This window comes from Euphorbia lathyris, chromosome 2 (genome assembly GCF_963576675.1).
Source record: "Euphorbia lathyris chromosome 2, ddEupLath1.1, whole genome shotgun sequence".
Classification (NCBI taxonomy): domain Eukaryota; kingdom Viridiplantae; phylum Streptophyta; class Magnoliopsida; order Malpighiales; family Euphorbiaceae; genus Euphorbia; species Euphorbia lathyris.
Genome location: NC_088911.1, coordinates 64661062 through 64733150, shown reverse-complemented (window position 1 = coordinate 64733150; position 72089 = coordinate 64661062). Strand labels below are relative to the sequence as shown.

Here is a 72089-nt window from a genome sequence, read left to right as displayed (position 1 = left end):
GAATTATACTATGCATGCTATTTTGGCCATAATTGCCTAAATTGGTCATAAAACGAGCCTAAACAACGAAAAATAAATAAAACTTTTCCAATTCCTAACTAACTCACACAAAAGCATTTAAATGCGAGACATGCTCGCTTATTAACTAAATAATGCTAAAACCCGTCCTAAAACCGTACCCAAAGATAGGGGTTTTTGACCCCTATCAGAACTTTAGTAATTTTTAGAAGTAGAATAGTTGTCTATAGAAAGAAAGAAAGGAGAGCTCGAATGGAGTCTCTTAAAGTTTCAAGAACTACCGATTACTCACTGCTCGATATGAGTGAGTAGTCTATTTTGAATGGGCACGGCCAGGCCGAGCCGGTAATGTAAGTTTTACATCGTTTTTAATGAATATTTAGTATTTTGCCAATGCTGTGATTGATGAGGATTTAACTTTCATACCTCGGCATTTATGCATGTGTTAGATGGATGATAGTACACTGCTTACATCTTCACTGATATCTCTATTAATCTCCCAACCTCGAAGCTGACCAGTTAGATGGTTGTGTCAAGGGTTTTCCTAATCAGAAATGCAGTTTTGTTCTTAATGCAAGAAAGAACGTATCTTTAGGACGCTAAAGGTTCTAGTAAATCTTAGGAGCTTGAGAACACACGAAAGTTGACTCAAGCTCACATTAAAACTGATACTTTGGCTTCATCGGCATTATCTTGTATTCATTGGAATGTTGTAAGGCTTTGCACAACCTGTTCGGCAGTGTCGAGCCTGTTCTATTTTCTAAATCATTACCAAGTTATCTTATTTCTTACTGCGTCAGGCCTCTTTCATCTTACAAAACCAACATCACACAATCAAATTAAAAAGGAGAAAACATGTTTGACCCACACGCTGTTTAGCAACAATTTCTGATATACATTTGAATCTCAATCCCTGTGGAGACGATACTTAACTTATCACTTTATTACTTGTATCTAGTGCACTTGCTAGAGTCTCATTATAGGACAACAAGTTTTTGGCGCCGTTGCCGGGGATTGAAAGCAACAAAATTTATCTGAAATTTCTGTGAAACAGGGTGTTTTTAATCCATTTGCTAAGGCGTGCAGGAAACAAAGAAGTTCTTAACCTGTTTATGCGTAGAGCTGGACCTCCTGTTTTTCCTATCGATCTCGAGTTAGAGAGAACGTGTAGACGAAACAAAGCGGGAGATCGACGTGTTAGACAGAGAGAAAGACAACGAGAGAGAAGAATGGCTGGAAGGGTGCCACCCGAACAACCAGTTCAACCAAACCAAGAAGAAGAAGGAGAGAATAACAACCCTCCTGTTATGCGAATCAGAGATTATTTGAGGCCTACCACAAAGGGACATTCATCATGTATCGTGTTACCCAACGAGGGGAACAACATGTTCGAAGTAAAGGGGTCCATGATACAAATGATCTAGGCCTCCGTACAATTTAATGGGTTTCAATCTGAAGATCCAAATGGGCATATTCAAGAATTCATCACGTTGTGCAGCAAATTCAGATCGAACAGAGGTGTTTCTGACGATGTAATCAGATTGAAGCTGTTTCCTTTTTCCCTGAGGGATAAAGCTAAGAACTGGCTAAGAAATTTACAGCCAGGAACAATCACAAGTTGGGAAGAGATGGCACGAGCTTTTCTGATGAAATATTTCCCACCACGACAAGCCATCAAGCTGAGAAATGAAGTGTCTCGGTTCATACAGAAGAGGATGAGTCGCTGGCAGAAGCCTGGGAAAGGTATAAAGAGTTATTGAGAAGGGTGCCAAATCATGGTATCCCTATGTGGATGCAAGTGCAAAATTTCTACAATGGTGTGACCAACATTTACAAAATTCAAATCGAATCCATTGCTAACGGTAATCCAGAAGATCTGGAGCCACAGACTTTGTATGACCTTATTGAGAAGGTAGTCGGCACAAGTTACAACTGGCACTCAGCCAGAAGTGAAGGGAAGAAGATGGGAAATGATGATGTTGTGTCGAAACTGACAAGTCAGGTAGAACAGCTTGCTCGACAACTGGGAAAGATCAACGTGTCTTCAATCCACAATGAACCACCATTCAATGACATTTGTGATTTTTACGGAGGAGCTCATTTCAACATAAATTGTCCCAGAGTTAAGCAAGGAAAGGGCACACAGGCTAAATGTGACTACGCAGGGTATAATCAAAGGAACCGGCCTAACCGTTATTCTAACACGTACAACTCTGAAACCAGGAACCATCCAAATTTTGGATGGACAGGCCAACCATACCAGCTGGGACAACCACGGGATCAAGACCAACCAAGGTATCAACAACAGCAAGGAGGACAATACCAACGACAACCTCAACAGCAATACAAGCAACCTGTGCCACAAAAGGAAGATGTCGAACCAGATATAAAAACAATGATGATGCAGTTCATAAAACAGACACAAGCGTCGATCAAGAATCTGGAGACACAAGTTCACCAGATAGCTGCATCCACGTCAAAAGGAAAGGGAATAATGCCAAGCAACACAGAGCCAAATCCTAAAGGCGACGTCATGGCAATCACCCTAAGGTCTGGTAAGGAAACTCAACCAATTGTTGTGACTGATAAGAATGCTGAGTGTGCAGGAACGTCCAAGGACGCTGAAGAGGAGCAAGAACAGGCTGTTCCTAGTAATGAAGAAACAAGGAAGGCAAACTACAGAAGTAAGCCAAACCAAGAGGAGGGAGAAAGAATGTATAAACCACCACCGTCGTATGTTCCACCTGTGCCATATCCAACGCGTCTAATCAACAAAAAGCTGGAAGAGTAGAATTCGAAAGTGTTGGATACCTTAAGGAAGTTACACATCAACATTCCTTTCGTGGAAGCACTGGCACAGATGCCGACATACGCCAAATTCCTCAAAGACATCATGTCGAACAAAAAGAAGCTGGAAAACATTTCCATGATACAACTCAACAGAGATTGTTCGTCAATACTCCAAAACAAGCAGCAGCTGCCCAAGAAGCTAAAAGATCCAGGGAGTTTTTCGATTCCTTGTTCAATTGGAAAGCTAAATATTGAAAATGCACTATGTGATCTAGGAGCTAGCATAAACCTCATGCCGTATTCTGTATATGCAAAACTTGGATTAGGAGAACCCCAACCTACTCGTATGTCTATTCAATTAGCTGATCGTTCAGTATGCTATCCTAGGGGGTTGTGGAAGACATACTAGTCAAAGTAGGGAAATTTATTTTGCCCGTTGATTTCATTATAATGGACATTGATGAAGACTTGCATGTTCCTATCATCCTAGGTAGACCATTTTTAGCCACAGGCAGGGCATTGATAGACGTAGGCGAGGGACAATTATTTTTAAGGATTAATGGGGAAGAAGTCATCTTTAAGATGAACGAGGCAATGAGACGTGCAAATAATAATGATGACACATGCTGTTTCTTGGATGATTTTCAAAGTCTTTCTACTTTGCAGGAACATGACACTTTAGAAACTTTATTAGGAGAAGAGGTGAACACATGCGAAGGAACAGGCTGTTCTATTGAATCCAGCCTACCGGCACCTCCTTTCGATCCTACTGTTCCTACTCATCAAGAGCCACCGGAGATACCAACTGTGCCGGTGACTAAACCAGAATTGAAACCGTTGCCTGCACACCTCGAGTATGCGTTCCTTGAACCACCTAGCGGAAGTCCGGTCATCATATCCTCAAAGTTAACTCCTGATCAAAAGGCGCAACTCATGGCGGTTTTGCGAAGAAACAAGGTTGCAATCGCATGGAAAATTGATGATATAAAAGGAATTAGTCATGCAGTCTATGTTCACAGAATCTTGATGGAAAAGGAGCATAAACCAACTGTCCAACCGCAACGCAGACTAAATCCCCACATAAAAGAGGTTGTGCGAAAAGAGGTGATCAAGCTTCTCGATGCTGGCATTATTTACCCAATATCTGATAGTGTGTGGACAAGCCCTGTTCACATTATGCCAAAGAAGGGAGGAACAACAGTAGTCCTCAACGAGAAAGACGAGTTGGTGCCCAGTGTTGGGGTTTAGTGTCCTATAGACAATTGTTCTAGGATACAAACTTAATGTAAATGAATTGTTCTTCATATCATTTGTTTTAATGAGATATATGTTTTATAACTATATAAAGGCAATCCCTTTTAAGCACTAAATAAAGTCTAATAAAAGGAAATCCGTAAGTTTGTTTAAAGTGATTATAAAGTGTTCATACAAGCATGAAGTGAGATAAAACTTTATAATAAACTAATAAACTTAAAACCACCCCAAGTCAATTGATATGTTTAGGATTGATATATCACTGTTGAGACTTGTATGTAACAATGTCTTCTGTCCGACAGAAAGCTGATCTCACAAGCTTCATATATATAGATATCTGGACAGTTACATAGATCCGATGAAACGTCGTTCATTAGGATTGGGGATCCGATTTGAGATAACAGGATGGGTAGATTCATCCTTGTCACCTGTTCATCTCATTGGTATTAATAGGTATAACTAATCCTCAGACTCAAAGGAATGTTAATTGGTCATCCTGAATTACTGAATGTGAGACTTTGATCCTGCTGTCCCACGATCCTTAACAGAGATGACTCTGGGGTGTGAACGGCAAAGGTTGGGTGTCACAGGAGGTAATGTCAGGGTAGTTATACATTGGATTGAGCATTTATCACTCCCGATTAATGGGAGATACATCCAAGGATCGCTTGTGGAAGACTCGACTCTAAATCCTTGCAAGGTGATAGCTTAAGAGTAAGAAATACAGATTTCACTTAACCTATCTTTTTGAGTTGACTCGGCCTATACAAGTAAAATGAACGTCTCGCTATATGTGACTTGACATCACCCATAGTCATAAGATTCAGTTCAAGGATGTAGTTGATAAAGGATCGAATTATACTGTAACTAATACGGAAGGGTTAACGACAGAATCAACATGTCTTCTTAACGGACTCTGGGGGAATGATTACAGACTTGCCAATAACATACTCAGTACATCATTCTGTTATGCAAAGATTAAATATAATTCTTGAAGAAATTAATTTAATAGTTGCATACGGCCAGAAGTAGTAAGAACCTAATGGATCACACATAAGACTTGGAACCAAAAGAGAGATGGATGTCATTAATAGATGGAAGCCCAATTGAGCCCATTAAGGCCCATTTAAATAGAGGGGGCCGAAATTTATATGTAATAAATAAGGAATTATTTTAATTCCATTAATCCTAATTTGATTAGGTTTGTGAATTAAATTAATTAAGAGATAATTAAGTTAGGAGTTTTAATTAGATTAATATACTCCTATTATTATCCAATTAGGTTATTTATTATTATCCTAGATATATTAGATATATAATGAGATAATAATTGAGAATTCTATTCCGAATTGAATTCCTATTAAGCAACCTATTCCTATCTAACTAGGGTTTAGATACAAGCGATTATATATACCCCCTCTATACATGAATTTCGAAAAAGCTCCCTAATCCCCCCTTTGTGATTTTCGAAATTTCAAGTTAGAGAGAGAAAGAGAATTCGACTCCCCTAGTTCGTGGACAAGAATTCATACGGCTTCCATCGATCGATTAATTTCATCTATCTCCTTTTTCTTTGATCTTGTGTTGGTTAATTAGAGGCAATCTATTTTGGTTGCATCTCATACGGTTGATTCTAACTTAACCTCACCATGTTATACTTCGTGCTTGGGAACTCGGAGAAGAGTTGTGGGCGCTTCTTTAACAACGGTAGATTGTTCTTCAAAAGGTATTTCTTCTTATCCCTCTTTATATGAAATAACGATTAACGGATCCTATGGTTAAAAGGAAGTAGGCTAAACTTTTTATATTTCCGCTGCTATACCTTAGCCTTATTTTCCTTCAGTGGTATCAGAGACATCGTTAAATCCGTTATTTCATATATGAAAATTTAGAAGTTTTTCAATAGGATTGAATAAATATTTATAGTTAGGGTTAATTAACAAATTGTTTGATTAATTAATTCTAAAGATAAATAAATTTTAATTAATTGTTAATTAAAATAGATTATGCGTATGTTCCTAATTATTTCGGTTGATAATCATTATAACAAAATCTATTAGTTTTATAGTTAGGTTAATAAAATTAGTTTTATTAATTCTAAAAGATAAAACGGAAATCTATTGTAGTTTTTCCTATTTCTGAAAAATCGTTTTTAAAACCGTTTTAAAATCTGATATATATATATATATATATATATATATATGTTTTAATAAAAAATATATATATATATATATATAAATACGACAGCGGATCGGGTCGCGCCTCACGGCGCGACCAGCCGCGTGCGCAGCCGCGGGGCTGCTGCCAAACGGCAGCAGCCCGGCTTCGGGCCCCCGGCCCGAATCCCACTTGATTTTAATCATTAAAATCGGCTTGAATATAATGTGTATATATAAATATATGTTTCGGAAATTAATAGTTTTCTGTTTTGATTATCGAATAAAATTCGTTTAAAAGTTTGTTTTTACCAAGTTGTAAATCAAAGTGTTAAATGAATTGAAATCAAAATAATTGGGACATGCATAATCGACGTTTTATATGGTTATATTAATCTAAGAATTAATATAAAGATACAAAACGATTAGAAGTAAAATTGGATGAAAGTTAATTTGACGAGTTAATGTGATTAACCTAAATATTACATAAGACGGTTATGTAATCAACCAATTAAATTTATTTAATTGAGTCTATTCATGTTTGGAGTTATGGACATATTTGGACCCTCCTTTTAGTCTTTTGGTATTTTTGAAATAGGGCCTGCGCGTCCTGCCTTTCTACTATCTATTGTAATTTCTCCTCTCATCTGATTCCCTTCAATTCAATTGAAGTTTTCTTATAGTAGTATAGAAGTTAATATGTAATTTCAAGGCGCCATGGAGAAGACGGAGGACCTAAAGAGAAATATGTAATAGTTAGTATTTCCTTAGGTTTGCCCTTTTATTCCGTCTCTGGCTCGACGGAATAATTTAGATGATATGTCCATAACGCCAATGTATGTGAATGTATGTGTCTGATGTATGCTAAAGCAAATCAAGACTAAGTTAGATTATGAGACCTAAATAAAATCCCTCGTTAAAAAGTTAAGTAAATAAGCAAGTTATTAAAATCGGTTGCCCCTCCCTAATATTATAATTCAGCCGGCAGTACTGGGGGCCTTTGGGTTGTTGAGAAAACTTAAGCTCGGGGTCTTATGGTAACACTTGAATTATCGAAAGTCATTCTTTCATGAATATGTGGTAATACTTAAATTAGATTATGATAATTGGAGCAAACTCATGTTGTTATAAACTAATGGGCAATATGGTTGGGATTAATGTGAATAGCATATTAGTTACTAATGTGGTTAGTAACCCAATAACCTAGGAGTCACATTCAAGATGTGATTGATTACATGAATCTACCTAACAAATGAGACTAGCTTGTTGAGCAAACTCAAGGCGAAATCTCAGGAGTTAGGATCCTAGCTCACTAAAGGATTTGTGAAATTCTTCGAATTAATATGGAGGGCTATTAATTTGGCAAAATAGTGGGAGTAATCTGAAATAAATTAAAAGGCCTATAATTTTAGATTGTTATACTTTAAAGCAAATGAATGACATACGTTTACTCTTTCTCACTCTCAGGTTTTGTTTAAACACACTCTTAAAATCATGACTAACACCGATCTGCGTTACATCCTTACCGATAACAAATTGAATGGTTCAAACTTCACCGACTGGTTTCGCAACCTCAAAATTGTTTTGAAGTTCGAAAGGAAAGGGTATGTACTTGATACACCGATACCCCCTTACCCAACTGATGATGCTCCCTACCAAGAATTTTATGCTTACTTGAAGCATAAATCTGATGATGATCAAACGAGGGACATCATACTTGCATCTCTGACACCGGAAGTTCAAAGGCAACTACATTCAGATATGGATGCCTATTCCATGGTCAAGCACCTCAAAGAGTTATTTGTGAATGAAACTCGGTGCGAACGCTTCGAAATAACCAAGGAGTTATATAAAAGAAAGATGCAGGTGGGCACATCTGTAATGGCACATTGTGCAAAGATGATCAGCCTTATCACCAAGTTTTCTAGTATTGGAGATGCGATGGACCATGAACTAAGTGAAAACTTACTTCTTCAGTCCCTCCCCGAGAGTTACTCACAGTTCATAATGAACTACCAAATGAGTGGCTTGCAAACCTCTCTTGTAAAGCTTGCACATATGCTCGAGTCAGTCGAGCCCATTATAAAAGAAAACGAGGAGATACTGGCCCTTGCTATTGAAGGATCGAGAAAAAGGAAAGGGGTCTCTCCCAATCCAAACCATCTTGATAAAAGCAAGGGGGCTGTGCTCACCGAAACAAAGGGAAAGGAATCAAAGAAGCCCAAAGGAAAGTGCCACTATTGTGGTGACTTGGGGCATTGGAAGAGGAACTGCATCGAGTACCTAACCTTCCACGAGAAGGAAAATAACGGTGCTTCAGCATCTGGTATGTTTTATATTGAAATAAATACAGTTTCACTGTCTGAATCTTGGGTACTTGATACCGGATGTGGATCTCATATTTGTACAAATATGCAGGAGCTAAATCAGACTAAGGAACTAAAGAAAGGAAGCATAAACTTGCGAGTTGGAAATGGAGCAAGAGTTGCCGCCCTCGCAATTGGAGATTATGTTTTACCTTTGCCCTCTGGGCTTGTAATAGAATTAAGGAATTGTTTATACGTTCCTGAGATGTCTCGTAACATTATTTCTATTAGCCGTCTTGTTGACGACGGTTTTCATATTTCAATAAAAGACAAGAGTTGCAATTTTTATAAAGATTCGATCTTTTATTTTTCAGGAATTTCACAAAATGGGATTTATGTGTTAGATAACAAAATTCCTGCTTTTGCAATTGATACCAAAAGACATAAGCTAGATAATTCAACTTACTTGTGGTATTGTTGTTTAGGCCATATAAACAAGAGACGCATGCTAAAGCTACATTCAGATGGGCTTATAGATCCAATCGATTCCGAATCATTGGAAACATGCGAATCATGTTTAAAAGGTAAAATGACAAAGACACCCTTTAGCAATAAAGATGAGCGTGTATCAGACACTCTAGGACTCATTCATTCAGATGTATGCGGTCCTATGTCGATCCAAGCAAGAGGAGGATTCAGATACTTCATAAGCTTCATAGATGACCATACTCGATATGGTTACATCTACTTGATGAGGCACAAATCAGAAGCTTTTGACAAGTTCAAATGCTTCAAGAATGAAGTGGAAAATCAATTAGGAAAGAAAATAAAGACGCTTCGATCCGATCGAGGTGGCGAATATCTTTCTGATGATTTTCTGAATTATCTAACTGAATGTGGGATATGCTCACAATGGACACCTCCCTATACACCACAACACAATGGTGTATCCGAGAGGAGAAACCGTACCCTATTAGATATGGTACGATCCATGATGAGCATGGCCTTACTTCCAAAGACGTTCTGGGGCTATGCCTTAGAAACTGCCCTCTTCACCCTGAACCGAGTACCAACTAAATCCGCTAGTTCCACACCATATGAATTGTTCGTTGGTAGGAAACCCGTGTTCTCGTTTATGAGAGCATGGGGTTGTTCAGCGTATGTCAAACGCATTGCGTCCGATAAATTAGATTCTAAATCTGATAAATGTTTCTTCATTGGATATCCCAGGGAAACCATAGGGTATTACTTCTATCATCCAGATGATCAGAAAGTAATAATATCCAAGCACGCAACCTTCTTAGAGAAAGAGTTTCTCAAAGAAACACAAAAGGGAAGCGTGATTGAACTCGACGAAGTTCAAGAAGAAGAAACACCGACTGAAACAACAGAAGCGGTTGAGGTACCCGAAGTAGTCCCATTAGATGAGACTCCAGTGGCACCTATTCGTAGATCACGAAGAGTTCGTGAACTCCCAGTTAGATATGGTTTTCTAGTGGGAGATGATAATGAGGTTCCCGTGTTAGACGACGAACCCGAAAACTACGAAGAGGCTCTTACTAGTCCAGATTCTAAAGCATGGCTTGAGGCCATGGATTCTGAAATGGATTCCATGTATACTAACCAAGTGTGGACTTTGGTTGATCCACCCGAAGGGATAATTCCCATTGGGTGCAGGTGGATCTTCAAAAAGAAGACTGACATGGATGGAAAGGTTAACACCTACAAGGCTAGGTTGGTAGTGAAAGGATATCGTTAGAAGCAAGGAATTGATTATGACGAAACTTTCTCTCCTGTGGCTATGTCCAAATCGATCAGAATCATGCTTGCAATTGCCGCTCATTTTGATTATGAGATTTGGCAAATGGATGTGAAAACATCTTTCCTGAACGGAAACCTGCTTGAGGATGTATATATGATGCAACCTGAAGGTTTCATATCGAAGGATGCAAATAAAGTTTGCAAACTTCAGAGATCCATTTATGGACTCAAGCAAGCATCTAGAAGCTGGAATAAGCGTTTTGACGAAACCATAAAACAATTTGGTTTCGAACAAAATTGCGAAGAAGCTTACATTTACAAGAAAGCAAGTGGGAGCTCTATAGCATTTCTCATACTATATGTGGACGATATACTGTTAATGGGAAATGACATTGCTCTATTACAATCGGTAAAAGTATGGTTATCCGGTAACTTCTCAATGAAAGACCTTGGTGAAGCAGCTTATATACTTGGTATAAAGATCTATAGAGATAGATCGAGAAGACTGCTTGGTCTTTCACAGGCTACATACATTGAAAAGGTGCTAAATCGGTTTAGCATGCTTGAATCGAAACGAGGTAACTTACCCATGCTACATGGAGTAAAGTTAAACAATCATCAATGTCCTAAAACTGATGATGACAAACAACGCATGGCTGTAGTCCCGTACGCCAGCGCGATCGGTTCGATTATGTATGCTATGCTATGCACTAGACCTGACGTAGCATTCGCGTTATCTGTAACGATTCGTTACCAAGGGAATCTGGGAGACGAGCATTGGATTGCCGTCAAGAACATTCTTAAGTACTTGAGAAGGACTAAAGATATGTTCCTAGTGTACGGAGAAGGAGATCTGAAAATTGAAGGATTTTCAGACGCTAGTCATCTCACAGATGAGAATGATTTTAAATCCCAATCAGGATACCTGTTTATCTTGAATGGGGGCGCGGTCAGTTGGAAGAGTTCCAAGCAGGGAAGCGTAGCTTTCTCTACGACCGAGTCAGAGTACATCGCTGCTGCGGAAGCATCAAAGGAAGCAGTTTGGATTAGAAAGTTCATTACAGAACTAGGTGTGGTGCCTGACATTGTCAATCCCATTACTCTGTACTGTGATAACAATGGAGCCATTGCGCAAGCAAAGGAACCACGGTCTCATAATGCATCCAAGCACTACCTAAAGCGATACCACATCATAAGAGAGATTGTGGCTAGAGGAGATGTGAGAATAGAAAGAGTACCTACAGAGGACAACGTTGCAGATCCGTTGACAAAGCCTTTAACCCAGAAAGTACATGATTGTCATTTAACTTCTACTGGGATAAGTTTTAGAAACAATTGGCTTTAGTCCAAGTGGGAGTATGTTGGGGTTTAGTGTCCTATAGACAATTGTTCTAGGATACAAACTTAATGTAAATGAATTGTTCTTTATATCATTTGTTTTAATGAGATATATGTTTTATAACTATATAAAGGCAATCCCTTTTAAGCACTAAATAAAGTCTAATAAAAGGAAATCCGTAAGTTTGTTTAAAGTGATTATAAAGTGTTCATACAAGCATGAAGTGAGATAAAACTTTATAATAAACTAATAAACTTAAAACCACCCCAAGTCAATTGATATGTTTAGGATTGATATATCACTGTTGAGACTTGTATGTAACAATGTCTTCTGTCCGACAGAAAGCTGATCTCACAAGCTTCATATATATAGATATCTGGACAGTTACATAGATCCGATGAAACGTCGTTCATTAGGATTGGGGATCCGATTTGAGATAACAGGATGGGTAGATTCATCATTGTCACCTGTTCATCTCATTGGTATTAATAGGTATAACTAATCCTCAGACTCAAAGGAATGTTAATTGGTCATCCTGAATTACTGAATGTGAGACTTTGATCCTGCTGTCCCACGATCCTTAACAGAGATGACTCTGGGGTGTGAACGGCAAAGGTTGGGTGTCACAGGAGGTAATGTCAGGGTAGTTATACATTGGATTGAGCATTTATCACTCCCGATTAATGGGAGATACATCCAAGGATCGCTTGTGGAAGACTCGACTCTAAATCCTTGCAAGGTGATAGCTTAAGAGTAAGAAATACAGATTTCACTTAACCTATCTTTTTGAGTTGACTCGGCCTATACAAGTAAAATGAACGTCTCGCTATATGTGACTTGACATCACCCATAGTCATAAGATTCAGTTCAAGGATGTAGTTGATAAAGGATCGAATTATACTGTAACTAATACGGAAGGGTTAACGACAGAATCAACATGTCTTCTTAACGGACTCTGGGGGAATGATTACAGACTTGCCAATAACATACTCAGTACATCATTCCGTTATGCAAAGATTAAATATAATTCTTGAAGAAATTAATTTAATAGTTGCATACGGCCAGAAGTAGTAAGAACCTAATGGATCACACATAAGACTTGGAACCAAAAGAGAGATGGATGTCATTAATAGATGGAAGCCCAATTGAGCCCAGTAAGGCCCATTTAAATAGAGGGGGCCGAAATTTATATGTAATAAATAAGGAATTATTTTAATTCCATTAATCCTAATTTGATTAGGTTTGTGAATTAAATTAATTAAGAGATAATTAAGTTAGGAGTTTTAATTAGATTAATATACTCCTATTATTATCCAATTAGGTTATTTATTATTATCCTAGATATATTAGATATATAATGAGATAATAATTGGGAATTCTATTCCGAATTGAATTCCTATTAAGTAACCTATTCCTATCTAACTAGGGTTTAGATACAAGCGATTATATATACCCCCTCTATACATGAATTTCGAAAAAGCTCCCTAATCCCCCCTTTGTGATTTTCGAAATTTCAAGTTAGAGAGAGAAAGAGAATTCGACTCCCCTAGTTCGTGGACAAGAATTCATACGGCTTCCATCGATCGATTAATTTCATCTATCTCCTTTTTCTTTGATCTTGTGTTGGTTAATTAGAGGCAATCTATTTTGGTTGCATCTCATACGGTTGATTCTAACTTAACCTCACTGTGTTATACTTCGTGCTTGGGAACTCGGAGAAGAGTTGTGGGTGCTTCTTTAACAACGGTAGATTGTTCTTCAAAAGGTATTTCTTCTTATCCCTCTTTATATGAAATAACGATTAACGGATCCTATGGTTAAAAGGAAGTAGGCTAAAATTTTTATATTTCCGCTGCTATACCTTAGCCTTATTTTCCTTCACCCACAAGAACGATTACAGGGTGGAGAGTTTGTGTTGATTACAGAAAGCTCAATGAAGCCACGAGAAAGGATCATTTCCCTTTGCCCTTCATTGATCAGATGCTGGAGCGGTTAGCAGGATATACTTTCTATTGTTTTCTCGACGGGTATTCAGGATACAACCAAATCACCATTCATAGTGAGGACTAAGAAAAGACAACGTTCACATGTCCGTATGGGACTTATGCTTACAGAAGAATGCCGTTCGGGTTGTGCAACGCTCCAGCCACTTTTCAGCGATGTATGATGTCCATTTTTCATGACATGGTGGAGCGGACCGTAGAAATATTCATGGACGACTTCTCAGTTTATGGAAACTCCTTTGATAGATGTCTAAACAACCTCGAAGCTATGCTTGTGCGATGCAAGGAAACTAACTTGGTCTTAAATTGGGAGAGGTGCCACTTCATGGTCACGGGAGGAATTGTCCTTGGGCATAAAATTTCAGAGAAAGGGATGGAAGTGGACAAAGCTAAGGTAGAGGTGATAGAAAAGCTAGTTGTGCCTACCAATGTAAAAGATGTGCGAAGTTTCCTGGGGCACACAGGGTTTTATCGCAGGTTCATCAAAGACTTTTCAAAGATCGCGCTTCCTTTATCGGCTTTACTTCATAAGGAAGCCGAATTCTCTTTCGATGCAAACTGTGTGAAGGCGTTTGAGCTCTTAAAGTCCAAGCTGATCAACTCGCCTATACTGGCAGGACCGGACTGGGAGCAACCTTTTGAAATGATGTGCGACGCAAGCGATACTTGTGTGGGAGATGTTCTTGGACAAAGGATTGAGAAGAAGTTTCGGCCTATTTACTATGCAACCAAGACATTAAACGAGGCCCAACAGAATTATACAACTACCGAGAAGGAACTTCTTGTAGTTGTGTATGCCTTCGACAAATTCAGACCCTACTTTGTGCTATCCAAGGTTGTTGTTCACACAGACCACGCTGCGTTGCGATACTTGTTTGCTAAAAAGGATGCTAAGCCGAGGCTGATCCGATGGTTATTATTGCTTCAAGAGTTTGATCTAGAAATAAGAGATAAAAAGGGAACGGAGAATGTCGCGGCTGATCATTTATCAAGGATTGATCACCAAGGCAGTCAGGAACAACCAGAGATTGTTGAAAGGTTTCCAGACGAACATCTATACACTGCACAGTCTGCGCCATGGTTTGCCGATATTGCCAATTACCTAGCAAGTTCGCTCAAGCCTCACAAACTGTCCACTAATCAGAGGAGAAATTTTTTTGCTGAAATTAAATATTACTTTCAGGATGACCCTTATCTTTTCAGGTTGTGCGTGGATCAAATTATTCGAAGATGTATATCGCAAGAAGAGGGACAGATGTTCTAAGCCACTGTCATGACCGTGAAGCTGGAGGACACCATAGCGCTAGCAGAACTGCAGCCAATGTCCTTCAATCAGGTTTTTTCTGGCCAACGCTTTTCAAAGATGCCCATTTGTTCGTTAGCACTTGCGATGAGTGCCAGCGAACAAGCAACATCTCGGCTAGGAATGCTATGCCCCTCAACAATATAGTTGTGTGCGAAATTTTTGACATCTGGGGCATAGATTTTATGGGTCCATTCCCAACATCCTTAGGAAATAAATATATCTTAGTTGCTGTGGATTATGTGAGCAAGTGGGTTGAAGCAATGGCTAGTCCCACCAATGACGCCCGTGTGGTAGTAAAATTCCTGAAAAGGCTATTTGCCAGATTCGGTGTCCCACGAGCGATCATTAGTGATCAAGGAACCCACTTTTGCAATGCCAAATTCGAGAAGCTGATGGGAAAGCTTGGAGTCTCCCACAGAATTGCCACACCTTACCATCCACAAACAAGTGGACAGGTAGAGATTTCCAATCGTGAAATCAAAAGAATTTTAGAAAAAACTGTTGGCAATTCTAGGAGAGACTGGGCAAACAAGCTTGACGATGCTCTTTGGGCATATAGGACTGCCTATAAAACACCAATTGGAATGTCTCCGTTTAGATTGTTATACGGAAAATCTTGTCACCTTCCTGTTGAAATGGAACACAGGGCCTTCTGGGCATTAACTTTCTTAAATTTTGAGCAACATGCTATTGGAGATCAGAGAAGACTTCAACTCTGCGACATGGAAGAGTTCAGGTTGTTCTCATATGAGAATGCCGTGAATTACAAAAACAAGACCAAGCTGTGGCATGATAAAAAAAATCCAAACAAAAACATTCCAAGAAGGTCAGAGAGTCCTCTTGTACAATTCAAGACTCAGGTTGTTTCCTGGGAAGCTAAAGTCAAGATGGACGGGACCTTATACGGTGCACAAGGTGTTTAATCATGGAGCGGTTGAGATTGGCAGGGAAGGTCAGGAATCTTTCAAAGTGAACGGGCAGAGATTAAAACCATATTTAGAGAACGATCACATAAGGAAGACTGATACCGTTCATTTCTAGGACCCCCAAGCCAGTAGAAGCACAAAAAGGGTGTTCGCTACAAACACCAATTGTAGCACAAGTAATTTTTCATTTTAATTATTTTAATTTAGTTAAATAGTGTCAATTGTAGTAGATTCATTTAACGTAGAACTGTGATTCGTAATAGGTATCTCATGAACAGGCACAGTGGTAAAACTCAAACCTTTTCCTAAAGGTGTAGTTTTACAAATGTACCTGTTCCGTAGGGGAGCAGTATCTTGGGAAAATTGGGCGGCAAAAACAAAAAGAAAAAATAATATAAGTCAGAAAAAGTAGAGACGTCCAATCCTATCCCCATAGGCACTCATCTCGCTTGTCTTCCTCGATGAAATCAAACGGATAGGGAGCAATTAATTCGAAATTTAAATCGTGACCATTCGTCACCCTTGATCCTATTTCGAATGAACATGCCATTTTGCCAATCTGTCCAGGTGGCGTCCTCTGAATCGACCTCATAATGACAGATTGGCAACAGGACATTTCTGCTCTCCCTACTTAAGAGCTCTACTTCATTACGGTCATTCGCTCACTGTATTTTTTCTTTCTTTTCTTTTTCTTTTCTTCGTTCGTTCTTTTCATTTAGACATTCCATGCTCTGTGCCCTTTACCACTGGGAAACATTATTTAAACTCGAGCACAGCATGAGAACCCGTGGTTCAGGAAAACACGTAAAAGTTGAGGGCTCATCCAAGAAAGAAAAATCGAAAGGGAAGATGGCGGAGCCCAATACTGTAGCTTTTGTTCCAGACGAAAAACTGGTAAAGAAACTTTCCCAGTTCAAAGACGCAACCGTGCAGGCTTACTACGAAGAGCTGGCAAAGCTGGAGTTCGGACCCATCCGAACAGTTTGTTGGGAAACCCTAAAGCGGCTCAAGCTTGATACTCGCGTGCGCGCACTCATGGAGGCAGGCCACTTTGGATGCTTCTTTGAGATGAAGGAACCTGCCTATCGGGAACTGACACTCTAGTTCTTGGCCACTTTTAAGCACAACGTGGAGATAACCGATCCCGAGGAAGAGGGAAAGTTCAGCTTCCGACTCATGGGACACTCCCAGAGGCCTTCGCTCAACTTGTTCAACCAGATGTTAGGCGCTGCCGATGATGATGACCTTGAATCGGAAAGCTACAAAGAGGCATTCACCAAGACGCCAGATGTCTTTGACCCTACGGCTTTCTGGGAGTCAATTTCGTGACAGAAATACTATGACGGTAGCGTGTCCAAGGCTTCCAATATTGATGACTATGCAATCCGCTATTTGCACAAGCTAATTTCCGGCACAATATTTGCTCGAGAAAATCAAGCCACCATGCCACATGCAGATCTCACCGCCTTGTGGAGTATGGCAGTTGGACCGAGAATGAATCTAGGATACTAGTTCGGAGAATACATCAGCGCCTTCTGCAAGAAGAACTCTTCACTCATCTGTTGTGGGAGCATCGTCACCAGGATTGCTGAATCAATCGGAGTTTTTAAACCCGAAGACCACTCTCGTCTCACGATTGTGAACCACCCGGACTAGATTGACCTCCAGAGCCTACAGAAGATGTTGTTCGGAAAGATGGTAAATGGGAAGTGGGTATGGATGTCGGACTTTGTTACATCAAGGAAAACAGAAAGCCGTAAAAGGAAAAGCGAACCAACAGTGTCGGTCTCATCAGATTCTGAACAGGTCGAGAAACCAAAGGACCTGGCATTCTATCAGAAGTGTGCAAAGCTTTCCAGCGAGGATATAATGGATCGATTCAACGCCCTGTTTGCCCAAAATCAGGAAAACCGTGAAATGATATTCGCCCTGGAGCAGAAATACGAGTCTCAACAGGGGTCGATCGATATGCTCAAAACCATTTGTATTGAGGAGCATGGAAAGAAAAGTCCTTCTGGTTTTTCTAAAAAGAGTCCGATAAGAAAAGTGCCTGAAACTCCTGCTAGTGCTCATGTTAATGCTAATGCTGGTACGCCCTCGAAAGAGGAGGGCATTCCTACCACTGTGGATAGAGAGGTTAACTCCTCTCTCTCCCAACCCGCCTGATCTGTTCAAATTGTCGCTGTCCTAGCATCTGGTAACCTCTAACACTCTTACTCTATCATGTTATGCTCTTCCTGTATTATTATGCTTTCATTTATCTACAATCTACTGCCGTGTTAATAACATTGAGGATAATGTTTGGTTTTCTTTTGGGGGTGGGGATTGTGTATCAAAATTTATGCGGGCATGACATGATAAATGCTTTAAATTTTGTTTGTTTAATTAGTAATTTGATGTAAAACAAATATCCCTTGAGAATCTCTGTTGCATATGTCCTTGGTAATTATTGTGATGCTTGTGTTCATTTTCTCTTCCGCCTATTTATTCACCATCTAGTCAATTGTTTTGTGTTCAGCGGGAATCAAAGAACAGACTGTGCATGTTTTGATGTAGTGGTTTTGTGTTACTTGCTTGTTTGCATTTTGTGTCCCCAAATCAGGAAGTTCCAAAAAATTTCAAATTTTTAAGTCCTCTTTCAAAATTAGTAACCCTTGCCTTACTGCGTTTCCCCAAATATAGTGAGAACTTGAGCCTAAGAATGCATCTATGGTATGCATTGATTCTTTTCTGAGTGGGCAAGCGCTCACTATCTTTAGGGAGAATTTGCCTTGGTGCCCTGTTGAAATGGTGATTGGTTCTGACTTTCATAGGAGGAAAAAGGCATTTAGTTACCCTCTCCGCTACAAAAAAAGACACATGTGCTTTGCACTCCAATGATTAGGATAACCAAGTCGAGCCATGACCTGCTTTTTCTGAAAAACCACGAATGATAACCCTCTCCCTTCACTTAAAACTCTAAAACACCCTGAGTTCCGTCTTATGCTTCGAAAAGCTAATCGTTTAAAATTGAATCACGTGCTTAACTTATGCAAAAATAAGCGGTTGAGCAAATATTGCTTAGGAAAAGACTGAAAGGACTTGGGAATATAATGTGGGGAGGAAGGAACCTTAATGAAAAAAAAGAGTACTGGGTTATGAGGAAACAGGTTATGTAGATAAGCAAAAAGGATGAATAACTGTAATCAATTTGAAAGAACTCTTAAAAAGAACAAGAAAGAAAAGAAAAAGAAAAACAAAACTCCAATAAAAACTAGAATTACTGAGCCAGAAGTTATGGCTACGCTAGGCCAGGAGTGGCCGGTGTAACAAATAGTATAGTTAGACCCCAAATTAATGCAAATCAATTTGAGATTAAGCTAGCATTACTTAATATGTTACAAAATAACGTAACATTTTACGGGTTACCTAACGAAAATCCTAACACCCATTTGACAAATTTCTTAGAAATTTGTGACACTTTTAAAATACCGAATGTGACTGCGGAAGCAATCAATCTTCACCTTTTTCCTTTTACTTTGAAGGATCGAGCCAAAGAGTGGTTAACTTCTATGCCAGCCGCAACATTTGAAACTTGGGAGCAATTAGCCCAAGCATTTTTATCAAAAAATTTTCCTTTAGCAAAAACCGCAAGAGTCATAAAAGAGTTAACATCTTTTTCTCAAAATGATAATGAAACCCTTTATGAGGCTTGGGAATGTTTTAAAGAACTTCAACGTTTATGCCCACACCACCAATTGCCCGCTGAACTTTTAATGCAAACATTTTATAATGGACTAAATCCTACAACTAGAGGTTCATTGGATGCTATGTCTGGAGGGTTATTCATGAAGAAAACATCGGCCCAAGCAAGAGAACTTCTGGAGAAAATGGCAATCAACAGCAGTATGTGGCCCGGGGAGCGTGGACACGTACCAATAGCGAAACCATCATCCTCAACTACGTCATCAGTTAAAGGTATAGTGAATCTTGATCCAGTTGTGATGTTGCAAGCCCAATTTTCTGCCTTATCGCACAAAATTGATAGGTTTATGGCACCGTGTGATCCTAATGGTAAGCCAATCCAAACGGATGTAGATTATGAAGGGATGAGCGAAATTGAACAGGTAAATTTTGTCCAAGGGCAAAACCAAACTAATAACCCTTACTCCAATACATATAATCCTGGATGGAGAAATCATCCTAACTTTAACTGGAGAGATAACAATAATAATGCTAATGCTAATCAAAATCGTACGACTAATTATCAAAATCAATCAAGAGATACGATTAGCACTTTATCTTCTAAAATCGACAAATTTATTGATGCTATGAGCGGAAAAATAAGTAATCACGACGATGGTTTTAAACGGATCGAGAATAAATTCGATCAGCTTATTAAAAACCAATCATCTAGCATCCATAATTTGGAGGTTCAAATTGGACAACTTGCTAAATCAATTCCATCCCGCAAAGAGGGAAGTCTTCCCAGCCATACGGAAGAAAATCCGAAAGAGCATGTAAGGGCTATCACTCTTCGTTCAGGGAAAAATTACTTAGGTCCGGAATGCCCGAAAATTCAACTTTGCCAGGAACTGATTTACCAAAGTCCAAAGAAGATACATTAAACCAAAAAGATGCACCAATTGATTCGAGTACAAAAACTTTTGTACCCAAACCACCTTTTCCACACAAAGTCCGCAATAAAGATTATGACAAACAACTTTTAAAATTTTTAGACAAACTTAAAAATTTGCATATTAATTTGACGTTTATGGATGCGATTACGCAAATTCCCAATTATGGTAAATTCCTCAAAGATTTAATTTCAAAGAAAATCAGTTGGGAAGGAATTTCATCCATTTCACTAACTAAAGATTGCAGTTCAATTGTGTCAAGTAATTTTCCCACCAAACTCAAAGATCCCGGATGTTTTACCATTCCGTGTAAATTGGGAGATATTGAATTCCCAAGTTGTCTTTGTGATTTAGGGGTAAGTATAAATTTGATGCCGTTATCAATTTTTAATAAGTTAGGCTTAGAAGAAGATATCAAAAGTACCAATATGGTTTTGCAATTAGCGGATCAAACCACTAAAAGACCATATGGTATTATTGAGGATGTTTTAGTTAAAGTTGACAAATTTATTTTTCCTACCGATTTCGTTATATTAGATTTTGCATATGACGTTAATTGTCCGCTAATCTTTGGTAGACCGTTCATGAACACGGGACGTGCTCTAGTTGATGTGTCGAAAGGGAAAGTAGTTTTACGAATAGGAGACGATAAGATTGAGTTTGATATGAACCAAGCGATGAAATATCCTATGGAGGACTTCGCTTGTATGAAACTTGATTTAATTGACGAATGTGTAAATGACATTGTTAAAAAAGAATAAATAATAGAACCTATAATGAGTGAGGAACTAGAAGATAAGGACCAAGAGCCTTTGATTCGTGAAGATGGACCAGTTCCGCCTTCAATTATAGTTCCACCTAAATTAGAACTTAAAGAATTACCAAGTCATTTGAGGCACGCTTTCTTAGGCGAAAGCGACTCTCTAACTATAATTATCTCTAACAAACTAACACAAGTTCAAGAAGAGAAATTGAAAGAAGTTGTTAGAAATAGGATAGAAAGTATGGGTTGGCAAATTTCAGACTTAAAAGGTATTAATCCGAGCATTGTAATGCACAGAATTCACTTAGAAGAAGATAAGCCACCTAAAGCGGATAGGCAAAGACGCCTTAATCCGAATATGAAAGAAGTTGTCAAAAATGAGATTACTAAACTTCTAGACAATGGAATCATTTATCCTATTTCGGATAGTGAATGGGTTAGTCCAATCCATTGTGTACCTAAAAAGGGAGGCATAACAGTTGTAAGAAATGACGAAGGTGAATTAATACCTACACGAACCACCACTGGTTGGAGGGTTTGTATAGACTATAGGAACCTTAATAAAGCAACTAGGAAATATCATTTTCCTCTACCTTTCATTGATCAAATGATCGAAAGAATAGCTGGTCATGCTTTCTATTGTTTTCTAGACGGTTACTCCGGATTCTTTCAAATATATATTTACCCGGATGACCAAGATAAAACAACCTTCACATGTCCTTACGGAACATTTGCATATAGGAGAATGCCCTTTGGTCTATATAACGCACCTGCAACATTTCAACGTTGTATGACTGCAATTTTTAATGATTTCATTGAAGATATCATGGAAGTTTTTATGGATGATTTTTCAGTTTATGGAGATTCTTTCGATTCATGCCTACAAAACTTGGATAAAGTTTTGTCTAGGTGTGAAGAAACAAATTTGGTATTAAACTTGGAAAAATGTCATTTCATGGTTGACGAGGGAATTGTTTTAGGTCACAAAATATCTGAAAAAGGATTAGAAGTGGATAGAGCAAAAACTTCAGTAATAGAAAAATTACCACCTCCAACTACTGTTAAGGGAGTAAGGTCATTTTTAGGACATACCGGTTTTTACAGAAGATTTATTAAGAATTTCTCTGTAATTTCCAAACCACTTACTAATTTACTCATGAAAGATTCAACCTTTGATTTTAATGAAGATTGCGTTAAAGCTTTCGAAACATTGAAAACAGCTTTAGTCAGTGCACCTATTATTGCTAAACCTGATTGGGAATTACCCTTTGAAATTATGTGTGATGCAAGCGACTTAGCTGTCAGATGTGTTTTAGGTCAAAGGAAGGATAAGAAACTTCATGTTCTTTATTATGCAAGTCACACACTTTCTGGTGCACAATTAAACTACACCACAACAGAGAAAGAAATGTTAGCTGTAGTCTTTTCATGCGATAAGTTTAGGTCATACTTGTTAGGTTCGAAAGTTATTATTTATACTGATCATGCAGCTTTAAGGTATTTATTTTCTAAAAAGGATGCTAAACCACGTCTAATTAGATGGGTTTTATTGCTACAAGAATTTGATATAGAAATTAAAGACAAAAAGGGAGTTGAAAACCTTGTCGTCGATCATCTATCAAGGCTCGAAGATGAAAACGGTCCTATAGGTGAAACTAACGGTATACGAGATGATTTCCCCGATGAATATCTCTATCAAATTGAAAGTGTCATGTCACCATGGTACGCGGATATTGCAAATTATCTTGCAGCCAACATTGCTCCGGAAGGATTAACTTTCCAACAAAAGAAGAAATTCTTCTTTGACATTAAACAGTATTTTTGGGAAGATCCTTTTTTGTTCAAGACTTATGGTGACGGGATAATTAGGAGATGCGTTGGTGAAAATGAATATGAATCCATCATGTCGGAATGCCATTCTAGCTCTTATGGAGGACATAATGGAGTTAGTAAGACAGTAGCTAGAATATTTGAATGTGGTTTCTTTTGGCCTACGATGTTTAAAGACGTCCGTTCATTTATTACTCGTTGTGATAAGTGCCAAAGAACATGAAATTTAGGAAGGAAAGATGAGATGCCCCTCACAACCATGTTAGAAGTTGAAGTCTTCGACATGTGGGGAATAGATTTCATGGGACCTTTTCCTCCTTCTAATGGTAAAACTTACATATTAGTCGCCGTTGATTATGTTTCAAAGTGGGTTGAAGCAATTGCAACCCCGAAAAACGATTCCAAAGTAGTTGTTAGTTTTCTTGATGATATATTTTGTAGATTTGGCTGTCCAAGAGTCATCATTAGTGATGGCGTACCCATTTTATTAACCGAAGTTTTGATATGCTTATGAAAAAATATGGAGTACGCCACCGCGTGTCAATGCCATACCATCCTCAATCAAATGGTCAGGCAGAGATATCAAATAGAGAACTCAAATGGATTCTAGAGAAAACAGTTTCATCTTCAAGAAAAGATTGGTCTTGTAAACTCAACAATGCGTTATGGGCATACCGTACTGCATTTAAAACACCAATAGGAATGACTCCATACCGCTTAGTGTATGGGAAGGCATGTCATTTGCCAATCGAATTAGAACACAAAGCCTATTGGGCTATTAGGGAACTTAACTTTGATTTACGACAAGCAGGTAAGAAACGTTTGCTCGACTTAAATGAGTTAGATGAGTTACGTCATCTATCTTACGAAAATGCGAAGATATATAAAGAAAAAGTGAAAAAATGGCACGATGCCAAGATTAAAGTCAAACACTTTAATATTGGGGATAAGGTGCTGTTATTTAATTCACGGCTTCATTTATTTCCAGGAAAACTTAAGTCCAGATGGATAGGACCGTATTTAGTCTTCAAAACATTCGATTATGGTTCTTTAGAACTTGAAGGACCTAACGGAGTTCGTTTCAAAGTTAATGGTAATCGATGCAAAATTTATTACGAAAATATTTCAAATATAGGAATTAAGTTCGTAACAAGATTATCCGACGTATAATTCGTTTAGCTTTTCTAACACAGTTTATTTTGTTTTATTTCTTTTAAATTTTTTGTTCATTTCCATTTTTCATTTTTAATTAATTATTAATTTTTTATTTATTTTATTTTATTTTACACATGCCATTTTTATGATTAGATGATTTTATATTATGATTTATATGCATAAAATATGTTTATTTCATGATTTTAGATTTGATTTTAGGCAATTAGTTCACAATTGAAGTTTCAGGCGATTCTCTGCCGAGAATTTGGAATTCTCGGTCGAGAATTCTCCTTTTCAAAATTGTCAAATAGGTTAGGTTTTTTCTAAACTTACCGAGAATATTTAATTCTCGGCCGAGAATCGGAAAATGGGTTTCGACGCCTGATTTCCGCAAGGAAATCAGCGTGTCGCGACCGAGAATTTGGAATTCTCGGTCGCGACACGCGTTATTTCTGCACCATCAGACTTGAATCATCTTCAACCTGGAGACAAACCCTTTCATAAACGAAAAATTAAGTTTCTTCAATTCAGAAAGGTATAATTTTATGCCTTTTCGCATCAAAACAACACCTCATTTCATCCTAAAATCTTATAAATAAGTCCTTAAAGATCATGGTTCTGTTACATTCTTTTCATCTTTGTCAGATCAATTTTCTGATTTACTTCAAACAACCATTTTTTTCCTAAGTTACAGAAACCTTGTTTCTTTAAGTTCTTTACCATGCCTACTACACACAAAACCTCAAAGAAAAATGCTGCTTCAAGCAACAAACGTCCAGACTTGTCCAAACGATATGGTGCGCCATTTCCTATTTTCAATCACGATGAAGGAAGATTGGAGGCTCCGTTATACATTCTTTGTTGGAATGTTATATATTGATGACTTCTTGAATGATCAACTTGGAATAAGCGATGACATGAGTCGCTATTTGGAACGCTTAGAGTGGACGAAATTCGACAAAATGCGATTTCCAATCATTGGCGATTGGATTCTGGAATTTTTCTGTACCGTTCGTTTCATTAACAAACGACGGGTCCGTCTTAGTTTTCGTCGAGATGGCGAAATCTTTACTTTTGGCTATCCAGAGTTGCAGGCTGATAGGCGTAGGATCTAGGTGTGTAGAGCTTTTCTAATGACGACTTAAATGTGTATTGCGATGAATGTGCTACTAGTATGGATGTGATCTTTCTAATGCTCTAACTCTACTAGACGCAACGACTACTTAGGGGCAAGTGTACCCCGTCGTATCAAGTAATAATCCGGTTAAGACCGGGTATCGAATCCACGGGATTTATAATTACAAGTATTAGATGACTCGGTTTCGTATGTTATTTAAGCGGTAATTACTTTGGGTTAAGTAAGACACAACTACACACTATTCCTCACTATTGGCGACACAGATTTATGTAGCTAAAAATCTATGAAGTGAGATGAGTATGATAAGTTATAACCATGATAAATAATGACTCTAAATGTATACGGATAATAGTTTACTCTTGCAAAGACGACCAAGTGTAGTAGAACCGACCCGTGAAGCACTTAGACTACGTGATTCCTAGTCAAGGCGTGTCTAACACGGGGGAATTAGAAACTAGGGCCCGTAAGTTCCGTGGCTTGTCAATTCCTACGGTTTCCGGTTTGTCACTTCCGGTAAGGCAACACCTATATAACTCCCTAAAGATAGCCCGAATGGCGGCGGTAATCGCGTTCTCCTACACAATAATCAATTATCAATATCAAAACAAGCAATAAACATTAACACATAAAGGGAAATAGAGATTATAAATCATAAATATGGAAAGTGATTAGATGAAATACAACCAAGCCTAGTACATAGGAAGAGTACAAGCTAATTAGCAAGTAAAAAGGGAGAATCCGCCCTTGGAACTAGCTAACCGGACTCAAAGCCGTCTCCTAGGTCGTGGAGGTGGAACTCTCGAGCTTGGTGACGAATGGTGGAACGGAGCGTCAATGGAACGCCGGAACAACGAACAAGATCTCGAGGGGGAGAGTTTAACTTACAAAATTTGAATCGAAATTACAAGGAAAGAAAAGAGTATAGTGTAGCTCTCTAGTATGTAATTGGTGTCAAATGAAGTTCAAGAGCTTCTTATTTATAGACATCAAGCAAGGGCAAGCTTGTAATTTCACAAAGCACAAGTATGGAGCAACATTATTTGGTGCAGAAATCCCATGATACGCCCCGCGTAAATTGGTCTACGCCCCGCGTAAATGCCCATGCCTTCAATAATTTCCTGCATGTGGACCTAAATCGGATCCTCTTGTCTCAACTACGCCCCGCGTATGTGGATATACGCCTCGTGTGTTTGAGCTCCTGGCTGAAAAGTGCTTGAATTACACCATCTACGCCGTGCGTATCCCGAAATACGCCTCGTGTAGATAGTTGACTTTGGGAGACAAATGCAGTCTGACTTTCAGGATTAGGCTAATCATTTCTGACATAAGTCATACGCCTCGCGTAGGGTGGCATACGCCTCATGTACGCTGAGTCAATTCCACATGGTGCCTGCGGATAAGGCAATTATTGCTGACAACATGTTTCACGCCTCGTGTAAGAGGTGATACGTCTCGTGTAAGGTGTGATACGCCTCGTGTAAGTGGTGATACGCCTCGTGTAAATGTATGATTTTTGCCTCCTTGTTCGTACCTGAAATGCAATTCTTGAGAGCCGAGTTAGCCTGACGTTTTATTTACTAAATTCAATCAAAACTACGATATAATTAACTAACAGTACGGATTTTATTCTTACTTTGTTATTTTATTAAAACACTCTATTTTTGTAATTAAACTTATTTATTTAGTCTCAAATTAGACCGTAAATCACGCTAAAAGATAGGGACGAAATGCCCCTATCAAACCTCCTCGGACTTTAAAGTTTTACTTGTCCTCAAGTAAAAGAAATCGAAAGACAAGGGATTGAGATAATTGAGAAACAAACGGATGGTTGGTTTTACCAAGTGCGTGATTTCAAAGCTACGGTTTTATGCAAAGGTTCGGTGAGTACCTACGCAAGCAATTGAGTACAAAAACTTTATTTGAAACCTCCGTGATCAAAATTGATAGACAATATTAACGGGGGTCGATCATCTTTTGAGAACTCGGTAGTACCTCACCAAGGGATTTCACTCTTAAGCTCAATTTTTGGTGGGTCGGTGTTTTTGCACTCTTCTTTGTACTTATTCGAGGTCACTTTGAATTTGCATTTTTATCCGGGTTTTTCCTCGTACATTATGGTTAGGCAATATTAAAAATGAACCCGGAGGGGGTTGTAATGTGCGTGGCTTTTTAGTGGTTAATTTAAAGAAACTCGAGTTCAAAATACCGTTTTATGATTGCACCGTGTTTTTATTTCGACCTTAGTGAATTTTGCAAAATATACTTCAAAATTGCTTGGGTGGAGCTTGAGAATGCCTTTTTACTTTAATTGTATCCTTTGTTTTGATAAAGGCACAAAAACAACTTTTGAAAGCTTATTATGCTTAATTGTTGAGGCCGTGGCTTATTTAGGGTAATTCGAGTGCAAATTGATTTTTTCGGTATTTGAATAAGAGGAAAAATGGTTAAATGTTACACGGGTGTTAGGAAAGAAGTTGGTTAATAAGCTCGAAAAGGGTTTCCTAGTGGTGAGTGGAAAACGACAAAAATAAATTAAGAAAAATTAGCCGAAGTGGGTTCAGTTTATCATCTATTGCCTTTTTACCACAAATAAGTGTACTTAACCCGGTATTAGATGCAAATTCTATGAGTCGAGTGAAGTCAAAGCTCTCAAAAAATTGTGAAAGAAATAGAGTTCTCGTACGAACTCTTTTAGGCTCAAAAATACCTCACAAAGATTCGGGTTTAAATTGTGTACTATCGAGTCTTTACTAAATTCTCAACTATCCCGTTTTTATTGTCTTTTCAAAGTTCATTATGGAGATGACAATTGGGTTAAGGCTCAGTGCTTTAGTTTAGTACTAGCCTAAGCTTTTTATAAATTCCCTAACTTCAAAACCAAGACTAAAATCTCTTAATTAAATCATCCCCTCGTGTTCTGACGCTTTTATTTTTAACGACAAATAACGGAACTTTTATCAATTTCCGAAGGAGGTAGTGTGTCGGAATAAATTTAAGAGTCAATAAATTAGTTTAATTATTTTGTTGTTTATTTAATTTTTATTTTTGTTTTTGGTTAGTGCAAAACAAACGTTAAGTGCGGGGTTGCACGGCCCTCCGCGTTATTAAAATGACGCATATTCCAAGGGCGTCGCAAAAATAAAACAAAACAAAAACAAAAATAAAGAAGGACAAAATAGGACTCTTAGAGTTAGGTCCTACGCGAGGCGTGCCCGGGGGGGCGCCCCGCGTAGGAGGTGCATGTTGAGCCATTTTTGGCCAGAGACTCAAATACGTGAGGCGCACGAAGAGGGGCGCCTCGCGTGTTTCTATCTCTGAGCCATTTAGACAAGAAAAACGGTGGACACGCGGGGCGTAAAAATGGAGTACGCCCTGCGCGGCTTATTTTCTTTTGGAAAAAGTGGGATTTGTTTTTTTATTTAAACGAAAAGAAATGAGTCGGCAGGAAAATGAAATGCGAAAAATGAAAGTTGGGAAAGAGAACTCCCTTATTCGAGCTTGGGTTGCCTCCCAAGAAGCGCTACGTTATAGTCGGTGAGCTCGACTTAGCATTTCCTCCTAGGTGTATGCTTCCACTCGCGTTAGAAATGCAAATTCCTGAATGAACAATCCGTACCTACAAAACGGATTGTTAGATTCAAAGAAATTTAATGAAAACCAAAAACTATATTTAAAGAAATTATTGAAGAGTTTAGTTTGCTCCCTCTTTGACTCCTTGGGTAGCTCAAAAAGAGTGAAATAAGTCGAGGTAGAAGGAACCTCAAACTCTTCTACTTTTGGATTCTCTTCCATGGGTTCACACTCAACCGGCTTTTCGATTAGAATCTCCGTTTCCTCACAACTGAGAAAGCCTTCGGTATTGGGAGAGTCCTCTTGAGAAGGCTCAATTAACTCGTGCTTTATATTTTGACTCACCGGATTGGTGTCTCTAATTGATTCGTCCGCGGTTGAATCGATACGAGATGTCAATCCAGCGATTTGATTTCCCAAATCCCTGCAATATGCCTCATTGTTAGATAATCTCACTTGAATATCTTTAAGCATAGAGATTACCACATCGAATTGCGTGGTTGATTGTCGGTGCGAACATTCGTCATCCATGAGGTCGTCCCACAGACGACAATTATAAGACATCATACCATGGAAAGAAAATTATTAGTAACATCAAGAAATAAAACAAATTATTCACAAAAAGAAAGCAATATTTACAAATGCTTAAACTAACAATAAAACGTTTTTGTCTAATATTGTAGGAAATTATAAATCCCCGGCAACGGCGCCAAAAACTTGATGGCGCGACGCCTAGTGGTAGAGTTTCTATGATGAAATGTATATATTATGAGTGCGTTATGACTATGTCTATGGATGTGGTCTTTCTAAGTGCTTTATATCTACTAGACGTCACTACTTAGGGACAAGTGTACCCCGTCGTATCAAGTAATAATCCGGTTAAGACCGGGTATCGAATCCATGGGATTTATAATTACAAGTATTAGACGACTCGGTTTCGTATGTTATTTAAGCGGTAATTACTTTGGGTTAAGTAAGACACAACTACACACTATTCCTCACTATTGGCGACACAGATTTATGTAGCTAAAACTCTATGAAGTGAGATGAGTATGATAAGTTATAACCATGATAAATAATGACTCTAAATGTATACGGATAATAGTTTACTCTTGCAAAGACGACCAAGTGTAGTAGAATCGACCTGTGAAGCACTTAGACTACGTGATTCCTAGTCAAGGCGTGTCTAACGCGGGGGAATTAGAAACTAGGGCCCGTAAGTTCCGTGGCTTGTCAATTCCTACGGTTTCCGGTTTGTCACTTCCGGTAAGGCAACACCTATATAACTCCCTAAAGATAGCCCGAATGGCGGCGGTAATCGCGTTGTCCTACACAATAATCAATTATCAATATCAAAACAAGCAATAAACATTAACACATAAAGGGAAATAGAGATTATAAATCATAAATTATAAATATGGAAAGTGATTAGATGAAATACAACCAAGCCTAGTACATAGGAAGAGTACAAGCTAATTAGCAAGTAAAAAGGGAGAATCCATCCTTGGAACTAGCTAACCGGACTCAAAGCCGTCTCCTAGGTCGTGGAGGTGGAACTCTCGAGCTTGGTGACGAATGGTGGAACGGAGCATCAATGGAACGCCGGAACAACGAACAAGCTCTCGAGGGGGAGAGTTTAACTTACAAAATTTGAATCTAAATTACAAGGAAAGAAAAGAGTATAGTGTAGCTCTCTAGTATGTAATTGGTGTCAAATGAAGTTCAAGAGCTTCTTATTTATAGACATCAAGCAAGGGCAAGCTTGTAATTTCACAAAGCACAAGTATGGAGCAACATTATTTGGTGCAGAAATCCCATGATACGCCCCACGTAAATTGGTCTACGCCCCGCGTAAATGCCCATGCCTTCAATAATTTCCTGCATGTGGACCTAAATCGGATCCTCTTGTCTCAACTACACCCCGCGTATGTGGATATACGCCTCGTGTGTTTGAGCTCATGGCTGAAAAGTGCTTGAATTACACCATCTACGCCGTGCGTATCCTGAAATACGCCTCGTGTAGATAGTTGACTTTGGGAGACAAATGCAGTCTGACTTTCAGGATTAGGCTAATCATTTCTGACATAAGTCATACGCCTCGCGTAGGGTGGCATACGCCTCGTGTATGCTGAGTCAATTCCACATGGTGCCTGCGGATAAGGCAATTATTGCTGACAACATGTTTCACGCCTCGTGTAAGGGGTGATACGCCTCGTGTAAGGTGTGATACGCATCGTGTAAGTGGTGATACGCCTCGTGTAAATGTATGATTTTTGCCTCCTTGTTCGTACCTGAAATGCAATTCTTGAGAGCCGAGTTAGCCTGACGTTTTATTTACTAAATTCAATCAAAACTACGATATAATTAACTAACAGTACGAATTTTATTCTTACTTTGTTATTTTATTAAAACACTCTATTTTTGTAATTAAACTTATTTATTTAGTCTCAAATTAGACCGTAAATCACGCTAAAAGATAGGGACGAAACGCCCCTATCAAACCTTCTCGGACTTTAAAGTTTTACTTGTCCTCAAGTAAAAGAAATCGAAAGACGAGGGATTGAGATAATTGAGAAACAAACGGATGGTTGGTTTTACCAAGTGCGTGATTTCAAAGCTACGGTTTTATGCAAAGGTTCGGTGAGTACCTACGCAAGCAATTGAGTACAAAAACTTTATTTGAAACCTCCGTGATCAAAATTGATAGACAATATTAACGGGGGTCGATCATCTTTTGAGAACTTGGTAGTACCTCACCAAGGGATTTCACTCTTAAGCTCAATTTTTGGTGGGTCGGTGTTTTTGCACTCTTCTTTGTACTTACTCGAGGTCACTTTGAATTTGCATTTTTATCCGGGTTTTTCCTCGTACGTTATGGTTAGGCAATATTAAAAATGAACCCGGAGGGGGTTGTAATGTGGGTGGCTTTTTAGTGGTTAATTTAAAGAAACTCGAGTTCAAAATACCGTTTTATGATTGCACCGTGTTTTTATTTCGGCCTTAGTGAATTTTGCAAAATATACTTCAAAATTGCTTGGGTGGAGCTTGAGAATGCCTTTTTACTTTAATTGTATCCTTTGTTTTGATAAAGGCACAAAAACAACTTTTGAAAGCTTATTATGCTTAATTGTTGAGGCCGTGGCTTATTTCGGGTAATTCGAGTGCAAATTGATTTTTTCGGTATTTGAATAAGAGGAAAAATGGTTAAATGTTACACGGGTGTTAGGAAAGAAGTTGGTTAATAAGCTCGAAAAGGGTTTCCTAGTGGTGAGTGGAAAACGACAAAAATAAATTAAGAAAAATTAGCCTAAGTGGGTTCAGTTTATCATCTATTGCCTTTTTACCAAATAAGTGTACTTAATCCGGTATTAGATGCAAATTCTATGAGTCGAGTGAAGTCAAAGCTCTCGAAAAATTGTGAAAGAAATAGAGTTCTCGTACGAACTCTTTTAGGCTCAAAAATACCTCACAATGATTCGGGTTTAAATTGTGTACTATCGAGTCTTTACTAAATTCTCAACTATCCCGTTTTTATTGTCTTTTCAAAGTTCATTATGGAGATGACAATTGGGTTAAGGCTCAGTGCTTTAGTTTAGTAGTAGCCTAAGCTTTTTATAAATTCTCTAACTTCAAAACCAAGACTAAAATCTCTTAATTAAATCATCCCCTCGTGTTCTGACGCTTTTATTTTTAACGACAAATAACGGAACTTTTATCAATTTCCGAAGGAGGTAGTGTGTCGGAATAAATTTAAGAGTCAATAAATTAGTTTAATTATTTTGTTGTTTATTTAATTTTTATTTTTGTTTTTGGTTAGTGCAAAACAAACGTTAAGTGCGGGGTTGCACGGCCCTCCGCGTTATTAAAATGACGCATATTCCAAGGGCGTCGCAAAAATAAAACAAAACAAAAACAAAAATAAAGAAGGACAAAATAGGACTCTTAGAGTTAGGTCCTACGCGAGGCGTGCCCGGGGGGGCGCCCCGCGTAGGAGGTGCATGTTGAGCCATTTTTGGCCAGAGACTCAAATACGTGAGGCGCACGAAGAGGGGCGCCTCGCGTGTTTCTATCTCTGAGCCATTTAGACAAGAAAAACGGTGGACACGCGGGGCGTAAAAATGGAGTACGCCCTGCGCGGCTTATTTTCTTTTGGAAAAAGTCGGATTTGTTTTTTTTATTTAAACGAAAAGAAATGAGTCGGCAGGAAAATGAAATGCGAAAAATGAAAGTTGGGAAAGAGAACTCCCTTATTCGAGCTTGGGTTGCCTCCCAAGAAGCGCTACGTTATAGTCGGTGAGCTCGACTTAGCATTTCCTCCTAGGTGTATGCTTCCACTCGCGTTAGAAATGCAAATTCCTGAATGAACAATCCGTACCTACAAAACGAATTGTTAGATTCAAAGAAATTTAATGAAAACCAAAAACTATATTTAAAGAAATTATTGAAGAGTTTAGTTTGCTCCCTCTTTGACTCCTTGGGTAGCTCAAAAAGAGTGAAATAAGTCGAGGTAGAAGGAACCTCAAACTCTTCTACTTTTGGATTCTCTTCCATGGGTTCACACTCAACCGGATTTTCGATTAGAATCTCCGTTTCCTCATAACTGAGAAAGCCTTCGGTATTGGGAGAGTCCTCTTGAGAAGGCTCAATTAACTCGCGCTGTATATTTTGACTCACCGGATTGGTGTCTCTAATTGATTCGTCCGCGGTTGAATCGATACGAGATGTCAATCCAGCGATTTGATTTCCCAAATCCCTGCAATATGCCTCATTGTTAGATAATCTCACTTGAATATCTTTAAGCATAGAGATTACCACATCGAATTGCGTGGTTGATTGTCGGTGCGAACATTCGTCATCCATGAGGTCGTCCCACAGACGACAATTATAAGACATCATACCATGGAAAGAAAATTATTAGTAACATCAAGAAATAAAACAAATTATTCACAAAAAGAAAGCAATATTTACAAATGCTTAAACTAACAATAAAACGTTTTTGTCTAATATTGTAGGAAATTATAAATCCCCGGCAACGGCGCCAAAAACTTGATGGCGCGACGCCTAGTGGTAGAGTTTCTATGATGAAATGTATATATTATGAGTGCGTTATGACTATGTCTATGGATGTGGTCTTTCTAAGTGCTTTATATCTACTAGACGTCACTACTTAGGGGCAAGTGTACCCCGTCGTATCAAATAATAATCCGGTTAAGACCGGGTATCGAATCCACGGGATTTATAATTACAAGTATTAGACGACTCGGTTTCGTATGTTATTTAAGCGGTAATTACTTTGGGTTAAGTAAGACACAACTACACACTATTCCTCACTATTGGCGACACAGATTTATGTAGCTAAAACTCTATGAAGTGAGATGAGTATGATAAGTTATAACCATGATAAATAATGACTCTAAATGTATACGGATAATAGTTTACTCTTGCAAAGATAACCAAGTGTAGTAGAACCGACCCGTGAAGCACTTAGACTACGTGATTCCTAGTCAAGGCGTGTCTAACGCGGGGGAATTAGAAACTAGGGCCCGTAAGTCCCGTGGCTTGTCAATTCCTACGGTTTCCGGTTTGTCACTTCCGGTAAGGCAACACCTATATAACTCCCTAAAGATAGCCCGAATGGCGGCGGTAATCACGTTCTCCTACACAATAATCAATTATCAATATCAAAACAAGCAATAAACATTAACACATAAAGGGAAATAGAGATTATAAATCATAAATTATAAATATGGAAAGTGATTAGATGAAATACAACCAAGCCTAGTACATAGGAAGAGTACAAGCTAATTAGCAAGTAAAAAGGGAGAATCCGCCCGTGGAACTAGCTAACCGGACTCAAAGCCATCTCCTAGGTCGTGGAGGTGGAACTCTCGAGCTTGGTGACGAATGGTGGAACGGAGCGTCAATGGAACGCCGGAACAACGAACAAGCTCTCGAGGGGGAGAGTTTAACTTACAAAATTTGAATCTAAATTACAAGGAAAGAAAAGAGTATAGTGTAGCTCTGTAGTATGTAATTGGTGTCAAATGAAGTTCAAGAGCTTCTTATTTATAGACATCAAGCAAGGGCAAGCTTGTAATTTCACAAAGCACAAGTATGGAGCAACATTATTTGGTGCAGAAATCCCATGATACGCCCCGCGTAAATGCCCATGCCTTCAATAATTTCCTGCATGTGGACCTAAATCGGATCCTCTTGTCTCAACTACGCCCCGCGTATGTGGATATACGCCTCGTGTGTTTGAGCTCCTGGCTGAAAAGTGCTTGAATTACACCATCTACGCCGTGCGTATCCTGAAATACGCCTCGTGTAGATAGTTGACTTTGGGAGACAAATGCAGTCTGACTTTCAGGATTAGGCTAATCATTTCTGGCATAAGTCATACGCCTCGCGTAGGGTGGCATACGCCTCGTGTATGCTGAGTCAATTCCACATGGTGCCTGTGGATAAGGCAATTATTGCTGACAACATTTTTCACGCCTCGTGTAAGGGGTGATACGCCTCGTGTAAGGTGTGATACGCCTCGTGTAAGTGGTGATACGCCTCGTGTAAATGTATGATTTTTGCCTCCTTGTTCGTACCTGAAATGCAATTCTTGAGAGCCGAGTTAGCCTGACGTTTTATTTACGAAATTCAATCAAAACTATGATATAATTAACTAAATGTACGGATTTTATTCTTACTTTGTTATTTTATTAAAACACTCTATTTTTGTAATTAAACTTATTTATTTAGTCTCAAATTAGACCGTAAATCACACTAAAAGATAGGCACGAAACGCCCCTATCACAGGCCTGGTTTGGTTTTCCCCCCGAGGGATACAATCAAACGTCATCCTGGTAAAGACATGACATCCACGGACATTTGGAGAATGCTTACTGGTTTTTGGCGTTTCAATCCTAGACTCGCCTACAATTATTCCTTTCACTCCAACTCAATGCTGTATTTACACAAATTCTTGTGTCACAGTTTGTTCGGTCGCACGTTTAGTAGTGTGGTCCGTGACACCGATTTATATGTTCTTGGAGATATATTCCAAGGAAATACAGTTGATTCTTCAAAAATTCTGATGGAGGGTCTTGTCGCCGCTTCTCGATCCAAGGATAAAAAGATTGGGTTCGGCAATATAATCTGTGGAATAATTCTCGGTACCAAGGGTACTATTGATGTTCCTTGGAGTGATGATGAATTCTTCCCGACAATAGACTATGAGTTTTTAAAGTTCGAATGACTCGTAAAACGTGTCTTTCGTGCAGGCCCGCATTTTCTTCCTGCACCGGAACGTCAAGCTTTCGTGCAGTTAAAAATTGACCAATATAGGGCCACAGAAATCCTGCTTGATAGGGATGAATATATAGAATAGTTTAGGTTTTTCAATTTTATTTTGTACATATTTTTCTTATTTTGTTGTAATTGAATTGTTTATTTTTATATTTGTACATATGTGTTCTATTAATAAATTAACTTTTCTATTCATCTTAGATCATTTGTTTTCTAATAGTTAAACATATTTGGTTAAATGACGATAATTAAATGTTTAGATTAATCTAATATGATTTCTTAATCCACACATAATCCCACTTCATAAACTTAATTCATTGGATTCAATACATTAAGTTTTTCCAATTCATTTAATTGATTAAATTCATTTCTTTAATATGTATTAATAGGAACTTAATATGCACTTAATATGATTTTTTTAACTTATATGCATAAATAAGCATTAAAGTTTCATTAATTCTTCATATACCATATATTTCCCTTTAATTCAAATTAATAAGGCTAAACCTTTGGTTTTCCTTGCAATTAATGCTATTTATTTTAGTTTTTAAGTGCAGGTACAGTTTATATTAAGTTCAGGACACAAATTACCAACAAAATTGCACAAACCAAGTCAAAAGGCACCTAAAAAAGCCATTTTTGACCAATTCTCTACCGAGAATTTAAAATTCTCGATAAGTTCAGCAAAAACGGCCGAATTCAGAGCAATTTTTTCTCTGAAATTCGCTTGCCCTATTTCAGGCCTATTCCTATTCCTATTCTACCTCTACATCTACCTATTTCACCCTATATAAACCTACCCCTTACACAAACCTCACATCACCTCACTTTTTACCCAATCCCCTACTCTAAACTCTTCCCCATAAATCACTTTTACTCTTCCCAATTTATTCTTTACCCTCTCTTCTCTCTTCTCAATTCATTACCTCATTTTACCCCTTTCAATTCATCTTCATCCTTTTCTCTTCTCTCTTTTTCACTTATTCTTCTTCTTTACACAACCCTAGCCACCACCATTACCATGCCTAGACGAAAGACTGTTGGGCAAAAGCCTCCGGTTACGGAAGCTAATCGCCTTCATATTCGTTGCGGAGCCTATTTCGATATCGAAACGGAGGAGGAAGCCGCTCGATTTCTTCACTTTTCAAATTCTAAGCTAGAGTTTGTTGATATGCACTTCCTTGATTTCAATTTGGTAACAGCATTAAACTTCTCCACTAGAATTGATGCTTTTATTGAGGCTTTGGGTTGGCAAGAGTTCGTTTCTATGCGTTTTCCCCATATCTATGAATACGTGGTGGAGTTTTTGGTCACCTTGACCATGAACAAGAAGAAGACATCACTTGCTTTTAGGACCAATGTGGTGACTTACACCATAGATTATGAGGCAATGGGAAACATGTTTGGTTTCCCTACTACTGATTTTTATGATAAGCCTAAAGATTTTGATAATGATTCTGTTTGGCAAACTCTTTCGGACCAAGATTGTTTTAACTCCAAAAACACTTCAAGCAAGTTGATTAAGGACAATTGTGTGTTCTTCTTTCACAAATATTTGAGTTTTTCCTTGTTTGGTCGTGTTGAGAGTTCGAAGATTCAAGTTCGGGATTTGTTTGTTTTGGATAGTTTGTTTAAAGGTTTGAGGATTGATAGCATTGGTATATTGTTTGATAATTTGTTCCGTGCTTCGAGGGCTCACACAAATCAAGTCCCTCTTTGTAATTTTATCACGACTATTGTTTTAGAAGCACATGGTGAATTGGCCGATTATGACATGACCACCTACCATGGGTATATTCCAATTTTGGACATCTCGGCACTTGAGCGGGCTCACTTATTGCTTACTTCGGTTCCTCCCGTCTTTATTTCATATGCTTCCCGTATTGTCCATCTTCGTGGCACTATGGGTGGAGGAGCTTCAAGTTCTCAATTTGTAGGTACCGAAGAAGGAGGCGAGGCGGAAGGCGAGGAGGATGCACCGCAAGCTCAACCACAACCCCGAGCACCTCCAGAGGATGATCCGGTGGATTTGCGGAGAATTTTGAACCAAATCAATTCCAATAATCGTCAAATGCATTTAAGAATTGATGATTTGGTAGAAAATAACATGGTGATGAATGACAACCTCAATACTTTGAGGCGCGAGCATAGGTCTACTCGGTATCGGATGCTTTCATTCTTCCGTCGCCGAAATGTGGAGACTTCACCAACACCTCCGGATTCCCCGCCTAATGCTTAGGTTGTCTTCTTTATTTTTATTTTTATCTTGTTAAAGTTTGGTACAATATTTCTTTTTCTTATGTTTGGTACAATTTTTAATTTTATGTTGAATGATTTTAATTTGCTAATATTCTATCTTTATTTCGTATGCTTTATTTCGTGCTTATTTTTCATGATATCTCGATTTTTGCACCAATGAGGACATGGTCCAATTTAAGTGTGGGAGGAGATATACATATATCATTTTAATTTTTAGCACAAATACTAAATGCAACGAATAATTTTTATGCAAATGCAACATATATTGCAACACATTTTATTTCACACTATTTTTTTTAACCTTACATTTCATATGTTTAAAAATAATTTAATATGATTATTATGTTTTAGGTTATCGTTATCTATAGAAATAATATTTCTATACGGGTAATTTTTTTAAAATTTTTCACAAATCTCCGATACGATTTTAAATAAAAATTGTCTCGAGTGAATGTATTTAAGTAAACACTTCTTTATTTCAATCTCTATTTTATATCATGAATTCATGATAAAATAAATCTTATTTTAAATTTTCAATTAGGTTTATAGGCATTAAATTGAACTAACAATTTTAGCTCGGTTTGATTTCGTCTTACATTAACACCAATTGAAGTTTTTAAGGAAACTTTAGCCATAATACATGTTGAATTTTAAGTCAATATAGGATGAATGTGCTATCTTTCTTTTTCCCAAGTTACAATTTCAATTTTATATTTCATATTAATTAATCAATTAGTTGAATTCTTAACTTTTGGCCACGATTGAGACCAACCTTATCACAATCGAGTTATGAAAGGGAAGAAAATTAAGTACCGTTTACTTTTGGCCACGGTTGCGACCACCCTTATCACAATCGAGGTATGGAAGGAACGTTTAAGCAAAAAAATAAGCGTGTTTAAGTTTAAAGTAACGATTGCGTCCACCCATGGCATGGTCGGTACCTCTTAAGCGAACACAAAACAATAAAAATACGTATAAGGTTACGATCAAGACCACCCTTATCTCGGGCGTAACCAAGTAAATAAATTAATCCTAAGTACTTATTCATTTTATATATTTCATATATTAGTTTAGATTTGGGAAAGGAAATTTTGTGCTTTGAAATGCCTTGAGACGAAAGACTCAATAACATGCGTGCTTATATCGTCCCGAATACTTCAATTCAAAATTGAAAATACAAGACGAACGATATATCGTATTTATACTAGTTAGTTTGATATTTTTGCGTATAAATTTGCCATGTGAAGTTAGTCTTTTTGGCTTAACTAATTTAAAAGATAATACAGAGATATATGTTTTATTTTCATAAACAAGATTAGTTAAAGGATAAATTCAGTGAAATTTTGCTCGGGACTAGCAAAAGATTAAGTGTGGAGGTTTGTTAAGCCCAAAATATACCTAATATATCATTAGTAATTACATCAATATTGCTACGAATTTGTGCTATTTATACCTGTTTAGAATGCTTTTACTCCTGAATATGTTTCTTACTTGCAAGTTCTCGAAGTTCAGGCACGTCACCAGATCCTATTGACCCAGAAATTGAAAGAACTCTTAAAAAGAACAAGAAAGAAAAGAAAAGGAAAAATAAAACTCCAATAAAAACTAGAATTACTGAGCCATAAGTTATGGCTACGCTTATGGATTACGCTAGGCCAGGAGTGGCCGGTGTAACAAATAATATAGTTAGACCCCAAATTAATGCAAATCAATTTGAGATTAAGCCAGCATTAGTTAATATGTTACAAAATAACGTAACATTTTACGAGTTACCTAACGAAAATCCTAACACCCATTTGACAAATTTCTTAGAAATTTGTGACACTTTTAAAATACCGAATGTGACTGCGGAAGCAATCAATCTTCGCCTTTTTCCTTTTACTTTGAAGGATCGAGCCAAAGAGTGGTTAACTTCTATGCCAGCCGCAACATTTGAAACTTGGGAGCAATTAGCCCAAGCATTTTTATCAAAAAAATTTCCTTTAGCAAAAACCGCAAGAGTCATAAAAGAGTTAACATCTTTTTCTCAAAATGATAATGAAACCCTTTATGAGGCTTGGGAACGTTTTAAAGAACTTCAACGTTTATGCCCACACCACCAATTGCCCGCTGAACTTTTAATGCAAACATTTTATAATGGACTAAATCCTACAACTAGAGGTTCATTGGATGCTATGTCTGGAGGGTTATTCATGAAGAAAACATCGGCCCAAGCAAGAGAACTTCTGGAGGAAATGGCAATCAACAGCAGTATGTGGCCCGCGGAGCGTGGACACGTACCAATAGCGAAACCATCATCCTCAACTACGTCATCAGTTAAAGGTATAGTGAATCTTGATCCAGTTGCGATGTTGCAAGCCCAATTTTCTGCCTTATCGTACAAATTGATAGGTTTATGGCACCGTGTGATCCTAATGGTAAGCCAATCCAAACGGATGTAGATTATGAAGGGATGAGCGAAATTGAACAGGTAAATTTTGTCTAAGGGCAAAACCAAACTAATAACCCTTACTCCAATACATATAATCCTGGATGGAGAAATCATCCTAACTTTAACTGGAGAGACAACAATAATAATGCTAATGCTAATCAAAATCGTACGACTAATTATCAAAATCAATCAAGAGATACGATTAGCATTTTATCTTCTAAAATCGACAAATTTATTGATGCTATGAGCGGAAAAATAAGTAATCACGACGATGGTTTTAAACGGATCGAGAATAAATTCGATCAGCTTATTAAAAACCAATCATCTAGCATCCATAATTTGGAGGTTCAAATTGGACAACTCGTTAAATCAATTCCATCCCGCAAAGAGGGAAGTCTTCCCAGCCATACGGAAGAAAATCCGAAAGAGCATGTAAGGGCTATCACTCTTCAACAACAACAACAAAGCCTTAGTCCCGAAATGATTCGGGGTCGGCTAACATGAACCATCATATAAAACCGCGAAAATCAAGTCGTGTCAGCGACACAGATTCGCTCCCTCCACTCCGTCCTATCCACTATCATATTTTCCTCAATTCCCAATAAACTCATATCACTCTCGATCACCCTCCTCCAAGTTTGCTTAGGTCTTCCCCTACCCCTCACCACTACATCCCTTTGCCACTCTTCGGTTCTCCTAACCGGCGCATCAAGCGCTCTACGTCTCACATGGCCAAACCACCTTAGTCGGTTTTCTCTCATTTTATTCTCAATAGATGTGACCCCTACTTTTATCCTAATTATTTCATTACGCACCCGGTCCTTTCTCGTGTGACCACACATCCATCTCAACATACGCATCTCCGCCACCGACATCTTATGGATGTGGCAGTGTTTCACTGCCCAACACTCCGTACCATATAACAATGCTGGTCTAATTGCCGTCCGGTAGAATTTTCCCTTCAATCTATTAGGCATGCCGGGATCACAAAGGAAACCCGTAGCACTCTTCCACTTCGACCAACCAGCTTTAATCCTATGAGCAACATCTCCATCTACTTCTCCATCCGTTTGGATAATAGATCCTAAATACCGGAAGCAATCCGAGGCCTGAACAACTCTCCCATCTAGGGTGATTGTCCCTACCTCCCTACTCCTACGGCCGCTAAACTTACACTCCAAATATTCTGTCTTACTTCGACTCAACTTAAAGCCTCTAGATTCTAGAGTTTGCCTCCATAGTTCCAACTTCATCTCCACTCCTTCTTTCGTCTCATCAACCAACACAATATCATCTGCAAACAGCATGCACCATGGTATACCATCTTGAAGTGAACTTGTTAGTTCATCCATAACGATGGCAAAAAGAAATGGGCTTAGTGCGGAACCTTGATGCACTCCAATCGTAATAGGAAACTCTTCAGTCTTCCCAACACTAGTACGTACACTCGTGCATACTCCCTCATACATGTCCTTTATGATGTCAATATATTTCCGCGAAATGCCTTTCCTTGTCAAGGCCCACCAAAGTACTTCCCTTGGTACCTTATCATATGCTTTCTCCAAGTCAATGAAAACCATATGCAAGTCTTTCTTCTTATTTCGATAGTGCTCCATTAATTGTCTCATTAGATGGATGGCTTCCATAGTTGATCTTCCCGGCATAAAGCCAAACTGGTTTTCCGAGATCTTCACCGTCCTCCTTAGCCTTTGTTCAATCACTCGCTCCCAAAGTTTTATAGTGTGACTCATTAATTTGATTCCCCGATAGTTGGCACAATCTTGGACATCGCCTTTGTTCTTATACAAAGGGATTAAGGTACTTTTCCTCCATTCTGATGGCATCTTATTGTTTCTCCAAATTTTGTTGAAGAACGTCGTCAACCATTCGATTCCTCTTTCTCCCAAACATCTCCAAATCTCAATAGGGATGCCATCAGGTCCTACTGCTTTCTTCAACTTCATCTTACTTAATGTCATTTTGACTTCACCCTTTTGAATTCTCCGCAGGCATTCATGATTTATCATATCGTGATGGATACTTATATCTCCAACATCTTGTTGGCGATCTCCATTAAATAAGTCATCAAAATAGGACCTCCATCGTTCCTTGATATCCTTATCTCCAACTAGGACTTTCTGGTCCACATCCTTCACACATTTAACTTTTCCGAGATCTCGCGTCTTCCTATCTCTCATCCGAGCAATTCTATATATGTCTCTTTCCCCTTCTTTCGTATCCAATCTTGTATACAGATCCCGATTCACCTTTGCTCTAGCATCTCGTATGACCTTCTTTACTTCCCTTTTAGCCTCTTTGTATTTTTCGTAGTTCTCGTCACTCCTACATTTCCCCAATAGTTTATAGGATTCTCTCTTACTCTTTACTGCTTGTCGTACTTCTTCTGTCCACCAAGATGTGTCCTTACCCGGTGGCATGCTACCTTTAGATTCCCCTAGAACTTCCTTCGCTACTTCCCTTATACTATGCTCCATCTTATTCCATATCGAATCTATATCTGAATCCATATTGCAAGTCCAAATATCTTTTTTGGTCATCTCATCCACAAATTTTTGTTGATTCTCCCCTTGCAATTTCCACCACTTAATCTTAGTCTCTACTTGAGGTGTTTGTTTTCTTATACATTTCCTACTTCGAAAATCTAGCACCACTACTCTATGTTGGGTTGTCGTACTCTCACCAGGGATCACCTTACAATCAATATAACTCTTTCTCCAAGCACTCCTTACTAAGAAGAAGTCAATTTGGCTCGCATTACCGCCACTCCGATAAGTCACTAAGTGGGATGTTCTCTTCATAAACCATGTGTTCATAATACTCAAGTCATAGGCTGATGCGAATTCCAAAATATCATTTCCTGCTTCATTCTTATCTCCAAAGCCATACCCTCCATGAACACTCTCAAACCCATCTCGCCTAGAACCCACGTGTCCATTGAGATCACCCCCTAGTACCATTTTTTCATCCCTAGGAACCTGTTGCACCACTTTCTCTAAGTCATCCCAAAAAGCTTGTCTTATAGACACATCTAATCCTATTTGTGGCGCATATGCACTAATGACATTCACAACCTCATCCCCTATCACTAGCTTAACACTCATAATTCTATCGCTCTTCCTAGACACCGCTACTACCTCATCAATATACTCCCTATCAATAAGAATACCTACTCCATTTCTACCCTTATCCTTTCCTGAGTACCAAAGCTTATAACCCCAAGGAGCTATCTCTCTAGCCTTGGCTCCAACCCACTTGGTTTCTTGTAGGCATAATATATTTATTCTCCTCCTCTTCATAACATCTACAATTTCAGCTAATCTTCCTGTCAAAGAACCTATGTTCCATGTCCCAAAGGGCTATCACTCTTCGTTCAGGGAAAAATTACTTAGGTCCGGAAATGCCCGGAAATTCAACTTTGCCAGATTGATTTACCAAAGTCCAAAGAAGATACATTAAACCAAAAATATGCACCAATTGATTCGAGTACAAAAACTTTTGTACCCAAACCACATTTTCCACACAAAGTCTGCAATAAAGACTATGACAAACAACTTTTAACATTTTTAGACAAACTTAAAACTTTGCATATTAATTTGACGTTTATGGATGTGATTACGCAAATTCCCAATTATGGTAAATTCCTCAAAGATTTAATTTCAAAGAAAATCAGTTGGGAAGGAATTTCATCCATTTCACTAACTGAAGATTGCAGTTCAATTGCATCAAGTAATTTGCCCACCAAACTCAAAGATCCCGGATGTTTTACCATTCCGTGTAAATTGGGAGATATTGAATTCCCAAGTTGTCTTTGTGATTTAGGGGCAAGTATAAATTTGATGCCGTTATCAATTTTTAATAAGTTAGGCTTAGAAGAAGATATCAAACGTACCAATATGGTTTTGCAATTAGCGGATCAAACCACTAAAAGACCATATGGTATTATTGAGGATGTTTTAGTTAAAGTTGCCAAATTTATTTTTCCTACCGATTTCGTTATATTAGATTTTGCATATGACGTTAATTGTCCGCTAATCTTTGGTAGACCGTTCATGAACACGGGACGTACTCTAGTTGATGTGTCGGAAGGGAAAGTAGTTTTACGAATAGGAGACGATAAGATTGAGTTTGATATGAACCAAGCGATGAAATATCCTATGGAGGACTTCGCTTGTATGAAACTTGATTTAATTGAAGAATGTGTAAATGACATTGTTCAAAAAGAAGAAATAATAGAACCTATAATGAGTGAGGAACTAGAAGATAAGGACCCAGAGCCTTTGATTCGTGAAGATGGACCAGTTCCGCCTTCAATTATAGTTCCACCTAAATTAGAACTTAAAGAATTACCAAGTCATTTGAGGTACGCTTTCTTAGGCGAAGGCGACTCTCTACCTATAATTATCTCTAACAAACTAACACAAGTTCAAGAAGAGAAATTGAAAGAAGTTGTTAGAAATAGGATAGGAAGTATGGGTTGGCAAATTTCAGACTTAAAAGGTATTAATCCGAGCATTGTAATGCACAGAATTCACTTAGAAGAAGATAAGCCACCTAAAGCGGATAGGCAAAGCGCCTTAATCCGAATATGAAAGAAGTTGTCAAAAATGAGATTACTAAACTTCTAGACAATGGAATCATTTATCCTATTTCGGATAGTGAATGGGTTAGTCCAATCCATTGTGTACCTAAAAAGGGAGGCATAACAGTTGTAAGAAATGACGAAGGTGAATTAATACCTACACGAACCACCACTGGTTGGAGGGTTTGTATAGACTATAGGAACCTTAATAAAGCAACTAGGAAAGATCATTTTCCTCTACCTTTCATTGATCAAATGATCAAAAGAATAGCTGGTCATGCTTTCTATTATTTTCTAGACGGTTACTCCGGATTCTTTCAAATATATATTTACCCGGATGAGCAAGATAAAACAACCTTCACATGTCCTTACGGAACATTTGCATATAGGAGAATGCCCTTTGGTCTATATAACGCACCTGCAACATTTCAACGTTGTATGACTGCAATTTTTAATGATTTCATTGAAGATATCCTGGAAGTTTTTATGGATGATTTTCAGTTTATGGAGATTCTTTCGATTCATGCCTACAAAACTTGGATAAAGTTTTGTCTAGGTGTGAAGAAACAAATTTGGTATTAAACTGGGAAAAATGTCATTTCATGGTTGACGAGGGAATTGTTTTAGGTCACAAAATATCTGAAAAAGGATTAGAAGTGGATAGAGCAAAAACTTCAGTAATAGAAAAATTACCCTCTCCAACTACTGTTAAGGGAGTAAGGTCATTTTTAGGACATGCCAGTTTTTACAGAAGATTTATTAAGAATTTCTCTGTAATTTCCAAACCACTTACTAATTTACTCATGAAAGATTCAACCTTTGATTTTAATGAAGATTGCGTTAAAGCTTTCGAAACATTGAAAACAGCTTTAGTCAGTGCACCTATTATTGCTAAACCTGATTGGGAATTACCCTTTGAAATTATGTGTGATGCAAGCGACTTAGCTGTCGGATGTGTTTTAGGTCAAAGGAAGGATAAGAAACTTCATGTTCTTTATTATGCAAGTCACACACTTTCTGGTGCACAATTAAACTACACCACAATAGAGAAAGAAATGTTAGCTGTAGTCTTTGCATGCGATAAGTTTAGGTCATACTTGTTTGGTTCGAAAGTTATTATTTATACTGATCATGCAGCTTTAAGGTATTTATTTGCTAAAAAGGATGCTAAACCACATCTAATTAGATGGGTTTTATTTCTACAAGAATTTGATATAGAAATTAAAGACAAAAAGGGAGTCGAAAACCTTATCGTCGATCATCTATCAAGGCTCGAAGATAAAAACGGTCCTATAGGTGAAACTAACGGTATACGAGATGATTTCCCCGATGAATATCTCTATCAAATTGAAAGTGTCATGTCACCATGGTACGCGGATATTGCAAATTATCTTGCAGCCAACATTGCTCCGGAAGGATTAACTTTCCAACAAAAGAAGAAATTCTTCTTTGACATTAAACAGTATTTTTGGGAAGATCCTTTTTTGTTCAAGACTTATGGTGACGGGATAATTAGGAGATGCGTTGGTGAAAATGAATATGAATCCATCATGTCGGAATGCCATTCTAGCTCTTATGGAGGACATAATGGAGTTAGTAAGACAGTAGCTAGAATATTTGAATGTGGTTTCTTTTGGCCTACGATGTTTAAAGACGTCCGTTCATTTATTACTCGTTGTGATAAGTGCCAAAGAACAGGAAATTTAGGAAGGAAAGATGAGATGCCCCTCACAACCATGTTAGAAGTTGAAGTCTTCGACATGTGGGGAATAGATTTCATGGGACCTTTTCCTCCTTCTAATGGTAAAACTTACATATTAGTCGCCGTTGATTATGTTTCAAAGTGGGTTGAAGCAATTGCAACCCCGAAAAACGATTCCAAAGTAGTTGTTAGTTTTCTTGACGATATATTTTGTAGATTTGGTTGTCCAAGAGTCATCGTTAGTGATGGCGGTACCCATTTTATTAACCGAAGTTTTGATATGCTTATGAAAAAATATGGAGTACGCCACCGCGTGTCAACGCCATACCATCCTCAATCAAATGGTCAGGCGGAGATATCAAATAGAGAACTCAAATGGATTCTAGAGAAAACAGTTTCATCTTCAAGAAAAGATTGGTCTTGTAAACTCAACAATACGTTATGGGCATACCGTACTGCATTTAAAACACCAATAGGAATGACTCCATACCGCTTAGTGTATGGGAAGGCATGTCATTTGCCAGTCGAATTAGAACACAAAGCCTATTGGGCTATTAGGGAACTTAACTTTGATTTACGACAAGCAGGTAAGAAACGTTTGCTCGACTTAAATGAGTTAGATGAGTTACGTCATCTATCTTACGAAAATGCGAAGATTTATAAAGAAAAAGTGAAAAATGGCACGATGCCAAGATTAAAGGCAAACACTTTAATATTGGGGATAAGGTGCTGTTATTTAATTCACGGCTTCGTTTATTTCCAGGAAAACTTAAGTCCAGATGGATAGGACCATATTTAGTCTTCAAAACATTCGATTATGGTTCTTTAGAACTTGAAGGACCTAACGGAGTTCGTTTCAAAGTTAATGGTAATCGATGCAAAATTTATTACGAAAAATATTTCAAATATAGGAATTAAGTTCGTAACAAGATTATCCGACGTATAATTTGTTTAGCTTTTCTAACACAGTTTATTTTGTTTTATTTCTTTTAAATTTTTTGTTCATTCCATTTTTCATTTTTAATTAATTATTGATTTTTTATTTATTTTATTTTATTTTACACATGCCATTTTTATGATTAGATGATTTTATATTATGATTTATATGCATAAAATATGTTTATTTCATGATTTTAGATTTGATTTTAGGCAATTAGTTCACAATTGAAGTTTCAGGCGATTCTCTGCCGAGAATTTGGAATTCTCAGTCGAGAATTCTCCTTTTCAAAATTGTCAAATAGGTTAGGTTTTTTCTGAACTTACCGAGAATATTTAATTCTCGGCCGAGAATCGGAAAATGGGTTTCGATGCCTGATTTCCGCAAGGAAATTCTCGGTCGCGACACACGTTATTTCTGCACCATCAGACCTGAATCATCTTCAACCTGTAGACAAACCCTTTCATAAACGAAAAATTAAGTTTCTTCAATTCAGAAAGGTATAATTTTATGCATTTTCGCATCAAAACAACACCTCATTTCATCCTAAAATCTTATAAATAAGTCCTTGAAGATCATGGTTCTGTTACATTCTTTTCATCTTTGTCAGATCAATTTTCTGATTTTCTTCAAACAACCATTTTTTTCCTAAGTTACAGAAACCTTGTTTCTTTAAGTTCTTTACCATGCCTACTACACACAAAACCTCAAAGAAAAATGCTGCTTCAAGCAACAAACGTCCAGACTTGTCCAAACGATATGGTGCGCCATTTCCTATTTTCAATCACGATGAAGGAAGGTGCTACTGGAGGCTCCGTTATACATTCTTTGTTGGAATATTATATATGGATGACTTCTTGAATGATCAACTTGGAATAAGCGATGACATGAGTCGCTATTTGGAATGCTTAGGGTGGACGAAATTCGCCAAAATGCGATTTCCAATCATTGGCGATTGGATTCTGGAATTTTTCTGTACCGTTCGTTTCATTAACAAACGACGGGTCCGTCTTAGTTTTCTTCGAGATGGCGAAATCTTTACTTTTGGATATCCAGAGTTGCAGGCCTGGTTTGGTTTTCCCCCGAGGGATACAATCAAACGTCATCCTGGCAAAGACATGACATCCACGGACATTTGGAGAATGCTTACTGGTTTTGGCGTTTCAACCTTAGACTCGCCTACAATCATTCCTTTCACTCCAACTCAATGCTGTATTTACACAAATTCTTGTGTCACAGTTTGTTCAGTCGCACATTTAGTAGTGTGGTCCGTGACACCGATTTATATGTTCTTGGAGATATATTCCAAGGAAATACAGTTGATTCTTCAAAAATTCTGATGGAGGGTCTTGTCGCCGCTTCTCGATCCAAGGATAAAAAGATTGGGTTCGGCAATATAATCTGTGGAATAATTCTCGGTACCAAGGGTACTATTGATGTTCCTTGGAGTGATGATGAATTCTTCCCGACAATAGACTATGAGTTTTTAGAGTTCGAATGACTCGTAAAACGTGTCTTTCGTGCAGGCCCGCATTTTCTTTCTGCACCGGAACGTCAAGCTTTCGTGCAGTTAAAAATTGACCAATATAGGGTCACAGAAATCCTGCTTGATAGGGATGAATATATAGAATAGTTTAGGTTTTTCAATTTTATTTTGTACATATTTTTCTTATTTTGTTGTAATTGAATTGTTTATTTTTATATTTGTACATATGTGTTCTATTAATAAATTAACTTTTTCTATTCATCTTAGATCATTTGTTTTCTAATAGTTAAACATATTTGGTTAAATGACGATAATTAAATGTTTAGATTAATCTAATATGATTTCTTAATCCACACATAATCTCACTTCATAAACTTAATTCATTGGATTCAATACATTAAGTTTTTCCAATTCATTTAATTGATTAAATTCATTTCTTTAATATGTATTAATATGAACTTAATATGCACTTAATATGATTTTTTAACTTATATGCATAAATGAGCATTAAAGTTTTATTAATTCTTCATATACCATTTATTTCCCTTTAATTCAAATTAATAAGGCTAAACCTTTGGTTTTCCTTGCAATTAATGCTATTTATTTTAGTTTTTAAGTGCAAGTACAGTTTATATTAAGTTCAGGACACAAATTACCAACAAAATTGCACAAACCAAGTCAAAAGGCACCTAAAAAAGCCATTTTTGACCAATTCTCTACCGAGAATTTAAAATTCTCGATAAGTTCAGCAAAAACGGCCGAATTCAGAGCAATTTTTTCTCTGAAATTCGCTTTCCGCGACCGCGGATCCGCATTCTCGGTCGCGACACGCAACCTCAGGCAACATTAATTCCGATTTTTGCCCTATTTCAGGCCTATTCCTATTCCTATTCTACCTCTACATCTACCTATTTCACCCTATATAAACCTACCCCTTACACAAACCTCACATCACCTCACTTTTACTCTTCCCAATTTATTCTTTACCCTCTCTTCTCTCTTCTCAATTCATTACCTCATTTTACCCCTTTCAATTCATCTTCATCCTTTGCTCTTCTCTCTTTTTCACTTCTTCTTCTTCTTTACACAACCCTAGCCACCACCATTACCATGCCTAGACGAAAGACTGTTGGTCAAAAGCCTCCGGTTACGGAAGCTAATCGCCTTCGTATTCGTTGCGGAGCCTATTTCGATATCGAAACGGAGGAGGAAGCCGCTCGATTTCTTCACTTTTCAAATTCCAAGCGAGAGTTTGTGGATATGCACTTCCTTGATTTCAATTTGGTAACAGCATTAAACTTCTCCACTAGAATTGATGCTTTTATTGAGGCTTTGGGTTGGCAAGAGTTCGTTTTTATGCGTTTTCCCCATATCTATGAATACGTGGTGGAGTTTTTGGTCACCTTGACCATGAACAAGAAGAAGACATCAATTTCTTTTAGGAACAATGGTGTGACTTACACCATAGATTATGAGGCAATGGGAAACTTGTTTGGTTTCCCTACTACTGATTTTTATGATAAGCCTAAAGATTTTGATAATGATTCTGTTTGGCAAACTCTTTCGGACCAAGATTGTTTTAACTCCAAAAACACTTCAAGCAAGTTGATTAAGGACAATTGTGTGTTCTTCTTTCACAAATATTTGAGTTTTTCCTTGTTTGGTCGTGTTGAGAGTTTGAAGATTCAAGTTCGGGATTTGTTTGTTTTGGATAGTTTGTTTAAAGGTTTGAGGATTGATAGCATTGGTATATTGTTTGATAATTTGTTCCGTGCTTCGAGGGCTCACACAAATCAAGTCCCTCTCTGTAATTTTATCACGGCTATTGTTTTGGGAGCACGGGGTGAATTGGCCGATTATGACATGACCACCTACCATGGGTATATTCCAATTTTGGACATCTCGGCACTTGAGCGGGCTCACTTATTGCTTACTTCGGTTCCTCCCGTCTTTATTTCATATGCTTCCCGTATTGCCCATCTTCGTGGCACTATGGGTGGAGGAGCTTCAAGTTCTCAATTTGTAGGTACCGAAGAAGGAGGCGAGGCGGAAGGCGAGGAGGATGCACCGCAAGCTCAACCACAACCCCGAGCACCTCTAGAGGATGATCCGGTGGATTTGCGGAGAATTTTGAACCAAATCAATTCCAATAATCGTCAAATGCATTTAAGAATTGATGATTTGGTAGAAAATAACATGGTGATGAATTACAACCTCAATACTTTGAGGCGCGAGCATAGGTCTACTCGGTATCGGATGCTTTCATTCTTCCGTCGTCGAAATGTGGAGACTTCACCAACACCTCCGGATTCCCCGCCTAATGCTTAGGTTGTCTTCTTTATTTTTATTTTTATCTTGTTAAAGTTTGGTACAATATTTCTTTTTCTTATGTTTGGTACAATTTTTAATTTTATGTTGAATGATTTTAATTTGCTAATATTCTATCTTTATTTCGTATATCGGACTTTAAAGTTTTACTTGTCCTCAAGTAAAAGAAATCGAAAGACAAGGGATTGAGATTATTAAGAAACAAACCAACGGTTGGTTTTACCAAGTGTGTGATTTCAAAGTTAAAGTTTTATGCAAAGTTTTCGGTGAGTACCTACGCAAACAATCGAGCGACCAAAACTTGTTTGAAACCTCCATAATTAAAATTAATAGGCAATAATAACGGGGTTGATTATCTTTTGAGAACCCAATAATACCTCACCAAGGGATTTCACTCTTACGCTCAAACTTTGGTGGGTCGGTGTTTTAGCACTCTTCTTTGCACTTACCCGAGATCACTTTTGAGTTTGCATTTTCATCCGGGTTTTTCCTCTTATGTCATGGTTTAGACAGTATTAAAAATGAACCCGGAGGGGGGTTGTAATGTGGGTGGCTTTTTAGTGGTTAATTTTTGAAACTCGAGTTTAAATACCAATTTAGTGATCGTACCGCATTTTCATTTTGGCATCGGTGAGTTCATAAGATATAACTCGAAATTGCTCGGGTAGAGCTTGAGAATGCCTTTTTGCTCTTTATTGTATTTTTCTTTTTCGTTTTAGAGCGGCACAAAAACGGTTTCGAAAGCTTTTGGTGCTTACTTGTCAAGGCCTTTGGCTTGTTTCGGGTGCGACTTGATTTTGTTGGTATTTAATATAGAGGAAAAAGGGTTAAATGTTAAATAGGGTGTTAACAACAAAAAGTTGGTTAATAGGCTCGAGGGGGTTTCCTAGAGGTTAATGAAAACGAGAAAAATAATTTAAGAAAAGGATTAGACTAAGTGGATTCGTTTTATCATCTATTGCCATTTTAACCAAAATAAGTGTACTAAACCCGGTATTAGGTGCAAACTCTATGATTCGAGTGAAGTCAAAGCTCTCAAAAAATTGTGAAGGACATAGAGTTCTCGTACGAACTCTTTTAGGCTCAAAAATATCTCACAAAGGTTCGGGTTAAATTTTGTACTATCGAGTCTTCGCTAAATTTTCAAACATCCCGTTTTTATTGCCTTTTTAAGTTTCATTATGGAGATGACATGTGGGTTAGGACTCAATGTTTTTGTTTAGTATCACCTAAGCTTTGCATAAATTCTAGAACTTCAAAATTAAGACTAAAATTTCTTACTAAAATGATCCTTTGTGTCGACGTCTTTTTATTTAAGGACAAATAACGGACCATTTAATTGATTTCCGAGGGGGGTAGTTTGTCGGAAGAATTTTAGGGATCAATAAATTAGCTTAATTATTTAGTGCAAAACAAACTGAAGGTGCGGGGTTGCACGACCCTCTGCGTTATTAAAATGACGTCTATTCCCAGGACGTCGCAAAAGAAAAGAAAACAAAAACAAAAAGAAAGATAGAATTTAAATTGAAAGATAGAGGGTTATCTACCCATCTCACACTTAAAAACGCAATAAGTTCCAACATTGCGAAATAAATTTGAAGCACAAAGTGTAAAGAAAAAGAGTAAGGTAGAGAAGACTCCCTCAAACAACTTCCGATGGTGGTGGATATGACATGTTCCGCTCCCGATAGTAATGACGTGTGAAGTGTTCGAGGCATCAACTCTCGAACTCGGTTGGCATTTATTTAAAATATGAAATTTAAAATTTAAATTGGGTGTAAGATTATTAATGTAAATATTTTTATTGATTTATTAATTTATATATATATATATATTTATTATTATTTTTTTTATATATATATTTTTGTTTTTTTATTAAGAAAAAAAAACTAAAAATTTCAACTCGTTGCGGCCGGCGGGCGTCGCACAGCGGCGATGCCCAACGCTGCCTGCCAGCGCTGGGCAGCGCTGCGCGCGGAGCGTGCTGCCGCGCGCCCCGCGTGCCGCAGCTCCTGGAGCTGTGGCAGCGCTTGCACGCGGAGCGTGCTGCCGCATGCCGCAGCGGCCAGCAGCACCCTCTTTTTTTTTAATTTTATAAAATCAACATAAATATATTATATATAAAAAATAAAAATAAAAATAAAATAAAATAAAAATAAAATAAAATAATTTTTTTCATTTTTTCCATTTTTGTTTTATTTTTGCCAACGTCAATACTTACGATTCTCTTCCAGATCGTCCCACCGAATTGACACAAAATTACACGAACACCTAATAAAATGTAAGAAAAAATAATCAAGCACACAATAATAACTTAAATGTAAAAACTTAAAAGTAAATTAAAGACATAAAATTAAACTTTATTCGAGCTTGAGTTGCCTCCCAAGAAGCGCTACTTTATAGTCGGTGAGCTCGACTTAGAATTTCCTCTTAGGTGTATGCTTTCATTCGCGTTAGAAATGCAAATTCTTGAATAAACAATCCGTACCTACAAAACGGGTTGTTAGTTTCAAACAAATTTAACGAAAACAAAAAGCTATATTTAAAGAAATTATTGAAGAGTTTAGTTTGCTCCCTTTTTGACTCTTTTGGCAGTTCAAAAAGAGTGAAATATTCCGAGTTAGAATAAACCTCAAACTCTTCTAGTTTTGGATTCTTTTCCATGGGTTCACACGCAACCGGTGCATCGATTAGGATCTCCGGCTCCTCGCAGTTGAGACAACCTTCGGTATTTGGAGAGTCTTCTTGAGAAGGCTCAATTAACTCGAGCTTTACATTTTGACCAACCAGATTGGCGTCTCTAATCGATTCGTCCGCGGTTGAATCGATACGAGACTTCAATCTGGCGATTTGATTTCCCAAATCCCTACAAAATGCCTCAGTGTTAGATAATCTCACATGAATATCTTTAAGCATAGAGATTACCACATCGAGTTGCGAGGTTGATTGTTGGTGTGAACATCCGTCATCCTTGTGGTCGTCCCACAGACACGACTATAAGGCGTCATATCATGAAAAAGATCATTACTAACAACAAAATAAATTATTCACAAAAAGAGAATAATATAAAAGAAGTTGATATAAACAATTTATACAAAAAGAATGCTTAAACTAACAATAAAACGTTTTTGTCTAATATTGCAAGAAATTATAAATCCCCGGCAACGGCACCAAAAACTTGATGTGTGTCACCTAGTAGTGTTCTTTTTAACGACGAAATGTATATTACGATGATTGCGCTATGACTATGGATGTGGTCTTTCTAAGTGCTTTGTATCTACTAGACGTCACTACTTAGGGGCAAGTGTACCCCATCGTATCAAGTAATAATCCGGTTAAGATCGGGTATCGAATCCACGGGATTTATAACTGCAAGTATTAAACGACTCGGTTTTATATGTTATTTAAGCGGTGAATACTTTGAGGTTAGTGTGGGACAAAACTACAAACTACTCCTAGCTACGTGTGAGGCGAATTTATATAACGAAACTCTATGGAGTGATATGAATGCGATAAGTTATAACTATGACAAATAATGACTCCTAATACATATATGGTTAATGTTTTGCTCTTGCAAAGACGACTACGTGTAGAGAAACCGACCCGTGAAGTACTTAGACTACGTGGTTCCTAGTCAAGGCGTGTCTAATGCTTGGGACCAAAAATTAGGGCCCGTAAGTTCCATGGTTTGTCAATTCCTACGGTTTCCGGTTTGTCACTTCCGGTAAGGCAACACCTATATGAATCCCTAAAAATAGCCCGAATGGCGTCGGAAGTCGCGTTCTCCTACACAACAATCAATTATAAATATCAAAACAAATAACAAACATCAACACATATATAGAAAAGAAGATTATGAATCATAAATTATAAATATGGAAAGTGTAAATATGGATTACAAATAAGCCTAGTACATAGGATGAGATCAAGCTAATTAGCAAGTGTAAAGGGAAGAATCCACCCTCGGAACTAGCTAACCGGACTCAAAAGCCGTCTCTAAGGACTTGAATGGTGGAGCTCTCGAGCTTGGTGTGCGGAGATGGAGCGGGACTTTGATGAAATGCCGGGAGCAACGGACAAGCTCTCGAGATGGAAGAGTTTAGTTACACAAAGCCTAAAAACAAATCTAAACTACAACAATCAAAACAAGTATAGTTTTTGCTCTCTCTAATGGTGTATCTTTGTGTGTATCAAGAGCTGCCTATTTATACATATCAAGCTAGGGCAAAATTGTAACTTTGCAAGGTACAAGTATGGAGCAACATTATTTGTGTAGAAATCCCATAATACGCCCCGCGTATGGTGGAGTATGACCCGCGTGTATGCCCATTCCGTCGGAAATCTCATGCATGTGGACCAATTCCGGATCTTGATGTCTCAAACACGCCCCCCGTAGGATGGATTGCGCCTTGCGTGTTTGAGTCTCTGACTTTTTATTGCTTGATTTGGTCCTTTTACGCCGTGCGTAGCTTGAGGCACGCCCTGCGTGAATGAGTTTCTGATATTTTTGCATTGAAGAATTCCCTTACACGCCTTGCGTGTAAGGTGGTACGCCCCGCGTATGGATCGTTGACTCGGGGAGACCATGCAGTCTGACTTTTCAGGATTAGGCAATTATTTCTGACATGTGTTATATGCCTCGCGTAAGTTGGCGTACGCCTCGCGTATGCTGACTAGATTCCGCGTGGTGTTTGTGGATAGGGCAATTATTTCTGACTTTATGTTTCACGCCCCGCATATGGGATGATGCGCCTCGCGTATTTGAGTGGATTTTCACTCCTTGCTCGTACCTGAAATACAAATCTCGGGGCCGAGTTAGCTTGATGTTTTTATTTCCTAAATTACTCAAAAATAAGGGAAATTAACTGAATGCATGGAATTTATTTTTATTCCGTTATTTTATTAAAACACTCTATTTTTGCAATTAAACTTATTTTTTTTTTTCTAAAATTAACCCGTAAATCACGCTAAAAGATAGGGGTAAAATACCCCTATCAGTGGAGTTTTTGGTCACCTTGACCATGAACAAGAAGAAGACATCACTTGCTTTTAGGACCAATGTGGTGACTTACACCATAGATTATGAGGCAATGGGAAACATGTTTGGTTTCCCTACTACTGATTTTTATGATAAGCCTAAAGATTTTGATAATGATTCTGTTTGGCAAACTCTTTCGGACCAAGATTGTTTTAACTCCAAAAACACTTCAAGCAAGTTGATTAAGGACAATTGTGTGTTCTTCTTTCACAAATATTTGAGTTTTTCCTTGTTTGGTCGTGTTGAGAGTTCGAAGATTCAAGTTCGGGATTTGTTTGTTTTGGATAGTTTGTTTAAAGGTTTGAGGATTGATAGCATTGGTATATTGTTTGATAATTTGTTCCGTGCTTTGAGGGCTCACACAAATCAAGTCCCTCTCTGTAATTTTATCACGGCTATTGTTTTGGGAGCACGGGGTGAATTGGCCGATTATGACATGACCACCTACCATGGGTATATTCCAATTTTGGACATCTCGGCACTTGAGCGGGCTCACTTATTGCTTACTTCGGTTCCTCCCGTCTTTATTTCATATGCTTCCCGTATTGCCCATCTTCGTGGCACTATGGGTGGAGGAGCTTCAAGTTCTCAATTTGTAGGTACCGAAGAAGGAGGCGAGGCGGAAGGCGAGGAGGATGCACCGCAAGCTCAACCACAACCCCGAGCACCTCTAGAGGATGATCCGGTGGATTTGCGGAGAATTTTGAACCAAATCAATTCCAATAATCGTCAAATGCATTTAAGAATTGATGATTTGGTAGAAAATAACATGGTGATGAATGACAACCTCAATACTTTGAGGCGCGAGCATAGGTCTACTCGGTATCAGATGCTTTCATTCTTCCGTCGCCGAAATGTGGAGACTTCACCAACACCTCCGGATTCCCCGCCTAATGCTTAGGTTGTCTTCTTTATTTTTATTTTTATCTTGTTAAAGTTTGGTACAATATTTCTTTTTCTTATGTTTGGTACAATTTTTAATTTTATGTTGAATGATTTTAATTTGCTAATATTCTATCTTTATTTCGTATGCTTTATTTCGTGCTTATTTTTCATGATATCTCGATTTTTGCACCAATGAGGACATGGTCCAATTTAAGTGTGGGAGGAGATATACATATATCATTTTAATTTTTAGCACAAATACTAAATGCAACGAATAATTTTTATGCAAATGCAACATATATTGCAACACATTTTATTTCACACTATTTTTTTTAACCTTACATTTCATATGTTTAAAAATAAGTTAATATGATTATTATGTTTTAGGTTATCGTTATCTATAGAAATAATATTTCTATACGGGTAATTTTTTTCAAATTTTTCACAAATCTCCGATACGATTTTAAATAAAAATTGTCTCGAGTGAATGTATTTAAGTAAACACTTCTTTATTTCAATCTCTATTTTATATCATGAATTCATGATAAAATAAATCTTGTTTTAAATTTTCAATTAGGTTTATAGGCATTAAATTGAACTAACAATTTTAGCTCGGTTTGATTTCGTCTTACGTTAACACCAATTGAAGTTTTTAAGGAAACTTTAGCCATAATACATGTTGAATTTTAAGTCAATATAGGATGAATGTGCTATCTTTCTTTTTCCCAAGTTACAATTTCAATTTTATATTTCATATTAATTAATCAATTAGTTGAATTCTTAACTTTTGGCCACGATTGAGACCAACCTTATCACAATCGAGGTATGAAAGGGAAGAAAATTAAGTACCGTTTACTTTTGGCCACGGTTGCGACCACCCTTATCACAATCGAGGTATGGAAGGAACGTTTAAGCAAAAAATAAGCGTGTTTAAGTTTAAAGTAACGATTGCATCCACCCATGGCATGGTCGGTACCTCTTAAGCGAACACAAAACAATAAAAATACGTATAAGGTTACAATCAAGACCACCTTTATCTCGGGCGTAACCAAGTAAATAAATTAATCCTAAGTACTTATTCATTTTATATATTTCATATATTAGTTTAGGTTTGGGAAAGGAAATTTTGTGCTTTGAAATGCCTTGAGATGAAAGACTCAATAACTCTAGGGGAATGATTACGGACTTGTTAATCACATACTTTGTACATCATTCCGTTATGCAAAGATTAAATATAATTCTTTGAAAATTAATTTAATAAGTTGCATACGGCTAGAAGCAATAAGAACCTAATGGGTCACACATAAGACTTGGAACCCAAAAGAGAGACAGATGTTAATTAATTAACGGACTCCCAATTGAGCCCAATAAGGCCCAATTACTCAAGGGGGGCGATTTTATGCATGGTGATGCATAAATAATTAGTTTGATTTTATTAATCCTAATTAGATTAGGATTATGAATTAAATTAATTAAAGGATAAATAAATTAGGAGTTTTAATTAGATTATATTACTCCTATTATTATCCAATAAGGTTATTATTATTAGCTTTTATATTTAGATATATTAATAGATAATAATTAAGAATTCTATTCCGAATTGAATTCTTATTCAATAACCTAATTCTATCTAACTAAGGATTAGATACAAGAAAGATTATAAATACCCCCCTATAGGATTTTCGAAATTCAATCCTAAGAAAATAGAGAGAGAATTTTGACCCCTAGCTCGAGGACGAGATTTTCCACTGCTTCCTTCCGTTCAATTGATTTTCATCTCTTTCTTTTTATCCTTGATCTTGTGTTGATTAAGTAGAGACAATCTACTTTGGTTGTTATAAACGGTTGATTCTAACTTGATCTTCTATTGTTTTGTTTTGTGCTCGGGAACTCGAAGTAAGAGTTGTGGGCACTTCGTTTGCAACGGTAGATAGAACTTCTGAAAGGTATTTCTTCTTATCCCTCTTTGTATGAAATAATGATTAACGGATCTTGGGGTTAATGGAAATAGGTTAAAAATTTTATATTTCCGCTACTATACGTTAGCCTATTTTCCTTCAATAGAGCCAGGCATGAAGACGATGATGATGCAGTTTATGAAGCAAACACAAGCGTCAATTAAAAATCTGGAAACACAAGTCCATCAATTAGCTACATCTACGTCAAAAGGAAAGGGAATAATGCCAAGCAACACGGAGCCAAACCCAAAGGGCGATGTCATGGCCATCACTCTGAGATCTGGTAAGCAAACTCAACCAACTGTATCTACTGATGAAAATGCTGAGTGTGCAGGAACATCCGAAGAAACTGAAGGAGAGCAGGAACAAACTGTTCCTAGTCAAGAAGAAACCGTCGAAAAAAAATCCACCAGTGAGCAAGATCAGGGGGAACGCGGAAAGATGTACAAGCCACCTCCGCCATATGTTCCACCTGTGCCATATCCAACGTGGTTAATCAACAAAAAGCTGGAAGAACAGAATTCTAAGGTGCTAGACACTTTGAGGAAGTTGCATATCAACATTCCCTTCGTGGAAGCACTTGCCCAGATGCCGACATACGCGAAATTCCTAAAAGACATCTTGTCAAACAAGAAAAAGCTGGAAAACATATCAATGATCCAACTCAACAGGGATTTTTCTTCAATACTCCAGAACAAGCAGCAGCTTCCGAAAAAGCTAAAAGATCTAGGGAGTTTTTCTATTCCTTGTTCAATTGGAAGGTTAAATATTGAAAATGCACTATGTGACCTAGGAGCTAGCATAAACCTAATGCCGTATTCTGTATATGCTAAACTAGGATTAGGAGAACCACAACCAACCAGAATGTCAATTCAGTTGGCCGATCGATTAGTATGTTATCCTAGGGGAGTCGTGGAAGATGTGTTGGTCAAAGTAGGAAAATTCATATTGCCTGTTGATTTTATCATAATGGACATAGATGATGACCTGCATGTTCCTATTATCCTAGGGAGACCGTTTTTAGCAACGGGTAAAGGATTGATAGATGTGGGAGAGGGACAACTATTTTTAAGAATTAATGGGGAGGAGATCATTTTTAAAATGAATGAGGCAATGAGACGAGCTAACACTAGTGATGACACATGCTGTTTCTTAGATGATTTCTAAAGTCTTTCCCCTTTGCAGGAATAGGACACTCTGGAAACTCTATTGGGAGAAGAGGTGAACTTATGTGAAGGAACAGGCTATTCCATTGAATCCAACCTACCTACACCTCCTTTAGATCCTACTGTCCCCACTCATCAAGAACCACCGGAGATACCAACTGTACCATTATCTAAACCTGAACTGAAACCTTTACCTTCACATCTCGAGTATGCCTTCCTGGAACCACCCAGCGGGAGCCCAGTTATTATATCTTCAAAGTTAAGTCCTGATCAGAAAGCTCAACTCATGGAGGTACTGCGAAGGAACAAGGATGCAATCGCATGGAAAATTGATGATATCAAAGGTATCAGTCCGACAGTTTGTGTCCACAGAATTTTGATGGAGAAGGATCACAAGCCATCTGTCCAGCCACAGCGCAGATTGAACCCCCACATGAAGGAAGTCGTGCGAAAAGAGGTGATCAAGCTGCTGGATGTCGGAATTATTTATCCCATTTCCGATAGTGTGTGGACAAGCCCTGTTCATGTTGTACGAAAGAAGGGAGGAACGACCGTGGTACTCAACGAGAAAGACGAGTTGGTCCCCACGAGAACCATAACAGGATGGCGAGTTTGTGTGGATTATCGAAAGCTCAACGAAGCCACATGGAATGATCATTTTCCTTTGCCCTTCATCGACCAGATGTTAGAACGGTTAGCGGGATATGCATTCTATTGTTTCCTAGACGGTTACTCGGGGTACAATCAGATTGCAATTCACAGTGAAGATCAGGAGAAGACAACGTTCACATGTCCATATGGAACCTATGCCTACAGACGGATGCCGTTTGGACTGTGCAACGCTCCAGCCACGTTTCAAAGATGCATGATGTCTATATTTCATGATATGGTGGAGCGGACTGTAGAAATTTTCATGGAAGATTTCTCTGTTTATGGAGACTCTTTTGGAAATTGTCTAAACAACCTCGAAGCTGTGCTTGTGCGATGCAAGGAACCCCATTTAGTTTTAAATTGGGAGAAATGCCACTTCATGGTTACTGGTGGAATTGTTCTCGGGCATAAGATTTCGGAAAAGGGGATGGAAGTGGATAAGGCTAAAGTGGAAGTGATAGTGAAGCTGGTTGTTCCAACTAATGTAAAGGATGTGAGAAGTTTTCTGGGACACGCAGGGTTCTACCGCAGATTTATCAAAGATTTTTCAAAGATTGCGCTGCCTTTGTCAGCACCACTTCATAAGGATGTGGAATTTTCATTTGATATGAGCTGTCTAAAAGCTTTTGAACTATTGAAAGGCAAGCTGGTCAACTCGCCCATACTGGCAGGACCCGACTGGGAACAACCTTTTGAGATGATGTGTGATGCAAGCGATACATGTGTGGGAGCTGTTCTTGGGCAGAGGATTGAGAAGAAGTTCAGACCTATCTATTATGCAAGCAAAACATTAACCGAGACCCAACAGAATTATACCACGACCGAGAAGGAGCTCCTCGCAGTTGTGTATGCTTTCGACAAATTTCGCCCCTACTTGGTGCTGTCAAAAGTCATTGTTCACACAGACCATGCTGCACTACGCTACTTGTTCGCAAAAAAGGATGCAAAGCCGAGGCTGATATGGTGGTTACTCTTACTTCAAGAGTTCGATCTCGAAATAAAGGATAAGAAGGGAACGAAAAATGTTGAAGGAAAATAGGCTAACATATGGCAGCGGGAATATAAAAATTTTAACCTATTTCCATTAACCCAAGATCCGTTAATCATTATTTCATATAAAGAGGGATAGAAAGAAATACCTTTTAGAAGTTCTATCTACCGTTGCAAACGAAGTGCCCACAACTCTTACTTCGAGTTCCCAAGCACAAAACAAAACAATTGAAGATCAAGTTAGAATCAACCGTATATAACAACCAAAATAGATTGTCTCTAATTAATCAACACAAAATCAAGGATAAAGAGAAAAGAGATGTAATCAATTGAACGAAATGAAACAGTGGATAATCTCGTCCTTATGGTGTAGGTCGAAATTCTCTCTCCCGGTTTGCTATGTGTGTTTCAAAAATTCACATGTAGGGGGTATTTATATTCTCTTGTATCTAAACCCTGGTTAGATAGAATTAGGTTACTGAATAAGAATTTAATTCGGAATATAATTCTTATTTATTATCTATAATTATATCTTAAATATAAAGATAATAATAGTAATCCTTATAGGATAATAATAGGAGCAGTTTAATCTAGTTAAAACTCCTAACTTATTTATCCTTTAATTAATTTAATTCACAATCATAATCTAATTAGGATTGTTAAAATCAAATTAAATTATTCATGTATTTTCATACATGAAAATCGCCCCACCCCATGCACTGGGCCTTAGCGGGCTCAGTTGGGCTTCCATTAATTAATTAACATCCGTTTCTCTTTTGGGTTCCAAGTCTTATGTGAGACCCATTAGGTTCTTATTGCTTCTAGCTGTATGCAACTATTAAATTAATTTTCACAGAATTATATTTAATCTTTGCATAACGGAATGAGTACGCAAAATGTGATTGGCAAATCCGAAACATTCCCCCAGAGCTATAAGAAGACAGGTTGATTCTGTCGTTGACCTTTCCGTATTAGTTACAGTATAATTCGATCCTTTATCAACTACATCCTTGAACTGAATCTTATGACTATGGATAATGTCAAGTCACATATAGCGAGACATTCATTTTACTTGTACAGGCCGAGTCAACTCCAATTAGATAGGTTAAGTGAAATCTGTATTTCAAGTCTTAAGCTATCACCTTGAAAGGATTTAGAGTCAAGTCTTCCACAAGCGATCCATGGATGTATCTCCCATTTATCGGGAGTGATAAATGCTCAATCCAATGTATAACTATCCTGCAATTACTTCCTGTGATACCCAACGTCTGCCGTTCACACCCCAGAGTCATCTCTGTTATGGATCGTGTTACAACAGGATCAAAGCGTCACATTCCGTAATCCAGAATTACTAATTAACATTCCTTTGAGTCTGAGGATTACTTATACCTATTAATACCAATGAGATGAACATGTGACAAGGATGAATCTACCCATCCTGTTATCTCAAGTCGGGTCCCCAATCCTAATGAACTTCTTTTCATTGGATCCATGTAACTGTCCAGATATCTGTATATATGAATCTTGTGAGATCAGCTTTCTGTCTCGACAGAAGACAATATTACATGCAAGTCTCAGCAGTGATATGTCAATCCTAAACATATTACTTGACTTGGGGTGGTTTTAAGTTTATTAGTTTATTATAAAGTTTCATCTCACTTCATGCTTGTATGAACACTTTATAATCACTTTAAACAAACTTACGGATTTCCTTTTATTAGACTGTATTTAGTTCTTAAAAGGGATTGCCTTTATATAGTTATGAAAACATATATCTCATTAAAACAAACGATATAAAGAACACTTCATTTACATTAAGTTTGTATCCTAGAACAATTGTCTATAGGACACTAAACCCCAACAAATGTGGCTGCTGATCATTTGTCAAGAATTCCTCACCAAAGCAGCCAGGAACAACCAGAGATTTTGGAAGACTTTCCAGACGAACGTCTCTATACTGCACAGCCTGCTCCATGGTTTGCCGACATTGCCAATTATCTAGCCAGTTCACTTAAACCTCACAACATGTCCACTAATCAAAGGAGGAAGTTCTATGCAGAAATAAAATATTATTTTTGGGAAGAACCCTATCTTTTTAGGTTGTGCACTGACCAAATTATTCGAAGATGTATATCTCAAGAGGAGGGACAGGCTATTCTAAGCCATTGTCATGACAGAGAAGCTGGAGGACATCATAGCGCTAGTAGAACTACAGCTAAAGTACTTCAATCAGGTTTTTTCTGGCCAACACTTTTTAAAGATGCAAATTTGTTTGTTCGCACTTGCAATGAGTGCCAACGAACAGGCAATATTTCAGCTAGAAATGCCATGCCCCTCAATAACATAGTCGTTTATGAAATTTTTGATATTTGGGGAATAGATTTTATGGGACCATTCCCTACATCTCTTGGGCATAAATATATCTTAGTGGCTGTTGATTATGTGAGCAAGTGGGTTGAAGCAATGGCCAGTCCCACCAATGACGCCCGTGTGGTTGTTAAATTCCTGAAATGGCTGTTTGCCCGATTCGGGGTCCCACGAGCGATCATTAGTGATCAGGGAACCCATTTTTGCAACACCAAATTTGAGAAGCTGATGGGCAAGCTTGGGGTCTCTCACAGAATTGCCACACCTTACCATCCACAAACTAGTGGACAGGTTGAGATTTCTAATCGAGAGATTAAAAGAATTTTAGAGAAAACCGTTGGAAATTCCAGGAGAGACTGGGCAAACAAGCTTGACGATGCTCTTTGGGCGTATCGGGGGCCTATAAAACACCAATCGGAATGTCTTCGTTTAGATTATTGTACGGTAAGTCTTGTCACTTACCAGTTGAAATGGAACACAGGGCATTTTGGGCATTAACCTTCTTAAATTTTGAGCAACAGGCCGTGGGAGACCAGAGAAGACTTCAACTCTGTGACATGGAAGAGTTCAGGCTGTTTTCGTATGAAAACGCTGTAAATTACAAGGACAAGCCCAATATGTGGCACGATAGAAAAATCCAGACGAAGACGTTTCACGAAGGATAGAGAGTTCTCTTGTACAATTCGAGACTCAGGTTGTTTCCTGGAAAGCTAAAATCAAGATGGTCGGGACCTTATCTGGTACACAAGGTGTTTGGTCATGGAGCAGTTGAAATTGGCACAGAAGGGCAGGATCCTTTCAAAGTAAATGGGCAAAGATCGAAACCCTATCTAGAGAATGATCACACAAGGAAGATCGACACAGTCCACTTCCAAGATCCCCCACACCAATTGAAGAGTTATCCTTGGGAAAAGGGAGGCGAACTGTGAACTGAAAAAGCAAACCTCTAATCATCTGTCACTAGTACTTATTACATTTTACTTATTCTCCTTTCTCTGTAAAACCAAATGGAAAGGAGAATAGTAAATTCAAATTTAGAAAAGTGACCGTTCGCCACCCAAGAGTCTCTTCAACTGAGCGCGCCTTTTGCCAACCACTCGTCCAGGTGGCGTTCATTTGAGCGCTCTCATAATGACGGGTTGGCAACAGGCCGTTTCATTCTTCTCCCTACTTAAGGAGACCGACCAAATTACGGACCCTTGTTCGACTTGCTTTCTTTTTCACACATTTTTTTGTCACTGTTCACCACATGTTCTGTGATCTTTATCGTTTGAAAACCCTATTTAGACTTGAGCATAGGATGAGAACTCGAGGATCTGGCAAGCAAATTAAAATCGAGGGCACAAAGAAAGAAAAGGGAAAGAGCAAAATGGTGGGCACGAGCACAGTTGCATTTGTTCCCGATGAAAAATTAGTAAAGAAGCTCTCCCAGTTCAAGGACGCCACCACACAAAAATATTATGATGATCTCGCTCAGCTCGAGTTCGGGCCGATACGAACTGTGTGTTGGGATACATTGAAAAGACTCAAGCTTGATGAGAAAGTGCGGAAACTCATGGAGGCGGGGCATTTCGGATGTTTCTTCGAAATGAAAGAACCAGCATATAAAGAACTCACCTTGGAGTTTCTTGCAACTTTCAAACATAATCCCGAAATCATAGACCCTAATGAGGAAGGGAAATTTAGTTTCCGGCTTATGACCCACACTCAACGGCCATCCTTGAACACATTCAACAATCTCCTAGATGCGGCGGATGACGAAGTCTTGGAGTCGGAAGGTTACAAAGGGGCTTTTACGGAAACCCCTGATGAGTTCGACCCTTCGACTTTCTGGCAATCAATCTCGGGCCAGCCAAGTTATGATGGAAGTGCATCCAAGGCATCGGGTATCGAGGATTTTGCTATCAGATATCTACACAAGCTGGTCTCAGGCACCATATTCGCTCGTGAGAATCAGGCCACCATACCTCATGCCGACCTCACCGCTCTGTGGAGTATGGTGCACGGAAAAAGGATGAACTTGGGTTTCTGGTTTGGGGAGTATATTAGTGCGTTTGGAAAGAACTCGTTGGTAATTTGCTGTGGAAGTATTATAACCTGTATAGCGGAAGCCATTGGGGTGTTCAAACTAGAGGATAAGAATCGGCTCACGGTGGTTAACCACCTAGACCAGATTGACTTGAAGAGCCTTCAGAGTATGTTGTTTGGAAGGATGGTCAACGGGAAATGGGTCTGGATGCCAGATTTTGTGGAAGCTAAAAGAGTTGAAAGTAGAAAGCGAAAGCATAAGCCCACTGTGTCAGTATCCTCCGAGTCGGAACAGATCGAGCACGCCAAAGATTTGGGCTTTTACCAGAAGTGTGCCAAGCTCACCAACGAAGACATTCTTACCAAGTTCCATGCCCTATTCGCTCAAAACCAGGCCAACAGAGAAATGATATTTGCTCTTGAGGAGAAGTATGCTGCGCAGCAGGGAGAGATCGACATGTTGAAAAATCTTTGTATTGAGGAGCATGGAAAGGAAAGCCCTTCTGGTTTTTCGATCAAAAGTCCGGTAAGAACTAAACTTGACACACCTGCCAACGCTGCTGCCTCCTCGAAAGGGGATGGCGCTACTGCCGCTGCGGATAGAGAGGTTGATTCCTCTCTTTCCCCTCCCGCCTGATTACTTCAAATATGTCGCTGTCCTAAGCATTTGGTAACACCTATCATTTTTTTTAAGTTCTTGCTCACTCTATCCTTTATCATGCGACTATTGTTTATGGTTTGCTTTCCTTCATACCAACATTGAGGACAATGTTTCATTCTAATTTGGGGGTGGGGAGGGATTACAAATTACAATATCTGCATGCATGAACATGATAAAAAAGCCTGAACAAGTTGTTAATTAGTTAAATCTTATGAATAACAAGTATCCCCCTGAGATCTTTGATTCATATTGTCCTTAGTAAATACTCTTCATTATGTTCATTTCTTGGTACATATTCTTATTTCGACTGTTTTGCTTTACAGACTGAACAGACTGTGCTGGTTATGAGTGGAATGCATGAGGATAGTCTGGTGTTGGATTTGTGTTTTCCCGAACAATGAAGTTCCACAAATTTTGAAATTTTAAATCATTTTTCACAAAAGGAACCTTTTGCCTTAATGCATAGTCCCCTAAAATAGTGAGAACTTGAGCCCGCAATTGCATTTGAATGTGCATTGTTTCTTTGTAAGAGTGGGCCAGCACTTACTATCTTTAGGGAGAATTTGCTTGGGTATGCCCTGTTGACATGGAGATTCTTTTTGACAACCATAGGAGGAAAAAGGCACTTAGATTCTGAATTCACTACACAAAGAGCCTACCCGTGCATTGCACTCACATTATTAGGATAACCAACTTGAGCCTTAGCCTGTTCTTTCTTAAACACACACCACACAAGAAACCCATTCCTTTCACTGCTATCCCAGAATACCTTGAATCTGTCTCATAATGGAAACAAGAAGAAATTACAAAAATATGAGTTATGTAGATAAAAATACTGACATTTGAGGTATGATGCTAGAATATGAGAAGATAAAATCTTTGAATAAAGTCTTTTAATCTTGAAATAAAATGCTTGGATGGTTATCTTTGGTGTGTTTAAAAGAATAGTTTGGTCAATGTGAAGCAACAGGCTGTGTCAATTGTTTAAGCTAAGAACAAGAATTGCTCATATGCTGATAATTGGGTATAATCAAATACTGCTGCATGTAGACAGAATCCTGACACTTAAAAAGCCATTCACTTCCATGCCTTAGCCTAAGCCTAACATTACAACCATGTTCAAGACCTTTTGACTATGCTTGGAAAATTGTTGATCCATTGACATGGGGCCAAAAAGCAAACTCACACCCTAGGGTGTATTTGCTGAGCTGAGGAGTGAAGTTGCACTCTTTCCCCTATGGAAAACAAAGGCCATACGAGAGTGAGCGAAAAATTCCATTCCTTGGTGAGGCAAACTGGCAAACAGGTTGTTCTTTGTGAAATTTGAGGTCTAATTTTAAGCTTTAAGGAATTTCTCGAGAAGGGTGCACAATCCTCCACTGGTATAACTTCATCAAAAGGTCATAACTTGCACTTATTATGTCATTATCTCCTCAGAACAAAGCAATTAGTATCACCCTCTCAGTTCCCTGTAACATTCAAACTCCTGTTTCCGTATTCTTTCATTCTTAACTCTTTGTCCTTTAGATTAACTTACTTTCTATCTATTGTTTACTTGAGGACAAGCAAAGATTCAATTTGGGGGTGTTTGTTAGGCATGAAATTGACTACATTTAAAGGTGTTAATTATAATGAATTAAGGGTGTTTGTTGTGTTTTATTACATGAAAGAAGGTCTTATAGGTGTTTTTATGCAAATAAGGAAAGACTTAGCCAAATAGACTGGAAGCAGCCTGTTCGCACAACTAAGAGGAGATTATGCCATTCTTTGATCCAGCGGTCAAACGCCGGAACCCCTGGTGATGGACAGAGACTAGACGGGAAGCAGGTACGACAGTAGCTGCTCGCAGAGAGGCGGATAAGTACAGGCGTAAAGTAACATGATGAAAAGAAAGCTCAACCCTTGAGTGTTCAAGGGTCAAAATGATCTTCACCACTTTTAGCAATTTTTAGATTTCTGAACATTTGACTTTATTTTGTAATATATTTTGTGCGGATACTCTTCTAGTACCGTTTTAGACCCCGACCTTTCCTTTAAATAGAGGTAGTAAGGAAGGAAAGGGATCACACTTTTTGGGAGAACAAAAAGATAGACTTTGTAAAAGGAAGAGAGCTTCATCGATGGAGTTTCAGAGCTTCCAACTATCAGATTGCTCACTCGCCTGTATGGGTGAGTAATCCTTTTGAATGCTCTCGGCCAGTCGGGGCCGGTAATGTAAGTTTTTCCAAGTCTAGCAATGAATGAATGATGTTAATGCATGAAGTGTTTGTTGAGGCTTTATATTTAAATGCTTGAGCATGTATGTTTGTGTTAGATGAATGATAGGAAACTGCTTTCATCTTCACCGAACTCTCTATGAAACATCCAACCCTGAAGCAGAAATGTTAGGTGGTTTTATCAAGGGTTTTCTCATAAGAAATGATGTTTCAATCTTAATGCAAGAAAGAACAAAACTTTAGGACGCTACGGGTTTTAGGAAATTTTAGAATCTAAGAACACACGAGAGTTGACTTAAGTGAGAGTTAAAACAGAAACCTTGGCTTCATTTGCATCATTCATGATTTGTTAGGTTGTTTTGAAGCTTACAGTAACCTGTTCCGCTGTGCTTAGCCTGTTCTCCTTATTATCATTATCAAGCAATCATTTTTCACACGTAAAGCAACTTGTTTAGTCATTAGTCTTCACAACCACCAACATCTGTCATCATAAAAGAATCACACACAACGAACACCCTGTTCTGCAAAGTATTCCTTGTAAACTTTGGTCCTCAATCCCTGTGGATACGATACTCGACTTATCACTTTATTACTTGTATCTAGTGCACTTGCTAGAGTCTGTTCGGAAGACTACAGATGCCAATATCACTACTTTGAGACGTGAGCACAAATCTACTCGTCGCCGGTTGCTCTCTTTCTTCTGACGCCAAGGAGTTGAGACTACGCCTTCACCACCGAGTTCACCTTGATAGGTTTTATCCTTTCTATCTTTAACTCATTTTCGTTATTATTATTATGTTGTGTTCCGTTTGGTACACTATTTCTACTTATGTTTGGTACAATTTTACTTATGTTTGGTACAACTATATTTATTATTATGTTTGAATGTTATCGTACCATATTTTTAATTCTCATTCGTATGATTTAATTTCGTACTATTTTTCGTGTTTTATCAATTTTTGCACCAATGAGGACATGGTCCAAATTAAGTGTGGGAGGAGATATTTCATATTCATTTTAATTTTAAGTACGAATGAATGCAACGAATGAGAATGAATGCTATTTATTTAAGTATAAATGCATGTTGTTATTAATGTTTAAATAAAGTATATAATGCGATATTTTTATATAAAGTACAACATTTTCAAAAACAATGGCAATTTTTCTTAAGCATAACTTTTTGTTAAGTATATATTTCATATATTCAAATAATTCTACTTTCAAAATAATGTTTAACATATTTTAAGGTTATCATTATTGTTAGAAATAATATTTCTATATGGGCAATATCTTTTTGAAATATTTTTACAAATCTCCGAAATGATTTTATCAAAACAAAACGTCTCGAGTAAATATATATATATATAAGTAAAATTTCTTTAGTTTCAAATCTCTATTTTATATCATGAGTACATGATAAATATAAATCTTATTTTCAATTTTCAATTAGGTTTATAGGCATAAATCGAACTAACAACTTTAGCATTTTAGCTTGGTATGATTTTCGTCTTACATTAAAAACCAATTGAAGTTTTTAAGGAAACTTTAGCCTATACATGTTGAATTTCAAGTCAATATAGGATGAATGTGCTATTTTTCTTTCCCAATTTTATTTACATGTTAATTAAATCAAGTAGTCGTATTCTTAACTTTTGGTCACGATTGAGACCAACCTTATCACAATCGAGGTATGAAAGGAAAGAAAAAGTAAACAAACGGTACTTTTGGTCACGATTGCGACCACCCTTATCACAGTCGAGGTATGAAAGGAACGTTAGAAATTAAAGCAAAATTAAACGTGTTTAAAGTTTTAAGTAACGATTGCGTCCACCCATGGGATGGTCGGTACCTCTTAAACGAACACAAAAGCAAATTAATTCATATAAAGTCACGGACGAGACCACCCTTATCACAGGCGTGACTAAGTAAATATATTAAACCTAAGTCCTTAATAAATCCATATTTGTAATAGTTTAGGTTTAGGAAAGGAAATTTTGTGCTTTGAAATGCCTTGAGACGAAAGATTCAAAAACATGTGTGCTTACACCGTCCCGAATACTTCAATATAAAAATTGAGATACAAGACAAATGATATATCTCTTTTACACTAGCTAGTTTGATACTTTGCGTATAAATTTACCATGAAAAGTTTTTCT

General features: G+C 37.9%; 2 non-coding genes and 1 pseudogene across 2 annotated transcripts; 1 reads left to right on the top strand and 2 right to left on the bottom strand.

Annotated features, from left to right (window-relative positions):
• Window positions 1-13835: 13835 nt before the first annotated feature.
• LOC136217068 (uncharacterized) lies at window positions 13836-62710 on the top strand (annotated as a pseudogene).
• LOC136221395 (small nucleolar RNA R71) lies at window positions 19492-19598 on the bottom strand. The gene has a single exon (XR_010685158.1). It is a non-coding gene; the product is annotated as a small nucleolar RNA R71 (small nucleolar RNA).
• Window positions 40487-40593, bottom strand: LOC136221388 (small nucleolar RNA R71). The gene has a single exon (XR_010685153.1). It is a non-coding gene; the product is annotated as a small nucleolar RNA R71 (small nucleolar RNA).
• Window positions 62711-72089: the final 9379 nt, after the last annotated feature.